The following is a 61,003-nucleotide window of genomic DNA, read 5'->3' as shown; positions in this document are numbered from 1 at the left end:
AAAAAATTAATGTGCGGGATTGTCCATAAATAGAAAACGCAAAAATCTATATGGTAATATTACAATATTAGAATTAAAAGACATAATCAAAATAATCCAAATACATAATCTATTTGATCTAAACATAAACCATCATAATTAACAAAGTAGTTGTAGACTAACAAAGAACATCACGGAATAAACTAAAAAATATAATTAAACTACATTCAAAAAGTAACTAAACATATTAACTTATGAAGCTTAAGAAACTATGGTAGATTAAACTAAAAGCACCGAAACTTGACATAGTTATAAACTTACACTCCATACTTAGATTTTGACAATTTTTATCACATTGTTATTTGCTTGTTGACAAACATAAAATTGAGCACATCTCCGGCAACAAATCCATTATTTTGAGTGAAATTCATCCAACCTTCACCAATTTTTGTGTACTCCTTCTTTCTAGAAGTCCTCAACAGAAAGTTGCAATGAAGTTTATGGACCATAGAGAATCACGCTTTAGAATCTAGAATTCCTTATGCATGTAGCAAAGTCTTTGTTCGTAGTCTGCATTTATTAATGTGAAAATTCCAAAAGTTAAATCTAACTCTAATGCATGTATGGGAAAAACAAAATGACATACTCCCTCCGGTCCTTTTTATAAGGAACACTTAGGGCAAAAAATTTGGTCCTTTTTATAAGAAACTTTGACCAATTTTTAAATGTTTTAAATGTTCAATTTTACTTATGCCCTTATTTATTATGAGAGAGAATTTAAAAATAAGTAAGTTAGTTGAATAAAGAGTCATTAAATAAGGGTATACATGGAATAAATTAAAATTTATAAGAGTATTAAATGAAAATAACTATGTTAAATGTGCTTCATTGGTCTGTGTAATTTTTTCAAAGTGTTCCTTATAATAAGGACCGGAGGGAGTAGTATAATGTGGAGTTTCAAACAATTGTATTCTCTATCAAACACAACAACTTCTTCTTAAAGTTCATGATAAAGTTGAACTGATCCAATTGAATGTATTTTGGATTCATTTCACCATATCCATGCGGCTACATGAGAAAATTGCAAAAAAAGGAATGAATGAATCATATTTTTTATTTTCATTTATCCAGACAAGGAAAAGAAAACTGAAGAAGCATAAATGATAGTATATTACCGAATGTAAGTTTATATTTTTATTTACTAATAACGCGGCAAAAGACACCCGACGCGCCAAATAAGTTTATATTTTAATTTACTATTAACGCGACGAATCACACCTCACTTGACAAATAAATTTACATTAATATTATCTAATAACACGGCAAAACATACCCGACGCGCCAAATAAGTTTACATTTTAATTTACTACTAACGCGACGAAACACACTTGACTTGACAAATAAATTTACATTAATATTATCTAATAACGCGGAGAAACACACCCGGCGCACCAAATAAATTTACATTTTTACTTACTAGTAAAGTGGCGAAACACGCGGCAAATAAATTTACATTACTATGTACTAATAATGTGGCTAAATGAAGCTCTGATACGTGATACGATACCGATACGATACGACACCGATACGGAAAAATTTTCAAAATTCTCGATACGATACGACCGCGATACGTCATTTAAAAATTAAATTTAAAATTAAATATATATAAATGCACAATATACAAACATAACTAAAGTCGATCATGATAAACAAAAAAATATAATATACTAACATAACAATATAATATACTTTTGCTTATAAAAAAATACGTACTACCCAAAGACATAGTTGGTAACATCATGCTTTAACATTCAATACTTAAGAGAAAACACGAATTGTATCAGTCTCCTTTCCTATGTTTTCATCATCAAAGAACATTAATTGTCCGATACTTTTCCGATACGTGTATCGGAGAAGTATCCGACACGTATCGGTTATTTTTTTTTAAAAAAGATAATATTAATTTCCGATACTTTTCCGATACGTGTATCGGACGAGTATCGATATCGAGTACGTATCGGATATGATACTTCGCCATTTTTGAAATATGAGAGCTTCACAGTGCTAAACACACCTCATGCGACAAATAAGTTTACAACACAAAGAATGTAGAAAAAATGAGACTAAAACTCATAATTTTCATAATTAAACATTGTTTCATACAAAAAACGTAGTCCAAACGTGGTATTAACACTAAGAATACATAACTAATACTTAAACTTGAAAAAAAAAAGATTATTTAATCTGGTTCTTAAGCTCGGTTGTTTCTACTAGCTCGGATGTAATATTTCATGCTATTAATTTTTCAAACAATACAACCTACTTATATTGGTCCGGTGGTATTGACTTGAGATCTGGGAGTATGCTCCTCCTTAAGGTCTTAGGTTTGATTCTCTCTGGTACCAATTTAGTTAGGCTAATTTAGCTTTTTCAAAAAAAAATTCTTCCAACAATACATTTCATACAATCTGTTTCATAGAACCTCTAATTTCATGTTCTATTTTTCAAACAACTTACAAGTTATACTTAATCCATACAAAGCTAAAATTACTTGATTTCCATTGCATCATGAAATAAGTTCACTAGTTCGTTAGAATAGAAATCTAAAAGTGATACGATTTTCAAATACAAGTTACACTTAAATGATATTTTCATCTGTCATTTGCCTCAATTTTCAATTACTTATAAACTTACCAAAAGTTCCTAATGCTGACACTGTGGATCAGTACAGACCAATAACTCTAGTTAACTTCAAGTTCAAGATAATTTCAAAAAATTTAGCTGACAGGCTCGGAGCTATCATGCCTAACATTATTTCCAAAGAGCAGGTTTTATCCATGGCAGACAGATGAAGAATTGTATATGTGTTACTTCTGAGGCAATAGATGCATACGAAAGCGTATGGAGGCAACTTGGCTCTAAAAATTAACATCTCCAAAGCTTTTGGCACACTAGATTGGTTTTTTTTTTTTTATTAAAGGTCCTACATGCTTGTAGTTTTGATTCTACTTTTTGTAACTGGATCAATACTATTTTGAACTCAACTAGATTATTTATGTCTGTGAATGGAGCTCATGAAGGATATTTCAATTGCAATAGAGGTGTCAGACAAGGTGATCCCCTTTCATCTCTTATTTTTTGGCTAGTCTAGAATAATAACTATTAATTTAGATGTCTCTCTCAATTAATCGGTTCAATGGCATTACAATTTGACAGTGTCTGTAAACCTAACTCTATGTCTAGCAATTAGAATTCACAAATGATTATATTTCGGTTCCTTTATGTAAAAAGTCTATCTCTAGCACTTTTTAAATCAAAAGATCAATTTTAGAGTTCAAAGCCGAAAAAACATTAAGTGCATGAATAAATCATAAACATAGATTATGTATAATCAGTCGGATCAAATATTTACATCAAAATCTAAAATAATTAAACCTAACCTCTACACAAAGAGAAATTTAGCTACACATACTCATAGTAGCTAATGCAGGGAAGAAGAGATGAAGAAGAGAAATATCCAATGCATGAAATCAAGCCCAAATGCCCTCCTATGGTGAAAATGTGTTTTTCCTCTCTAGTTCGAGCTCTAAGTTGCAAAAGATGGATTGAAAAAGTTATTCTAAAGTCTATTTATAATAAGACAAAAAAGTGTACATCCGCTTAGTGAAAGACATGCAGATGAGAGTGAGAGAGATTAATAGAAATAGTGGAGGGTTTTTGAATGGCTTAGATAGCATCATATGTCCAAGCCCCAACCATGAGAAAACACTCGTCACATGAAGTGATATTTACAGTATAGACAACAAAAAAGCAATGAAACAGAAAATAGCTTAATTTTTCATTTGACAACATGAAGTGATATTTACAGTATAGACAACAAAGTAAGTGATGATACAGTTTCTACTCAACTGAATAGTAGTAGCCTTGTTCAGGATGCTACATCTTCAAAACTAGTCTAATGGACAAAATCATATTCTAATCACACTCTAGAAACTAGCTATTTTACAGCTAGTAATAAACAAGAACAACGATCCGCCGAAAACAAGTAACCTCTCCTTTGAAAACTACTTACAAATTTCTTGTCTTTTCCATGTGACCATCATAAAGATAATAGCCTTAATTAAGGGTTCTTATTTATCAGCCTTGCACTGCCAGTATCTGCAATTGATCTAGAAAAACTTGCAAGCTCAAGTCATCCGTAAAGATGATATCCGAACCATCTGTGTATGTTGAATTTTGAGTAACAGATGGATTCAACTTGGCAAGAAGAAACCTAGCCTGACTACTATGCTGGTCACATCTTATAATCTTTGGCACTGGAACCCGTTCAGCCACCAATTGCTCGGCATCCACTTCTGGGGCTTCCAACAGCTTTCTAAAGTTCTCATGATTTGGGTCCTTCTCATAACCAAGTTTCCTCCACTGAGCAATCTTGGACCCATAATGAATCACCACAAGGAAGAAAGAATCAAAGAGCAAGATAGAATCGGGGCAAATGGAACGAATATCTAGAAGTACTGGAATGGGTGGCCCATCAAACGAGTATTGGAAAAGAGTAGGTTGAATCATTATAAGAGAGCTCACCACGCCCTCACGATTCAGCATAAGCCGGAAATATGCAGTTTCATCAGGAGTAGTGTTAGAGACATCAATAAATTGGGATCTCCTTAAGTGGAACATAAATTGGGGATAAAGGGAAAAGTTGGAAGATAAACGGAAGGAAGAAGGATCTTCTGGAACATAGTCCCCAAACTTAGAGGTAAAACGAATAAGTGTGTCATCAAGCCATCTAACAACATCACGGGCATGGCATGTCTCGGCTCGGAGAATGGCAAGTCTTGCCATAACCGTAGCCGCTGCTTCTTGATCAAACCCAGCAGCAATATCTGTGGAATGGTTTGCAACCCATCTTCTTGCAGCAGTTGTGACTCTTTTTCGGAGTCCCGTGTTCCCTTGCCTGTACCGTGTTATAAACTGAACTAAAAATGCAGAGCTGGGCTGAATTTTTTGTTCATCACTCACTTGGAAGAAAAAAGCAATGCAAGTTCTGTCGGTGAGAGTGTTCAACTTCCACACGTAGGTACCACCTTGTCCAACCTCTGTCTCACTTACCGAAGCATTCTTTTTCCTAAGAGACACGCAAGGTCCAAGAGCTCCAGAGATTCTGACATCTTTAGTGGTCACTATTTCAATGGTTGCATCAAAATTCATCTTCAAAAATCCCTCATCATCGTGTTTAAAGAGGTGCCTTAGACATTTCTTGAACTGATCGGATTCAAACGATTCAGCGAGAATCATAAATCCACCCGAGCACTCAACAGGTTCTCGAAGCTCAGCAGCTCCAACTTGGTCAAGGGAGCAAGCAAACAGATCAAGAACAACAGACGCATCAGACAGCCTCTTGGCAATCTGCCTATAGAAACTGCAAGATTTAGCATGGTGTCTCACATTCCCATTGAAGATGTCATTGTGGGTTCTCATGCTTTGCCGGAAATCAGAGTCCACAACCAGTCCAGGTCCAAGAGTAGCAGGTCCAGAAGTAAAGACCATGATTCTGGAGCCAGTGTTTACAAAACAACACTCTAAAAGACCAAGGGCAGCTGAAATTGCAGCTCCAGTAGACCTTGGGGGACGGCTGCCAGACCTAAAGTTGTATGTAGAATGAATATCTTCAATTGCAGCAGTGATACTGAACTCAGATTCTGAAATGGGAACCAGAAATCCCTGCTTTGGGACAGGCTGTGTCTGTCCAATATGCAGCTGGTGTGGACGGCTAATGTTAAGGAACTGTCGTATCTGAGAAAGAAAAAATAAAATAAAAAAATCAGTAGAAAGCAGTGCAGTGCACTCAAATATAGACCCTATTTAGATTAAAAAACTTAATTAATCCTTTATCATATAAATGCTTATGCATAAGCTATTTCTATAACAAGAGATAAAATGAAATCAAATTGTTTTCATATAAACTATAAGCTATTATTTTTTCATAACCTCTCGCTTATGGAAACTGTTAGAAATAATATAAAACCATTGATGTGGCTCTATCCTAACAGCTTAAGCTTTTGGGATAATCGGTTATTTGACATAAACTTATGGACATGTCATAAGTCATTTTCATAAGCTCTCCCACAACGGTCTCACAAGTGCTTATGTCAATTGAAACAAGCCCAAAATGTAAACCTAGCAGTAGCTTGCATTAATAAGAAATTGCTCAAATAAGTAACTAAACTGCAAGTACACTCAATTGTAATGTAAACCTAGCAAATATCTTCCATTAATTTAGCAACTACCTAACTAACTAAGTGTGAAGCTAATAACCTAACCGTAAGTACTGATTATTATTACTGAATTAGAAAAAGAAAAAAATAAAAAAGCATTATAGTAAATTAATAATGATCATAGAATATACAATATAACAGTGAATGAACGAGAAAGGTAATTCGCAGCTATACCTGATCGGAAGAAAATTGACGATCACCATGCAAGAGAACAATCCTAGAACAGTGAGAAAACTGAAGATCATGAAAATAAACCATTGAATCAAAAGTAACCAGAGCAACAAGAGCATTATCAGGCAAATTATGAAGAACAAGCAAAATCTCATTCTTAAGCAAACAAAGCTCATCTTGGGGCGACGAAACATCGATTACAAAAACAAAACCAGGAGGATGAAAAATCGACGGAGAAGAATATTCAACAGTAGTATAAGTCGGAAAAAGTTCAGCAGGGAGATTAGCATCAGCGATAGAACGAGGAAAAGGATTTCTCTGAGAACAAAAAGGACAGTGCCAAATACGTGATTGATAATCGAGACGAGCGTAAGGGTTTAAAACGGCGCCGCATCGAGTGCAAAGAAGAGGATCGTAAGAGAGAAGAGGTAGGTCAGTGCCTTGTTGTGATAATGGAGTACACATGATTGTTAAAGGGATTATTAGGTCTGATTTTGATGATGGCCATGAATTCCATGACCATCGGAGGCCTTCTACTGCCTCCAATTCGACGAAATCCATTGTTGCACGGTGAGATTGTGATGGTGACGATGATTGATTGATTCAGTTGTTTTAGTGAGTCACTCAGTGAGTTTGGGACAGAGACGATGAGTTAGGGGTTTAGTTTTGAGAGAAAGTGTTTCATAAATTAAACTGCAAGTAAAGCTGCGGCATATTCTTTTCCTCACAAGTGAGTCACTACAGTAAATGCACATGGAAACCCTCGACTGACTCAACTGGCTTCATTTACATTTCCCTCCTCTCGCTTTCGGAGAGTGGAGACTGGTATTTCGAGGCAGGGAGATTCACTTGGGCTAAGTTTTTTATTTTTTTATTTTAATAAAATTCATTTTAATCTCTCACAATTTTTTAACAACAGTAAAAAAAATAAAATTTAAATTAGAACATATATCTTGAATAGATCCCACCAATATCATGTCTAACTTGGCCGGTCCCTTCGGACTATACCGAGGGCAAATATAAAACATAGTTTTCACATCTTTATTGTTATGCATTTTTATTCATGTTGGTTAAATTAATGTGTCCACCTGAACTGACCGACAAACAACAATACTAAATACCGGTCACTATTCTTACATGGCGATATAGGGTAGGGTTCACATTTAAAAATGCAAACTAGTTGAAAGGATGTTTGTACTTTAAGTAGCGAACGATGATCTTTTAAACTAGGATGTTATTTTATCTGGGGGACGTGACGGGTGCAAACTTAAGGTTAGGTTAAAAAAGTGTCATTCACTACTTAAGGCGTGAATTGAATTTGCTACCTAAATTGTGAGAGGGTAAAATTGAAAAATAGGGGCGCCAAAAAGTAATAGGAATACAGTTGATCTAAATTTGAATTCAATAAAACCTATAATTTAACATCATAGACCCTATCAATCTCTATTCAAATTAACCTAAACAAGCGATAAGTTAATTCAAATAATGTCAATCAAATTTGCATAACGAAACTGATGTAGTTAAACATCATAATTAACATGAACTGAATTCGCAACAATAATTATAAAGATAAAACATTGTTAGAGAAATAAATAGAAACGATAAATAATATTGCAATTAAAACTCTCACTATCATTACAAGAAGTGCCCTTAACTAATTGATTGATTTAGGGTTTTAAGCTTCTATATTAAAGTTGCAGTGAACTTGAAATAAAATACGTAAGATGATACATTGAGGTAGCAACCTTATTTATACTCCTAAAATATTAACCTAATTAAGTAATAGAGTTATGAACAATAGTTACCCCAAGATAGTCAATATAAATAATTAAGTGACTCAAAATTCGTAGTCAACTTTGCTGCTTCGGATATTTGCATTTGCTAACTTCCACAATTGTTGCTTCAAAAAAAAAAAAAAAAACTTCCACAATTGCAGCATAACATCCATTTATGAATAATTGCAACAACTTGCTCAAAATTATTGTTCCTCAATTATTCTCTCTTTTGTCATATATATTTACTTTTTTTTTTGTTTGGTTTATTTCTTTTGTCATACTTTGCTCCAGAGTAACATACACTAATATGCACTCTCTGTCTCTACCTATCGCGTCAACTTGAATAACATATCGTTGAACGATTGAGCATCGGTGATTAGATGATCGATGCATGTCCAGAATCAAGTCTACTATAACATATTTTCACATATGTATCACAATTAATCATCATATGCCAAATGTTCCCACTTTCAGCTCGACAATAAAGACAAGAAATCAAGAAATTCAACTCGCATTGTTAATGCTTAACATATAAGTGTCAACTTTACAAAAAAAAGTGACCTAATTTAGTTAGTATTATAAATCAGAAACTATCTTACTAATAAATGACATAATTCTCAAACTAATTTGATCATAAACAGAATGATCAAGTACTTAATAGATATCGTCACAAAAGTTACTTAACTAGTTCAAAATCAAGGCAAAGTCAAATTACTATGCACAAGTTTATTTTCATCATTAAATCAACAAATCTACCATTAGATTAAATGAAATGTGATTACATAATGATAAAATTTATTATCATTCATTTGATAGTAAAAACAAAGCCAAAAAGTATAAATCGTTAGTTGGTTTAGTGGTCTTTGTCCTGAACTTTGAACTTAGTAGAGAGGATCACAGTTCGATCCTCGTAATTCCGATCGGAGGAGACTGAAACCACCTGATATAAAAAATCAGAACTGACATTCGAACTAGATTTAATTGGTGGTGAAAAAAAAATCCAAAATTGGTTTAGTAGACAAAACCCATAATCAAAGTGTTTCGGTATACTCCCTCCGGTCCTTTTTATAAGAACACTTAGGGCAAAAAATTTGGTCTTTTTTATAAGAAACTTTGACCAATTTTCAAATGTTTTAAATGTTCAATTTCACTTATGCCCTTATTTATTATGAGAGAGAATTTAAAAATAAGTAAGTTAGTTGAATAAAGAGTAATTAAATAAGGGTATACATGGAATAAATTAAAATTTATAAGAGTATTAAATGAAAATAACTATGTTAAATGTGCTTCATTTATCTGTGTGATTTTTTCAAAGTGTTCCTTATAATAAGGATCGGAGGGAGTATTAAACATCATTTCCTACAATTTCAACATGCGAAATGGTATTTTATTGGATATTTTCTCTTTAGGTCTCCCATGCATATTTTATATCCTAAATATTCTAATTTTGCACTTAACGACAATCAAATTTAGGGAAAATTCACTTAACAGAAGCAACCCAAGTTTTATTTAATGACAAAAAAATAAAATCATTGAAAAAAAAAAAACGATTGTGGCTTAAAGAGAAAACATTATTTTATTAACCATAAAGTTCCCCACTTTCTTTCTAGCCACTCTCTGTAACACCACCACCACCCACCTCTGCTGCTACTTCGGAGAATGGACTCCGCGTTGAACGCAGCGTTGGAAGAAATAGGCTCTCAGGTTGAAGACGGAATCAATCTTCGATCTCTCTGGTCAAAACTCGATTCCTCTCTCCCATCTCTTCTCACTCCCTCTTTCAAACATTCAATCTTCACCAACCTCCTTCACATTCCCACTCTCCGTTTCGAACCCCCAAACCCTAATTCCGATGATCACGATAATCCCAACGTCAAAATCTTCCCTCAACAATCCCTCGCCGAAAACTTCCTTGGCATTTACGATTCCCAACCACTCCAACAAACTCAACTTCGCATCCTTCATCTTCTTGCCAATGCAAGACACAACGGTATTACTCAAACTCAACTTTCTAAACAATTACGCATTGAACCGAATAGTTTTCATTATTTTCTGAGGAGTTTGGAATGTAGAGGTTTGATTGTTAAACGCTCTGCCCTTGAAAAGAAGAAGCAAATTGGGGCTTCTACTTCAACTAATCATGTACCTATCAATGTTACTACTCATTTAGTTTACTTGCGTCGCTATGCGAAACAGCTTGCTTCTCATCAGAGATTTGAATTGGAAATAACAAAATTCAACAACCCTGACGACGAAGAATCTGAACTGCAAACTGATGTTCTTCTTAAGGATTATGAACCTCAAATTAAAGCTATTTGTGACAAACTGGCAAATGCCAATGGCAAGGTTATTTTTTCTTTTTTGGTTAATTTCTCATTAAATATTTCAACCAAGGTTTTAAATTGCAGGCTCTGTTTGGTAAAATTAAGCTATAAGTTAGCTTATAGCTTATAGCTTATAGCTGATAGTTGATAATTGATAGCTTATAGCTGAAAAGCTGCTAGAATGAAATTAAAGTGTTCGACAAATCTAACTTTTGTAAGTACAAAATGACATAAAAGTACATGGTTAGTGGGTAGTTATTATATATTTTAAAAAATAAAAATGAAAACAATAAGGGTAAAAATGGAATAAAATGTAAAAAGCTATAAGCTCAAACGCTACTTGAAATAGCATATCAAAAAACGCTATAAGCTAATGAGAGAAGCTTGTTACCAAACACGTCTAGTATTAATGGTCGCATTTGCATTGCGATTTTTTATGTTCTTGGGAATTGTGGTCAATTACAGTTTTAGTGGTCGTATTGTGATTGTGGAGACATAAAAAATTAGGGTCGGCCCTGTGCCATGGCAACATGGCCCTTCGCCTAAAGAATAGGAGTTTAAAATTGTGGGTTTGTTGGGTATTTTCCAAATTATTTGTTGGGAATGTTCAAGTACTGGTTAACGGTAAAAAAAATAATGCAATGTAGCCAATGACCTAGTGGTTGTGTCATTTGCGTGAAATAATTGCATGTTTGCGGGTTCAAGTCTCACATTATGCTTTTTTTGTATTTCTTTTTATTAAGGGCCTAATATTTTTTATCTGCAAAGGACTTTATTTATTAATTCGCCTTGGGCCTCTAAATGTGTTGGGCCGGCACTGTAAAAAACCTTGATGTTGCAGCTTAGATTACATTGGCAGCCCTTTATTTATTTAAAATCTTGGCTCCAACCGACCAACTTTGCTCGTCATTTATATGTAATTATGCTAATCATAATCTTTTCCTTACAGGTTCTTCTTGTGAATGATATTAAGAAGGATCTTGGTTACTGCGGATCGCGTCCGAGACAAAGGGCATGGAGACAAGTGTGTTTTCAAACTTTAAACATTCGAAAATTGTAATTGTGTATTCTGTTATATGTAGCTATTGATAAATTACCTTATTACACTCTTCTTCATTGTGTGATCAGATTGCTGGCAGATTGAAAAAGCATCACATTGTGGAGCAGTTTGATGCTAAGGTGAATGGCAAGGTCAGTTGGTTATTTTGGTTCTATTTATAAGAATAAGTTACAACTTATAAGATATATTTATTGCTTAAATGACTTTTTTACCCTCATTTAAAATGTATTTTTTATAATATTAGTGAATATATTTAATGTCTAACAATTTCCCGTAAGGCTATAGTTGGAAAATTATTTAAAAAGTCACTGCAATGAATAAGTTCATTGGTTTTTACGATCTTTGGTTTTTCCTCTTATAATTGGGACCGGAGGTAGTACCATTTACCACTTTATAATAACCGTCTCATCTCCATTGCTTTTTATTCTTCAAATTATGTTTTTTGAATGGTGGGTTTATTATCTGCTGAGTGGCGCTGTCTCTACAATGTATCTCTTCGAAACTGTTGAAAATCTTCTCCTTATGTGAAGCCAATTCACAGTATCCTATGAAACTAAATAAATAAGCAGTCAGTCACATAAAGGGTAAAAGAAGATTGTTTTCGTTTGTTATTGTCCTTTGCATCCCTTAACTTAAGTAACAGTCTTCATTTTCTGTTCCAAGAACAAACTAGATTCATCTTGGAATTCCTAAAACATAAAATGCCGTTGTTACCAAATAACACAACACAGGTGAAAATTTCTCTGCTACTTGCAATTGAACGTCGGTGTAGGCAAGCCTTTTCATTCCTGACCCTTTAGTTCGTCCTTTATGCGAACGTCGGTGTCAATAATGAATCCCTTTGTACTCTGTATCATTAACATTTTTTTTTCCTCTTTTTTTTGACATAAGTTGTTATTACTTGGTTGTTGTGATAATTTAGCTGTAAGTTTGAACTTGTTTGCAGATTGAGGCTTGCTTGAGGCTTCTTGACCCGATAGCTACTACTAGATCTGGAAATGGAGATAAAACCTCAGACTCTGGGAATATATGTCAAGTCAACGATCAGTTTGTGGAGCTTCCTATCGAGCATCAAGTTTTGGATATTATTGAAGCTGCAGGATCAGAAGGCATTACTACAAAGGAGGTACGCACTTAATTCTTATATTGTCTGCTTTGGTAGGACATATGAAAAGATGTCAATGCGGTAAAACAGAATGATTTAATTTTTCGACAAAGGAAAAGAGAAAGAATTTAAAATCATTAAAGTGATTTGTAGTGTATGGGATATATTTATGAATGGCGATTAATGATGAATTTATGTTTTTTGTATGGAATTTGTCATTTTTAATGTAGCATTGACAAGAAAATGGCTGTAGTGGATTTCTATAATATGAGATATACTTTTATTGATGATGGTTAGAGTGAAACGTAAGTTTATTGGCTGCTCCCTCATGCAAATGCTTTTGAGCTTCAAACAAGGAAAGGGCACAAGCTCACCTTGTGATGGAGTTCAATTTAGAGTGTGGTTTAAAATTTAAACCCCCAACTTTCTAGTAAAAAAAAAGCTTCAAAACTGTGTTAAGGTACTAATTAGTAACTACCCCAAATGTGTAAGCTAGAAGGCCATTTTTACTTTTTATTAAGAGCTGAGTAAATTATTACCGGATGGCGAAATTTCATTTCTTTTGGGGCTGAAGTGCACAATTGGTTCCTGTTCTTAAATCTGGCTATGTTATGTAGTTCCTGATATATATATATATATATGACGACTCAGGTGAGAACACTTTGTTATTAAGAGAAATGAGAACAACAAATTTTTACCGTATGATAGGAATCAATTGTCTAGATTAAAAAAATGTATGGTGTCAGTATACTATATTCCTTCTTTGTGAAACTGTTCATCCATCGTCTTACGTTCCGTAACAACCTCATCCTCATCTATTTCTTCCGCCGCCGTCGAAGAAAACCTTTCATTCTTTCTCTTTTTGACAATATAAACACTCCGTTCTTAATTGATTTTATTACGCTAATGGGCATGAGTCTTCTGATCGATTCCTGCCAATTCTCTTATTAAAACCATATAAATACTAACAAGGGCTTTGAAAAATTGCTTCACATCCAATGTTTGATGTATTTAAAGTAGAAATTGCATGTTTTCAGTTTTTAGAGACATGTGTGATTGTTTTAATGGCAATAAAATAAGTTGCATTAAGATTTGAAAATATTGTCATAGTTCACAAGGCCAATTGTAAGTATTAAAGAAAGGGCGAGTCTCAAAGAAGCTAACATCAGCAGAGACAATGTACCGCCGAAGATCTGGAGAATAACATCGATAACCTTTCTGAAGATGAGAATAGTCGAGGAAAAGATACTTGAGGGATTTTGCAGCAAGTTTATCTTTACCAGGAGTAGGGTCGTGAACAAAGCATGTGCACCCGAAGATGCGGAGTGGCAGAGGGTAATTAAGTTTCCCAACTAGACGTCGATATCTACCAGGGTCTTTCAATTGCTCCCCCTGACCTGGTAGTAGCTTAATGCTCTGATACCATATTAGATATGTAACTTCTGTGTGTCTATACAGATCACACACACTTATCATGTAGATACAATAAATACAAGGAAGCCTAGGTAGTTGGGGAGACTAGGACTATTAATAACTACTCTAGGAAGATGTAAAGTACATAGAATATCTACATATTTTCTTGATTCTAACAGTAAGAATGGGAAAATATGTCATAATTGTTTTTGAGGGAGTTAGTACATTTTCTATCTAATAACGGGGACTCTGTGTTTATGTCTTTGTACTGGATTTTATGCTTGGTGCTGCTTGCTATGCGTGATATGCGAGAGACTGGTGTGCACAATTGACTTGGAATGGGTGCACAGTTGAGTTATTTTACTGTTATTCTGACCATGGAGGATATCTTATCCTCTACCTAAATTGTATTTCTCCTCCTTTGCAGTAATCAAAATTATTTTTCTATTTACCAGCCCCCCCACCAGAGGGTTAATACCAAAAAATAAATTATATTTCTATAAATGCGGTGTATTCAGGATCTCTTTCTCTCTCAGTCTCTACCTATTTCCCATTTTGACTGTGCTGTGTTTGTCTCGTATTTGTAGGAACATTTTAACTCATCATCAGAAATGAGCGTCATTCTTTTTCATCTTTACTATTTTCTAATGGACTTTGTTATTTTTAATTCTGTTGGGGGTGGAGGTGGTTCTCAGTGATGCATCATTAAATATGCATAATGTTTCCCTTTCACTTTTAATTTATTTGGATTTTGATATAAACAGATATGTGACAGGCTTCAGATTGATCTGAAAAAGAATCACAGTCGACTTATAAATTTGTGCTACAGATTTGGAATGAAAGTGCAAGAAGAACTATGCCTTAAGTCTAAGACATATCGAGTTTGGACATCTAGAAATTTCAACCCCGAACTCGGAGTTGCACTTATTAACAAGCTTGATGAAAATAAAATTTTGGACCAACAGGTGCTTGACAGATCTTCAAAAATAATATCTGAATTTGAGGCTTCAACTTTCAATGGAGAACTTGTTGAGCCTGACAAATTGGAAGATATAGGTGCTGGTGCAAAACTGTCAGATGCGTCTCCAAACAATGTAGACTCTAACTATGTAGAAACACCAACAAACTTGCAAGAGTCAGTCCTTGACCAAAGGAGTACTATTTCTCACAGCAAACCGTTCAGTTTACCAATGGGGGCAGACACTGCGTTATCAGAATCTTTTCCATCTGATGTATTGACACCATCCTCTGCTGGATCATATGAAAAATATACGAATCTATCGTTCACAGCTGATGGCACTAAAAGAGCAATCAGGATACTAGAAAGACTAAAGGTCCGTGTCATATTTTCCATTAGTATACCTATTTCCGAGGAAACACTTGTTTATTGCCTTAAAATATTTATTATATTTCTAAAACAAATGTCTTTCATTTTTATTTGTGCAGGAAGAAAGGTTCATTTTGAGACCAGAGCTAAATAGGTGGCTTAATAGCTTTGAGAAGGGTAAGTCTAGAAAAGTGGACCGCAAGACTTTAGATCGAATATTGACTAAACTTCAGGAACAAGGGCAATGCAAATGCATAACAGTACATTCCCCTGTTATTTGTGAATATTCAAGGACCAAAGATTGCGTGGTTGTTGTGCATCCATCCATAAGTCTATCTCTTGAGTTATATGATGAAATACGAGACAAAGTGAGATCATTTAATAAATATATACGCAGAAACAGTGCTTCTAAACAGAAAAATGATGAATTGATACCTGTAATGGAGGATATTCAGAAAACTCAAAGCCAAGTTCCTGGCCGACAGCCTGATAATTCAGAAGCCATGCGTGCTAATGGATATATATTAGCAAAAATGATTCGTGCAAAGCTGCTGCACAGTTTTCTTTGGGATTATCTGCATAGGTCAGAAAACCATAGTGATGCTTTATCATATAATGGGCTAACTGATAATCCTCACAGTAGCAGCAAATTATTTTCTCTAGACGCAGCTATTAAAGCAATTCCAGTGGAACTTTTCTTACAAGTAGCTGGGTCGAGTAAAAAATATGAAGAGATGATTGAAAAGTGCAAGATGGGTTTATGTCTCTCTGATCTTCCTCCTAATGAGTATAAGTCTTTAATGGACACTCTTGCAACTGGAAGGATGTCATTAGTTATTGACATTTTAAGGCGGTTAAAGGTATTCCTGTTGACTCTTAAGCTAAATTTGATGTTTTGATTTTTTTTTTTGGAAGGCTTTAAAACTTTTATTGTGCCATTGTTTTCATTTGAAATTGGTTCCATGATTTCATCTTTTTAAGGTCTGAGAATGGGGTCACTATGTGCTTAGTGGTGGAGTCATGTCATCAACCATTTTGCATGCTAGAATCACTTTTAAATAAATACATTCCATTCTCTTTAGATGACACGTGCATCCTTGGTGGAGAATCTACTCTTTGATCTCTTTTATAACTACCCTATAAAGGGAATCAAAGTTGCTTCACTGTTAATCATGGTCTCCCATCTTAAGTTCATAACTGATACTATTCTTTTTTGGAGGAATATTTACTTGTGGTTTGGTTTTAGATGGAAGATTAATTTTGAAAAGAGTACTTTGAATGGTATAAACATGTTCAACTTATATATAGGAACAGTGCTGTCAAAGGCAGATGGCATCTCATGGTGGTTAGTCAAAATTAAAACGTTGGCAACTGCTAGGAGATGCAATAATTAAGGTTAATATACGCAAGATTACTATTACATTACATTGTAAAATTTTAATGATGCCTGCTTGACGTGTACTTCTTTTTGTAGCTCATTCGGGTGATAACTTCACAATCTAGAGATGGAGTTCAAACCCCACATATTTTGACACACATGTTGGAACTTCGGCCTTACATCGAAGAACCTGTTTCAAACAATGCAACAACTTTAAATTCTATGTCTCTTGATCTTCGACCAAGAATCAGACATGATTTCATTCTGTCTAATAGATGTGCAGTTGATGAATATTGGCGAACATTGGAGTACTGTTATGCTGCTGCTAATAAAAAAGCTGCTTTATATGCATTTCCTGGATCTGTGGTCCATGAGGTAATATTATATTGAGTTTTGATGCTTCATATCAGATTCAAGCAGTGTTATATAATTTATATCGAGACCTCAATTCTAGCAAAACTTGATTATTTTTTTCCTTTTAACACTGTTAGGTTTTCCGCTTCCGTTCATGGGCATCTCAGCGTCTAATGACAGCTGAACAACGTGCTGAGCTTTTAAAGCGTGTTACTAGGGATGATCTGAGTGAAAAAATCTCATACAAAGAGTGTGAGAAGATTGCAAAGGATCTGAATCTTACGTTGGAGCAGGTTGGACTGTTTGAAGATGCTGGCTTGATTTCTCTGTTCATCTGTTCATCTGTTTTGAAATATGAATTATTAATATTGTATCCCCACCATCAAGATCAGTATCTTAGTAGATCTGTGAGGAAACATATACACTATTACAGCGTGATTTTTTAGTAAACCCTCTTTGATCAATTATGGTGACGAATTAATGGCTTCAATCTATGATTAGTCATGCATTTGAACAGTATGATCCAATTTGCCTATTGAACCTGTTGCTTCTTACTATAATTTCAGAGACCCGAGATTGGTAATGGTAGATTAAACTGTCAATGGGAAGTGAACACATCATTTTGAATTTTAAATGACAAGAAATGGTTTTATTTTTTATTTTTGTGAATGAAATTTAAGTTAACTCATTTTAGTGTTTTTGCCTCTGTTTACTGTTTCAACTTTCAAGATGACTGACTGTTGTTATTCTTTCAAACCTGTATCTTTTGTTTTAAAAAAATAAATAAATTAATGCCACTTGCAGGTGCTTAGCATGTATTATAGTAAGCGGCGTCATCGCCTTAACCAGTTAAATGATGAAGAGGGTGAAAATAATTCACTTGAGCGCAGGAAGAAAAGTTCTCGCCAGTTGAGGCCTGCAAAGCATGCAAGAATTGATGCAGCAGCTGATGTTATGGACAAACACATAGATGAACATCACAATATGGATATCCATTCAAGAGATCAAGCAACCCACATGCAAGAGTTTGTGGAGGGTAATTGTGAAATTGAAGGTTCTCAAGACTGTTCTCCACGTATTAGCCACTGTATCTTGACTGCAACGAAGTCACCACGCCAAAGTAGATTCATATGGTCAGACAAAGCTGACAGGTAAGTGAAATTTTAGGAGCCTGTTAAATGGTAAGCGAAATAATTGTTTTACTGCAGGAGAAATAGTAGCTCTTTGAAGATGGTTCATTTATGTCCAAGCCAACCTTGGCAAAGTAATACTCCCTCCACCCCTTATTAATTATTATAGGAATCTCTAGCAAAGATCAAGGGTATTAAGAAAAGTTGTTGAGTAGCAAATTTGTCTGAAATAAGTGTTAGTTTTACATATTTACAACTATAATAATTAATATCACGAGAGAGAGAGAGAGAGAGAGAGATAAATTAAATAGGGTCTTTTTGTAAAGAAATTATTAATGCATATGGAATTTTGCAAATGGTTCATTTGATTCGCAAAAGGTAATATGTGACAGAACGACACAAAACAAACTTTTAAGTTACTGGATAACTTTTTGTCATGTATGATGTTTGGCGGACATTAGACGAGAGAGAGAGAGAGAGAGGGAGGGAGGGAGGGAGGGACAAAAAGTTGTCCCATGGTTTAGTGAGTGACGCAGTACGGAAGCGCTAGGTTAGCAAAACGCTAAACCTAATGGATAAAGACAAGCCGCAAACACAAACTTGTCAAAATAGGGTTTCGGAGTCCACCGAAAGAGTAATTTGGAATCCACCAAATTTGAGAAAAATCTCTGAATTTTATTAAATCAAAAGGTTGCCTTCAAGGCTACAATAATTTAGTTTAAATAGGAGTGAAAAATAAAATTAACAAATCTCCTAAAAGATTGTAAAAATAAAAACAACAAACCTAGCTAAATAAAAATTACAAATCTACCTAAAATATAAAAAAATAACTAACCTAGGTGAAATATAAAAATAAGAAATCAACCTAAAATATAATAAAACTAAATCTAACTAAAATAATAATATACAGAAGAAATCCTCCTACATCAGTGAGATAAGAAATTCAGTTTTTGTCTAGTCTTTTGCTCTCTATTTTGTCTAGTCCTAGGAACAATTTTAAAATCAAACATAGTGATAGTACCACCGAGTTGTCCTTTCTAGTCCCTTATTTTTTAGCAAATCAAACGCATCCCTAGAGTCTTATATCATGGGAAAAAGGAAAAATGAAAAAGGGTTTTATAAATAGGAGGGAGTACAACTTTCTGTTGCCCGTATGTTTAGTTTATTATTGGGTGGTAGTCAATACACTCATTGTATAATCTAAAATGGTTATCATTATTAGTTGCACCTTAATGCAAGCTCAAATCCAAAAGACTTTTCTTTTATGGTTTAACGGAAGTTTTGGCTCCCCTTTTGCTAATTTCAAAATTTTGGTCCTCAAATTTTTAAAATTCATGACATTTTGCTTAGCTGTAAAATTGGTTTCCAAATTTGATGATGTGGCACAATTAATAGGCTGACATGGTGTATTTTTGTAATAATTTTTTACAAAATCTATCTTACTGACTCTTCTATTGGCTTTAGAATGAAGAGCACATTTTGTTTTTATTCTCTCCTGTAAGGCTATATACCTTGTTGTAAGTGCCATCGATAGGCCCAACATACAAGTATATAGGAGAAAAGGGAACAACAGTGAAGAAAGAGGAAGTGATTAAGTAAATGGGCCTAGGATACATGGAATCAACTGGAGGAAGGAGAAATAAAAGGGCCCAGTGATAGTTGATTTAGTGGAGAGGAGAGAGAGGGAGCAAGCTTAACGGAATGTCATAGGGGGCAATAGAGAGAGAGAGATTGGTAATCAGATGTGAAGGGAGAGAATGATTATTATATAAAGTGGGTGGTAACCGTGAGGGGTTTGAAGAATTTCCAAGTGGTTTGGGTTGAGAAGAGAGACTGTTTTCTCAGGTTTTCTGGTGTTCATCCATCTATTCATTGTCATTTTGCAAGGAGCTAGACTCCATCCATAGTACCATTTGCTTTTTTGTTTTTGTACCATCCATACTTCCACAGATTGTAAGAAGAGGAATTTTCCTGTTTTAGTATTAAATTCCAATACTCACTCAGTTACTGTCTATTGATGTTGTGCATTTCTGTTCCTATCAGTTGTCTGAGTGTCTATAATTGTACTTGTACCTTATTTCAGGCAATTGGTGGTCCAATATGTTAGACACCGTGCTGTTCTTGGTGCCAACTATCATCGCATTGATTGGACCTCACTTTCTGATCTTCCGGCTCCTCCACGTGCTTGTATGAGAAGAATGAATTTTCTGAATGGTAACTTAAGATTCAGGAAAGCTGTGAATAGACTCTGTAGCATGCTCAGTGAACGATATGCAAAACAGCTGGAGAAGTCCCAGAAGTTGTCATCAGATAAAGATGATTGCAGATTGTTTGTGCAATCCCAGTCTAGTAAAGGTGTTCACAATAGTTTTAGTCCAGATGTTGAAATTCAAGTGAGTAGTTTAAATGGAGAAGCCTGGGACGACTTCGAGAACAAAAGTATTAAGACAGCCCTTGCTGAGATTCTTCGCTGCAAGATGATGGCCAAGCTGGATGTCTCCTCCCAAAATGTTCAATCACAATATGAAGATTGGAATAGATATGTAATTCTCCAAGACTTCAAAAAGAATAATAAATAACAATAATAATAATAATGTCCGGTTATTGCTTTCCAAGTTTCTAAGTGAGACTTCACTTATTTTGTCTTATTCTAATATTTTACTATTAATTTCACATTGCTCTTGGAGGAATCTTTGTTTAAATATTTGATACAATACAGTCTTCATTTATTTATTAAGCTGTCTGTTGTCTGACTTAACGAATCATTTTTGTGCCAGGAATCTCAAGAAAAAGAAAAAGCTATATCAGCTATTCCTAGTGAGACTATTCAGAGCCATCACGGGAAGCCCCATACATTTTCTTCCAAAAGATCACGTCGTGGTCGGCTTGATATAAAATTTTCTAGGTTTCTAAACAATAAGCCTAATATTTATGGACAAGTATGTGAATCATTGGCTGTTTCAAATGCTGTGGAACTCTTTAAGCTTGTTTTTTTAAGCACCGCTACCAGTCCACAAGCACCAAATTTATTGGCAGACATTCTTCGGCATTATTCAGAGCATGATCTACTTGCTGCTTTTAACTACCTTAGACAGAAAAAAATAATGGTAAATAGTTCAGTCATCTGTAGTTTGTATTTATGGCATGATAGGAGATGTTGATGGATTGTGTGCTGAAGTTGACCTTTTACTGTTGCTCTTTATTGCGCATCATTTGAGTTCACAGTACACATCATATATTTATAGAATGCATAAACTGAGGAATATGTTTGTATGTCATGTTTACTAATAATAATTTTGTCAGGTACTTTGCAGTCTTGTTCTTTACTTATTTGGTTTACTAAAACTAGTATTTATTCAACTAATGAGTTGTTAGTAATTATAGCTGTCACTTTTCTTTGATCTCGGATGGCATTATTTTAGGCTCCTGAAGAGGGTTTACACCATGATATGCAGCATAAAAATATGTTAGGATGCGTTTGTTTCATGGTTTCAAAATTCATTCCAGGGATTAGCTTTCCTTCCTAGGAATATTACTCCACAAATGTGTTTGGTAAATTTTTTATATTCCTAGGAACCTCTTTTAAAAATTTATTTAATTTAAAAATATAAAATAGAAATAGGAAGAAAAATAGAGCAAAATGGATAGTTATTGGTTGTTTTATTATATTCCTGGGAATAAAAAAATTCCCATCCTCTAAACATGGGAATAAGAAGTTAAGAAGTTGTGTATATATTTTATTCCTGGGAATGAGTAATACTTGAGAAAAAATTTTATAAACTTGTACCTAACCTAGGAATGTTATATTACTAACCTCACTTTCCCAGGAATGTTTATGATAACCTTGAAACAAACACACCCTTATGTTTGTCTGGTATTGTTGCTACTTATTTGAATTTTACTCTGCATTTATGGCTACCTGTTTTCTTTTTCTTTCCTCTATTACTGTTTTATATAGACAGACTGAATATGTGTCTGTTTGAACAAGCTCTAATTTATTGACATTTGACAGATTGGGGGTACCGGAAGTGATGAACGATTTAAACTATCAATGTGGTTCTTGCATACTGTTTCTAAGTCACCGTTCCCATTTGATACCGGAAAGCAAGCTGTTAAATTTTCTGCGTGGCTGAAGGAAAAGGACAAAGACCTCATGGAAATGGGGACATATCTTACTGAAGATCTTCAATGCGGGGATACTTTTCATTTGTTTGCTTTGATCTCATCAGGAGAACTTTCAATTTCACCAAGCTTACCAGATAATGGCATTGGAGAAGCTGATGACTTGAGAAGCGACAAGCGTAAATCTGATGCTAGTGAGTCTTTCCTGAGTGACACAGCCAAGAAACTGAAGTCCTCGTTTGGATTTGAGGGTGAAATTATTTCTCGCCGGGAAAAAGGTTTTCCTGGTATAAACATTTCTGTACACCGCACAGCAGTTTCAAGAGTTGATTTATTAGATTTGTTCAAGGATAATGATAACAATAACAATGACCAAAGTTTTGAGGGGAATTTTCAATTAAACATGGGCCAAAGTAGTAATTGTTCACTTAGTGATCATATGCCGGAAACCTTTAACGCATGTGACCCATTAGCTGAGGAAAAAAATCATATTGAATCACCCTGGGAAGCTATGGCAGGATATGCACGGCGTTTGATGACGGTACCTTACAATCAGCAACAAGAATGTGCTGTGTGTGCTGAGGTCTTCATGCTTGTTTATGCTGCTATCCAGAAGGCTGGTGACCAAGGATTGAGCATGGAAGAAATTTCCCAAGTTATAAACTTGCCTGGTATAAATGCTTTGAAATTTAACCGAGTATGTGATTGGCTTAAAACCGATAATTTTTTTTTCAATTGTTTAACTTCTATTAGTTTGTTTATTGTTTTATGGTTTCAGGAGCTGACGTAGATGGGCTGATTGTTGATGCTCTTCAAGCATTTGGAAAAGCCTTAAAGGTCCTTCCTCTTTGTTCCAATTGTTTATAGCACGTTTGGATTTTAGTTTGCAAATCATCATCAAACAAAATGGAAAAACAACGTTTTGCCACTTGACTCCTATCCCACCATGGTTGGAGACTAAAATCATGTTCAAATATTATGAAAACTGGATTGACTGGGCTGTTGTCTGGTCCAAATAACCCATAGTACCATTACTTGAAGAAATGGGACAAAAACCAGTGTAAACTGGTGGTTTGCCTTTTTCCCTTCTACGGTGAAAAAATCGCAACAAAAGAAAAAGATTAATGTTTTTTTTATTCTTTTTAAAAGTTAATTTGAAGTAATTGCCATGTATTCAGGATTATACCATGGCATTTGTTTATGATTACAAAGAGTTTTTAAAAATGACATAAAGCTGCATTACTTAATATATCATGAAAAATAGAATATAGTACAAACAGTCACTGTAGTCTAGAACATTTCTGAGTTTTATATACTACTGCTGTTTCACAGAATTGTGCTACTATTTTCATTGATAGGTTAGTTTGTTTGTATCTACACTTCCCTCAGGGGAAGCTCTAATATTGTAATCCTTGTTCTTTAGCATTTTTGATTGTTTTCCCCCGTCTTTCCTCTGCTTTCTTGAATTTCTGGTATGAGAGCAGTAATAATTTGAGCTATTTACCTCTGAACAGGTGGAAAAATTTTGCTGAAAATTGTAATAGTTTATTCTCAAGTTGGTTCAGCTTTAAAATCAGTTTTCTTTCTTTCTTTTTTTAGGTCAATGCTTATGATTCTGTTCGTATTGTTGATGCTCTATACCGTCACAAGTACTTTTTGACAGCTGTGTCTGGTTTTCATCATGTTGTTCAACCTTCCTCAAACAAGACCATTAAGAAAAGTGATAATACATGTAAGCTTTACAAACCCAAAGAAAGTGACTCTGCTTCTGCTGATGCTATAAGGGAAAGAAACACTGACCTTGATAATGTGCACAAAGTGACAATTCTTAATCTTCCACATGAGGATGTGGATCATGAAAATCAAGCTTGTGACAGGAACTGCATGCAAAACAGATTTGACTCGTCGAGAGGTGATCATGAGAAAGAAATGCTCAATTTTAATTCTGGTGAATTATGTAAGCCTATATTGCCATGGATCAATGGAGATGGGACCATCAATGACATTGTTTTCAAGGGACTCAGACGTCGTGTTCTTGGAAAAGTGATGCAGAACCCAGGGATATTGGAGGTATACAAATATATTGTTCCTTGATCAGATTTATTTAAATTTTATAGAACTTTCAATTTCGAAACAGAGTTGCTCTAGAGAGTGTCGTTTCATACTGGAGTAGTTATTTTCTTCCCTTTTTCAATATTTCAAAAAGAAAGGGAAAAACACCACTGACAGTTTCATTTTGTCTGTGCTAGGATGATATTCTACGTCATATGCATGTGTTGAATCCACAGGTATCCTTTCTATGATTTCTACTCTGAAATGAAATTTCTGGTCATTGGTTTCACATTATATTTTTTGAGAAATAATTGTTACATACTTCAATCTGTACTCAAGTCATGATATTCGACATAGTTTATAGGGTACTGTGTTCTTTGTTTCTACTTGTATTCCTGCTCTCTTTGAGTGCATATTCTCTTTTTCTTTCAAAAAGCTTTTCAAGATAAGATTGAGTAGATAACTCTTTTCTCCTAAGGTATTATTCAAACTTGCCACCACATCGCTCTAGTTTTAAACTTAGCACGTGCTTGTGTAGTACGCTGTACTGTATTAATTGTTTCATCACACTGATTGTAAACATCGACTTTAATATGATATCATTTTTGGTATTGTTGCCTATCTGTTTCCCTTGTTTTTGTGCACTCCTCTTGCATGTAAATTCTGATTCAAGTTTCTGACAGAGCTGTAGAACTTTCCTGGAATTGATGGTTCTGGATAAACACCTAATTGTGAGGAAAATGTACCAAAGTAAATTTGCTGGAGGCCCCTCCATGCTAGGGAATCTTATTGGAAGTAAATCGTGTCAACGGAAGTGGATTTGCGCAGAGCATTTCTTTGCCAATCCTATGAGTACTAACTTATTGTAGGGGGTATTGGATATGTAAAACAGATATATACTGCGCGCGCGCGCGTGTGTGTGTGTACGAGAACACATGTATTGGCAATTTTGGATACTGGTCTCGATGTTTATATTTGGGAGAATCACAACTTGTAAGTTGTAATTTATTTTAAGCTCATGAGCTTTCTGAGCTCCATGTTCTGACTTAAGAATATGTTCAATGTTGAAATTTAAGAATTGACTCAACTATTCTATTATGTTATGTCACACATGTGTAGAGTTACAGATGCTATACATAAAACATCTATAAAATTGAAAAAATTCTCCACCTGGGATTGACCCCTGTTTATGAAGGTATAAATATAACTTAACCACTGCACTATCTATCTGTTTGGTAATTTTTTATAAACAATAAAATTTGAGAGACTAATATTTATGGCTATGTTTATACGTGAATATAAAATTAATATTTTCATGTATCACAACGATGCGAGCAATTTTGGTTTTAAATATTTTTCTTCATCTTAAAAAAATAAAAAATTCTTCATTTTGCAATAATGGGACTCCCTTGATTGTCCCTCATTTTCTCTAGCTTTTAGTGTTGTAAATATGGTGATTGTGCAATTTGGGTCCTTCATTTCATTTTTAGATTGTGGTCAGATGGAAATTTCCTCCTCATGAGGGAATTATGGAATAAATAGGACAATTTGATCTCTTAAAATATTAAATAATAAATTAGTTTTGTAGTTCGGTTGATAGCGCTATCAGATATATTATTTAGAGGACCAAAATTTGAACCTGGATTCTCCATTTTATCACTCTTAAATTGCATACCTGTAAATTAATTTGGTCTTTGTCATAAATATAAATATCGAACTAATACGTTATTTAGGACATACTTAGTTATCCTACAAAAAGATAGACCTGTTTTATATTAGCATCTTGAATATACCATGTTAAAAGTACATTTTATATATGGAATAACTAATAAGTCTGCTTTTAAATAGGCTTAACACACAATCTCAAATCTAAAAAATTCAATTAGTAACTTACCCTTAATGTTTTTGTTTGATAGATACATAAGTCTAGACAACTTTTTAGAATATTAAAAAATGGTAAAGTAGTTTGAAAGAAACCACATATAACAACAATCTTATCTTAAATAAACTTCAACGTAAAGATATAGTTGAAAAGGTTGACGGTTGTTACAAGCAATCAAACAAAGCCAGATTTGTGAGTCTTCAGCTCCATTCAGAGTTCAGACAATGAAACAGCCAAACAATTGCCTTACCTTCCTTCTTTCACCATGTGAACACTGAACACCTTACAAGTTACATACTATAGATCCCACTTTTGTCCTTTCTTTTACATTAAATTGTTAAACTATCCGATGAAAACATCAAACTCAAGTGGTTAATGAACCCTCATAGAACGAATCATTCGGAAGAATCTGAGTTCGATTCTTGATGAAAAAAATTCTTGACTAAACTTTATTAACACATAGCCAAACTCTGAATTAACGGATCATCGTCCACTGAGAACCAGAGAATTAATAAGAAAATTTGTTAAAGTATCCATTTCTTTAATGTCCATTCCTATAAAACCAAATGTCCTTTCCACCCTCCAATAAATAAAAAATAAAATAGCACTCGTTTTGCACAATTATATACTATCATATCATATGCACCATTTTATTTTCTAACTAGAGCATAAATTCTTTGACCCTTCACATTCCTTCTTATGACTATTTATTTATTTATTTATTTATTTATTTATTTATTTATACACATCCAAATTAAGCTCATTGGTTAGTTATCAACTAATCATCTATTTCACTTTTGAAAAATGGGTTTGGTTTTGTTGTTTCCTTCTATTGTTACACTTACATTGTTTCTGTTGTTATCAATACTAAGTTCAGTCATTGTTGATGGTGGTGTTCCAATTCCAACCACTCTTGATGGACCCTTTAAGCCTGTGACAGTTCCTCTTGACAAAAGCTTCCGTGGAAATGCTGTTGACTTACCAGATACAGATCCTCTTGTTCAAAGATATGTTGAAGGTTTTCAACCTGAACAAATCTCTCTTTCCCTCTCTACATCTCATAGCTCTGTTTGGATTTCTTGGATTACAGGTACTACTTTGCTTTCTTTCACTTATTTTCTTCATTACTACTTTCTAATCTTATTTCCCAACTTCAAATACACTTTAGATTGAAGATGTGTCTGGTGTCCAAATGTGTTTGTGTCTGTCCGACATGACACCGGACAAACACGGACACATGTGATTAGTTTAATCACTTTAACTTTTTAAATTACTAAAATGTCTACGTGTTCTATCGGTGTCATGTTTGGTGTTTGTGTACACTTTAAATTGAAGATGTGTCTGGTGTCTGAATGTGTTTGTGTTTGTCCCACATGACATTGGACAAACACAAACACATGTGATTATGTTTAATCACTCAACTTTTTTAAATTACTACAATGTATATGTTTTTGCAGCCGTGTCGTGTCTGATATTCATGTATGCAAATCGTGCTTCATAACGAATGAAGCTGCTTTTTTGTTTTTTGTTCAATTTGTTCACGTGAAGTAGTTGTTAACATGGTTGTTGACATTATGGCATATATGAAGACAAATACAATAGCTTTCTTTATTTATTTAATGTCGCTTTCACATGCATTGAATGGAAGAATTTATAGAGCAAGTGCACTCATTCACTCACTCTAGGTGTTTATAGCTTTTCTTCATTCCAAAATTAGCTAAATTTGTTATTTTGAGGTAATGTTTTAAGTTAGTAATAAATTAATAATTGTACATTTTGAGGTTTTTAACAAACTCCACCAATTTCATTTTCCAAGTTTTTTCAACTGACATGAAATTAACGCATTCCCACAATATGACCTTAGTAGTTGATTTTGTTGTTAAGGCATTGTGGTAACTTTATGTCAATTCAAGTGACGGTGAAGTTTATTTAACATATTTGGCATAAAACAAGTATAGTGATATTGTTGGATTATATTTGCAGGAGAGTTCCAAATTGGGGACAATATAGAACCATTAGATCCTGAAACAGTTGGTAGCATAGTTCAATATGGAAGGTTCGGAAGGTCAATCAATCGGCAAGCTGTAGGTTATTCCCTTGTGTATAGTCAGCTATATCCTTTTGAAGGACTTCAGAACTACACTTCTGGAATTATACATCATGTTCGTCTCACAGGTATAACACTTTGACTTGGTACAAGCATCCTTTTGTCTCACATGCACCAGATTTTTTCGACTCATATCTTGAAAGGCAAAGTGTTTAGTGATATGGCCAAATTAGTAGTTATAGGCTATGTAGCACCGATACTTTAGGTTGAAAGCGTGTCTAAGTGGCTGACATGTGTTGATGTACGACACTGGCATACATGGTTTCATGCAATCACTTCCATTTTCTCATCTTGTTACCGTTGTTCGTGTGTCAGTGTGCCCCGTGGTTGTTTCACAGGTTACAGATGGTGAACTGTCTTCACTTTACAAATCGGTTTTGTTGCGTTAAGTTAGAAATAGGTTCAATTCTAAGATAGTATTAGTCTATCAGAGTCTATCCTAGATCTGTTGGACCACCCGTTATCAGGCCATGTAGGCCACGCACCAGATATTTAGTTCTAGGAGTGAAGGGCATTGAGAGTTTCACATTACATGATTAAATGGTCTGAACATTGGTTATATAATAATAGCATGGAAACAAGATTGAAAAGGAAAAGTCATATTTTAGACTCATTAATCCACTGCCAAGTCATTCTAAGTCAAATCATGTGATGCTTGTTTTTCCTGACACATGCTTGGTTGCTGTAAAAAACAAATTTAGAATTCTATTCTCTATGCTGCAGGATTAAGAGCCAATACACTATATCAATATCAATGTGGAGATCCATCTTTATCAGCAATGAGTGATGTTCATTATTTCAGGACAATGCCAGTTTCAGGCCCAAAGAACTACCCTAGCAGAATTGCAGTGGTCGGAGACTTAGGTCTTACATACAATACTACGTCCACTGTCAATCATATGACAAGCAATCATCCTGATCTTATTCTATTGGTTGGTGATGCTAGTTATGCTAACATGTATCTTACTAATGGTACTGGTTCAGATTGCTACTCTTGCTCATTTTCTAATACTCCCATCCACGAAACATATCAACCGCGCTGGGATTATTGGGGAAGGTAAATGATACCAGTCTTGCCATTGTTTTGATTTTGACTTGAGATTTCTTGGTTCAAGAGCTCACCTTATGCAGTCAATGTTGATTATTGATTCAGGTACCTGCAACCTCTGATTTCTAGTGTCCCTATAATGGTAATAGAAGGGAATCATGAGATAGAATCCCAAGCCGAGAACAAAACATTTGTTGCTTATAGTTCTCGGTTTGCATTTCCGTCTGACGAGAGTGGATCATCATCCACTCTCTATTATTCTTTCAATGCTGGAGGAATACATTTTATAATGCTCGGTTCCTATGTATCGTACGATAAGTCAGGTTAACTTTGGTTCATCATTTCCTTCTTATTTCTTCTACGCGATCGATAGTCCTTTTTTATTCACTTTTAGTGTCATCGATTTTTTATTGCAGGGGACCAGTACAAATGGTTGGAGAAGGATTTGGCTTCTCTTGACAGGGAAGTAACTCCATGGTTGGTAGCTACATGGCATGCACCTTGGTACAGCACTTACAAGGCACATTATAGAGAAGCAGAATGTATGAGGGTGGAGATGGAAGACTTGCTATATAAATATGGTGTTGACATTGTCTTCAATGGACATGTAAGCATAAAGCATGCATTTGTTTTAATTACTAATAATAATTGTTATTATTCTCAACATGCAAAATTCTCATGATATCATTGAACAGATTCATGCCTATGAGAGATCAAACCGAGTGTATAACTACACGTTGGATCCCTGCGGTCCTGTTCATATCACGGTTGGTGACGGTGGTAACCGAGAAAAGATGGCAATTACTCATGCTGATGAACCAGGAAACTGTCCAGAACCATCAACTACACCAGATAACTTTATGGGCGGCTTCTGCGCCTTTAATTTTACATCCGGTCCAGCAGCAGGCAAGTTCTGTTGGGACCAACAGCCTGACTATAGTGCTTTCCGCGAAAGTAGCTTCGGTCATGGAATTCTAGAGGTAATCTTTCCTTCTCTAGTTTCTAACATGAAGTCTTCTGATTTTTGTCAAATGTAAAAATTTCCTAAACATTGATTCATGCAGGTGAAGAATGAAACTCATGCTTTATGGATTTGGCATCGCAATCAAGACTATTATGGTAACACTGGTGATGAGATTTACATTGTTAGGCAGCCTGATAAGTGTCCATCAGTGAAGCCAGAGAGGGTACATAAAACATGAATATGGATTTTGTGTAAAAGGTTATATTGACCATCATTTCTTCATTTTCAGAGATAAATAATCCTTAGAGAAGTCTTCCCTGAAATTTCAGGTGCCTTTTGTGCAAATTAAGACAAAAGTTGTACTATTAATTTTATTAACTTGTAATTTTTGTTTAATAAGGATATAATACACAAAACGTAATATAAGATCATATTTCACTCTACTAGAAATTAAACTCATTCTAGACACAAAAAAAAAAGAAAAAGAAATTAAGCTCATTTAACTAATCATCAGAGTTATTTTATCATTAAATGTGTCTTTAGTTAGTGATTTAATTTAGTACTTAAATGTATTTTTTGCCTATCAATTTTGATACATTGTAGTGACCAAAATGACTATTGAAAAATTATATGGTACATTTGATAAATGTACCGGTACTCATTAAATTAATATGTAAATGAATTTATTTTTTTTTTAAAAGAAATCATTTTTCCTGTCATTAGAAAACTTATAATAAAATTGTACCAAAAAAAAAAAAAAAAAAAAGAAAACTTATAATAATCAAATATTCATAAAAACTGTCAAAAATATAAATTTGATATTTTTTAAATTTTTATTCCTATAATAGTCAATATTGAATTGTTTTTCTAATGAAAAAATGTTAAAAAATTAGTGTAATGCTTATGAACAATGTAATTTTTTTTTCTTGTGATATAATCATCTCTAAAATACAATAATTGACTAATATTTTTTAATTCATAAAAATAATTGACTAATAGTTTTGAATTCTTTTGTAACTTTATAATCTCCCTTGACACGCCTTGTGATGAGGAGATATATTTTTCTATAATGCATATCTCATTTTGACTTGTTCAAAAAAAGTTTATCAATTTAATAACTTAATGTATTGTACGAATTAGTTAATTTTTAATATATGATATTTAGGGAAAAGAAGGTGAAAGGGTGAGGTAATTTGAATTGGAAATGATAAAATCTAGATTTAATGCATTGAATTTAATTTATATATACTGTAAAGTTTTTTTTTTTTTAAACAGGATATCCTCTGCGCGCAACTGCCTAGACTAATCCCTCGAGCTTTGTGAGATTCAAATAGGTGGCAAACTCTCCCTAAACTGCTTCATGCCCAAGTCAGGGATCGAACTCAGGACATTGGTTAAGTTAGAAGAGACCCGCGTCATCTCATCTAAGTGCTATTGGGTTAGCATAAAGTTATTTTACACATGTGTTCAATAATATATCAACAAATCATTGGATGCTTGTATAAAAAAAAATTATTTAATGACAATGGCATAGCAAAAAAATATAAGAATAAGATTTACGGAAAGAAGAAAACAAAAGAAAAAAAGCGCCTTTGATATGTATCCGTTTTAGAAAACCTAGCGCACGGAAATGGGGAGAGTGTTGTACTATTTTGGAGAGTGTGGCTTTGCCTCTTGTACGAGGGAGGGAGCAGAGATTGTACAATGGCGGGGAGAGTGTGTGTGTGCAGAGTTGTACTAATTTTATGCTTTATATAATGTTTTTAGAAAATTACTTCATTTGATTGGAAGAAAAAGGGTATATTACCAGAAGTTGAAAATCAAGGAGACGCTGGTGAGTTTATTTTAGTATTTATTTGTTTATTATATTTATCACAAAATTTTAATGGTTTAAAATCTCAATTTATTGGATGTAGAGTCTTGCTATGCCTCTGCTATTTTAGGTACCGGATTAAAACAAAGCACCTCCACATAAGACATTCCCGACAAGATTTTTTTAACCAAATGATTAGGATAACCGACCAAACAGAACCGGGGTGTACACTACTAGAGACATTGAAATGGATCGTCCACAATGGTTGCATTTTAGAGAATGCATGTCCTTACACCGGAATTTTCAACCCAAATCACTATTTGCGGGAGGTATAGATTCTATTATACTTTTTTTTGAACAAGAAGATTCTATTATACTTTTCTCATATTATCTTTATTCTCTCCCAAACAACACAACTGATTTAATTTTTCTTAAATTAAGAAAATTCTTGACTAGTTTGGTTCGGTTGTCTTGAGAAAGGGTATTTGAGGATGTTTTCTTGAGAACTGAAATTTGAGATACTAATTTCTTTTGTAGGCAAAAAGCTACTAGAACAATGGAGACTTCATTGTTTAAAAACTAAAAAATAAACAATGGAGTTTTGTTTTCAGATCTCAAATCTGTTGGAACAGAATCACACAATGATCACAATTGCACACACAAACACAATTTTAGGCTCAATGCGCGCCTATAGCTGTTTACACACACTTTCTGTTTTTTATGGAGGAATGGAAAATTAGAGAAGATGAAGGAGAAGAGTGTATTTTATTGATACTACTACTACTCCTATATGCTATGTTACTTGAGAAACAACTAACTGCATCACTGACTAACTCCTAACTGTCATAACTAACAATTAGTGGGTAGTCATACTTTTAACAACTAGATAAGCTTCTATATCTTAGTGCACAAGTAACACAATAGATAAGATTGTAGTACTATATTATATAGTAGTTTTAAGATTTTTCTATGTTTGTGTTTAAGCGGCAAAATATATGCCTCTTGTACGAGGGAGGGAGCAGAGATTGTACAATGGTGGGGAGAGTGATTGTGCAGAGTTGTACTAATTTTATGCTTTATATAATGTTTTTAGAAAATTACTTCATTTGATTGGAAGAAAAAGGGTATATTACCAGAAGTTGAAAATCAAGGAGACGCTGGTGTGTTTATTTTAGTATTTATTTGTTTATTATATTTATCACAAAATTGTAATTGTTTAAAATCTCAATTTATTGGATGTAGAGTCTTGCTATGCCTCTGCTATTTTAGGTACCGGATTAAAACAAAGCTCCTCCACATAAGACTTTATCGACAAGATATTTTTAACCAAATGATTAGGATAACCGACCAAACAGAACCGGGGTGTACACTACTAGAGACATTGAAATGGATCGTCCACAATGGTTGCATTTTAGAGAATGCATGTCCTTACACCGGAATTTTCAACCCAAATTACTATTTGCGGGAGGTATACATTCTATTATACTTTTTTTTGAACAAGAAGATTCTATTATACTTTTCTCATATTATCTTTATTTTCTCCCAAACAACACAACTGATTTAATTTTTCTAAAATTAAGAAAATTCTTGACTAATTTGGTTCGGTTGTCTTGAGAAAGGGTATTTTAGGATGTTTTCTTGAGAACTGAAATTTGAGATACTAATTTCTTTTGTAGGCAAAAAGCTACTAGAACAATGGAGACTTCATTGTTTAAAGAATAAAAAATAAACAATAAACAATGGAGTTTTGTTTTCAGATCTCAAATATGTTGGAACAGAATCACACAATGATCACAATTGCACACACAAACACAGTTTTAGGCTCAATGCGCGCCTATGGTTGTTTACACACACACACTTTCTGTTTTCTATGGAGGAATGGAAAATTAGAGAAGATGAAGGAGAAGAGTGTATTTTATTGATACTACTACTACTCCTATATGCTATGTTACTTGAGAAACAACTAACTGCATCATTGACTAACTCCTAACTTTCATAACTAACAATTAGTGGGTAGTCAAACTTTTAACAACCAGATAAGCTACTATCTTAGTGCACAAGTAACACAATAGATAAGATTGTAGTTTTAAGATTTTTCTATGTTTGTGTTTATGCGGCAAAATATATGCCTCTTGTACGAGGGAGGGAGCAGAGATTGTACAATGGTGGGGAGAGTGTGTGTGCAGAGTTGTACTAATTTTATGCTTTATATAATGTTTTTAGAAAATTACTTCATTTGATTGGAAGAAAAAGAGTATATTACCAGAAGTTGAAAATCAAGGAGACGCTAGTGAGTTTATTTTAGTATTATTTGTTTATTATATTTATCACAAAATTTTAATTGTTTAAAATCTCAATTTATTGGATGTAGAGTCTTGCTATGCCTCTGCTATTTTAGGTACCGGATTAAAACAAAGCTCCTCCACATAAGAATTTCCCGACAAGATATTTTTAACCAAATGATTAGGATAACCGACCAAACAGAACCGGGGTGTACACTACTAGAGACATTGAAATGGATCGTCCACAATGGTTGCATTTTAGAGAATGCAAGTCCTTACACCGGAATTTTCAACCCAAATCACTATTTGCGGGAGGTATAGATTCTATTATACTTTTTTTTGAACCAGAAGATTCTATTATACTTTTCTCATATTATCTTTATTCTCTCCCAAACAACGCAACTGATTTAATTTTTCTTAAATTAAGAAAATTCATGACTAATTTGGTTCGGTTGTCTTGAGAGAGGGTATTTGAACAGAATCACACAATGATCACACACAAACACAGTTTTAGGCTCAATGCGCGCCGATGGCTGTTTACACACACACTTTCTGTTTTTTATGGAGGAATGGAAAATTAAAGAAGATGAAGGAGAAGAGTGTATTTTATTGATACTACTACTACTCCTCCTATATGCTATGTTACTTGAGAAACAACTAACTGCATCATTGACTAACTCCTAACTGTCATAACTAACAATTAGTGGGTAGTCACACTTTTAACAACTAGATAAGCTACTATCTTAGTGCACAAGTAACACAATAGATAAGATTGTAGTACTATATTTTATAGTAGTTTTAATATTTTTCTATGTTTGTGTTTATGCGGCAAAATATATGCCTTTTGTACGAGGGAGGGAGCAGAGATTGTACAATGGTGGGGAGAGTGTGTGTGCAGAGTTGTACTAATTTTATGCTTTATATAATGTTTTTAGAAAATTACTTCATTTGATTGGAAGAAAAAGAGTATATTACCAGAAGTTGAAAATCAAGGAGACGCTGGTGAGTTTATTTTAGTATTTATTTGTTTATTATATTTATCACAAAATTTTAATTGTTTAAAATCTCAATTTATTGGATGTAGAGTCTTGCTATGCCTCTGCTATTTTAGGTACCGGATTAAAACAAAGCTCCTCCACATAAGAATTTCCCGACAAGATTTTTTTAACCAAATGAATAGGATAACCGACCAAACAGAACCGGGGTGTACACTACTAGAGACATTGAAATGGATCGTCCACAATGGTTGCATTTTAGAGAATGCAAGTCCTTACACCGGAATTTTCAACCCAAATCACTATTTGCGGGAGGTATAGATTCTATTATACTTTTTTTTGAACCAGAAGATTCTATTATACTTTTCTCATATTATCTTTATTCTCTCCCAAACAACACAACTGATTTAATTTTTCTTAAATTAAGAAAATTCATGACTAATTTGGTTCGGTTGTCTTGAGAAAGGGTATTTGAACAGAATCACACAATGATCACACACAAACACAGTTTTAGGCTCAATGCGCGCCGATGGCTGTTTACACACACACTTTCTGTTTTTTATGGAGGAATGGAAAATTAAAGAAGATGAAGGAGAAGAGTGTATTTGATTGATACTACTACTACTCCTATGTGTTATGTTACTTGAGAAACAAGTAACCGCATCACTGACTAACTCCTAACTGTCATAACTAACAATTAGTGGGTAGTCACACTTTTAACAACTAGATAAGCTTCTATCTTAATGCACAAGTAACACAATAGATAAGATTGTAGTACTGCATTATATAGTAGTTTTATTATATAGTAGTTTTAAGATTTTTCTATGTTTGTGTTTATGCGGCAAAATATATGCCTCTTGTACGAGGGAGGGAGCAGAGATTGTACAATGGTGGGGAGAGTGTGTGTGCAGAGTTGTACTAATTTTATGCTTTATATAATGATTTTAGAAAATTACTTCATTTGGTTGGAATAAAAAAGGTAAATTGTAAACTTGTTCTGCTATTTTTATTTTTTTATTTTTTTATTCTTAATAGTTCAAATGTCCCTTTTAATTTACTTTTTGAAGCACCTCTTCTAATGTTATATTATTTAATAACCTATTAAATGTTTTAAAATGTGTTATTTATTTTGTCAAAAGTATTCATTTTTTTTTTTTGAAAAAGTACTTAATTTTTTTATTTAAAATTGAGTTTTAGTGTATAAAAATTCATGTTTAATCTATCTTTGGTTAAAAAATTATAAATTTTTGTGAGAAAGATTCATATAATATTACAATTATAAATACTAGAACTAATTAAAAAAAATGTGAAGTTTACACATGAATTGACTTAAAAATAGGACAAATGTCGTGTGAAAAACATTCGGAAAGACCAAAACTTGCTTGAAATTTTTTAAAGAGATTAAAATTAAAATATAGTATATTGATAAAGTCTAAAAACTTATTTAATCCTTATGAGTATAATCATAGTAATACATAAGATATATTAACATACATGAATTTCAAATATTTATGGCTCAAACCCCGTTTATATTTATAGCGGCCCACCCCAATTTTTTCGTCTTGCTCCGCCACTGATGCTATGCAAGTTGGTTGTAAGACTTGGTTAGGGTATGCCTGACTCTCCTGTAATTTCAACTCAAAATCAAGATGGGAAGAGAGAACCAGTCAAAGAAAAACAATGTGAGATGTTCCAAGTTTGTACATGGGATAGTGGAGTATACATACGCCTAAATTATTAAGGTTTGGTGTGAAGTTGCTCTACTAAAGTTTGATCACATGATTGCTTAATCAAATTATCTGGGTTGGAAATCTTAAGGGAAAAAAATAGCTTATTTGCAATTTTTAAGTTGAATATTTCTTGTGACAATTGATGAAGTGGAAAATTAATTTTGTGTTTGCCTTCAACTAAAATAATAGACATGAGTGCCATTATATGTCGTTAAAATCCACATTCAACTACACTCAGAAGAACAGAAGTCTGTCCACCACAAGTTCACCCTAATGTTTCTAACACCAACCAAAACCAGTTTCACAGCAATTGGATGCAATGGAGACAATTTCCTGCAAAAGTAATAAAGAAATGGGCTAAGAGTGAACACATAGAAAGATATTGGTGTGATTCATTGAACGAATATTGAATAAATTACGGTTTAGAAACTTAAGAGGGAAACAACTCAGTTTTCCATAAAAAGCGCCTGGAGGTTAACCAGAAGACATAAACAACTAAAAACCTTATTCCATTAACTGGGGCCAAAAAGTAAGAAACCAGTACAAATAAAATGACTCAAATTAGCTTACTCAAGAGAAAATTCAGATCATAAGATCATAGGCAGATCTTGCTAATGACAAATTTAAAATAAGGATATCTGATGAACATATTGTGAAGTTCATCAATCTTTGACAAATTTTCGTAATTCAGCAGTAGTGAATATGATAGGATGCTGTTTGAATGACTCTGACTTAATTCCCATTACACAAACATAATACACAGTTATTCTCATACATTCTCATATCTATAGCACTTTTAGTTATTGATATAATTATTTTTCACTGTGAGATAAGTCTTTCCAATCTTAGCTGTGGACAGGATTAGAGCTCGCTCCATAGTCCTCCTCCAAGCATGACTCACCCCGTATTGCACGATTCAGAGTTTGAATAATGACTAACTTGGCAACTTAGGCCCTTGGTTGGCACATAAGCCGACATAATTGGAACATAGACCCGACATAATTGGCACTTAGGCCCCTGGTTAGCACATAAACTGACATAATTGGCACATAGGCCGACGTAATTGGAACTTAGGCTCTCCTTTGGTTGGCACATAGGACTGCATAATTGGCGCTCAGACCCCTTGATTAGCACATAGACCAACATAATTGACACTCACACCTACTTTATAGCCTTTTATTTAGAGTACTCAATGAATGACTTAAAACCTTCTACTTCTAAAACATTAAACACCAACATGAATTTATATGATGTGTTCTTGCCTTTAAAATCATAACTAAGATACTACATCTCATGGTTCACAATAGTATTAAAAAAATTCATGTAGAAGGTAAGAATAAATTCCAACAACATACATCAATACTATAAAAAAAAATAGAAAAACACACAACATTAAAGGGGGTAAGGACAATCATACTTGTACTTAATAACTATAATCAACTGTGTCATTTCCTATCAAAATAACATTCCACCAAGTTCTAAATGTACTCAAAAAGAAAGTAGAAGGAACATGAAACACAAACAAAAAGGAAGGAGAAAACAAACCTCTGCTCATAAATAGAGCAGCAATGACAGAAGCAAAACATGGAATGGAGAAGAAAAATGGTGAACTCGAAGAGGAGAAGAAGGAACACTGTGACACAAAGGAACAAAGCTCTGATGGTGAACTCGGAGAGAAAAGAAAGTGAAAACCTCCACAATTGCCTCTTGAACATGTGGATTAATATATATTATGTGAGCAAAATACCCTAACAAATTAAAATAATTTCAAAAACTTAGGGTTTTCTAAAACGTTTCCCCAGAAAAAACGATAGCAGGCACGGAAATGCTATAGCGCCGCTTTTCGCGGCCACTATGACCACTTCTCTCGGTAGCGCTTTGTGGCCCTATGGAGTAGTAGTGAAGGACCTCGCCGCCACGCCGTGCCGATGTAGCGTGCTATTAACAACATAGAATGAAACCTAAAGTACCAATGCATTAGTTGGATACTTGGGTTCTCGTCTTATTAAAAATTAGGCATCTATCACCCATTCCAAAGGTCACCCATTCAATAACCAAATAGTCTGATTAAAGATTCCCATTACCAACAAAAATGGTTGCTTATCTTCTGTCTAAATGCTACAGGTCACAAAGGAATATTATAATCCAAATTAAAACACACATGCACATAGAAACACTAAAATTCACCATTAAAGGATACTTAAAATTCACCATTAAAGGATACTTGGTTTTTAATATAAAAACAAAATGCTCGGGGACAAGGGTAAGCCAAGCATTTAACATTAGAAAAGTGAGGTTACAATTTTGCCAAAAGTAAAATGACTAGGAAGCACATATTTGTTATTTATAGTCGGCAGAATATGCCAAGACTAATGTATGCTAAAATTGCTTATGGCTGATTTCTGGTATTTGTTAGTATCTATCAACTTCAATATTTCATCATTGTGACTTTCTTGTAAAGAAGTTTGGCTGAAGTTTATTTAAAATATCATAATGTTTATTCTCTATGAACTAGTTCTATTTTCAGGTCTCAGTGAATATCGATTCTCTTAGAACATGTTAAATATGTAAGCATGCATGATGTTGATGTAACATTCTTACCATGAAGCATGTTTTAGTTGATAGGCTTGATAGAACAGTTCACTACTTCAGGCGACCGTCCATCTGCAGTCTTCTTATTCCAGATGTGGGCTTGGAAAGTTGTTACAGGGCAGTTGGAAGGATCAACATCCTCTTTTGCTTTTGCTTGAAAGGTAATGAAATATGTACCAGACGGAAAAAGTTTAATAGTTGCCTTGATAAGGTTAACAAACTCATACTCCTTAGCATCCTAAATAAATAAAAGAAACAAATATAATTCATCTTTTATAAATAAATACATACATACATACACTTAGGATAATTACACTTAAATGGAAGGTAAACCGGCAACAAGCTGCCAGTTTAGAATTAGAACCAATTAACCAACCTGACTGTGAGAATTGTAATGGGCCACAGCAAATTTGGAGAGCTCAGTGAGGCGATCCTCATTTTCTGATATGTCAACGGGCATGGGCCAGTTGTGGGGACATCTAGTTATTAAGGGTGGAATATCAATAGCATCGAATGGCTGTAATGTCACAAACAGATTATACCTACAATCGTAAACAAATACAAAATTAATTAATTAAAAAAAAGAGAGGAGAAATTAGGTTACACTTAGGTTACTGGCGATCTTCCGATACTCGGCCACGGCATGTTTTATATCCAGTTCTTGTTGTTTCCAGGCTGGATTCATATACACAAAGCGCGCACACCCGAAAACACGGGGAACAGGGTCATGATCATACTTGTTCTGAAGAAATTCAATTGGTTTGGATTCCCATTCCCTATCAAATAAGCTTGAATAAGAATCAGATTCTGGTTTCACCTGCTTCTCTCTTTCTTCTTCTTCTTCTTCTTCTTCGCAGCTTCTCTCTACGACGTCGTGCAAGTTGGTATCCAGTTCTGATTTCAGCCGCTTCGCACTTTCTTCTTCGCAGCTTTCCGGTGGAGGTCGGATGACGCCTTGCAATACGGTATCCAATTCCATCGACATTTTGCAAGACCAAATGAAACACACGCAATTAAAAAATACCTAAATCCCTTTTTACTTTTCTTTTTTGGTACAAGAGGAACTCAATCCTCGTGTTTTCTTTTTTTTTTTTTTTTTTAAGTTTGGGGGGCTAGTCTTTGTTTTTGTTACCACCCGACTAATAAGAACCGTGTTTTTGGAATTTTTTTTATATTTATTTTTCTCACCCTATTAATTATTCAAGAAAAACGACGATATATTCGATAAAAATGAATATTGTAAATTAAAAACACAAATTTGACACAAACTAAACTAAGGATCATATAAATTAACTGCCTCAACTTCGTCCTCTCTGAGTTGAACCATGCAAGCCGCAATTTCGTCGAAGGTACTCAGACAGATCCATATTTAATGCGAGTGTGTTAAGGATGTGACCGTTAGGCCACCCTCTAAATTCAGCCACCCCCAATGGGAATTTTGAAAGGAAAAAAATGTTCACATCATACAAGGCGAACATTCTTTTATTTGTTCCTTATGTAGAATGCGAATGCTTCTCATATACTCCGTATAAGCTCATATATATATAAGGCATGTCTCACATTCTTCCCTCCATTTTTTAGTTACAAGAAACGGGAAAAATTGGAGCAAAACCCTCCAAAACGATCAATACTCGAAAATTTCATCGAAATCGACGGTTTTTTTGCTCATTTAGAGTCACAATCAAGGTGGTGAAAGCGAAATGGTGTTTTGCTCTAATACTTTTTTGCGATTTTTTATGTTGTGGAATGTGGATAATTGTGGTCAATTGCAGTCTTATAATAGATAGTGGTAGTATTGTGATTTGGGGAGACATAAAAAATTTAGATTCATCTTGGAATTCCTAAAACATAAAATGCCGTTTTACCAAATAACACTACACAGGTGAAAATTTCTCTGCTACTTGCAATTGAACATCGGTGTAAGCAAGCCTTTTCATTCCTACCCTTTAGTACTTCCTTGAAGTGAACATTGTGTTGACTGAGTCAAGTGATAGTGTCAATAATGAATCCCTTTGTACTATGTATCATTAACCTTTTTCCCTTTTTTTGTTGACATAAGTTGTTATAACTTGGTGTAAGTTTGAACTTGTTTGCAGATTGAGCTTCTTGACCGGATAACTACTACTAGATCTGGAAATGAAGATAAAACCTCAGACTCTGGGAATATATGTCAAGCCAACGATCAGTTTGTGGAGCTTCCTATCGAGCATCAAGTTTTTGATATTATTGAGGCTGCAGGATCAGAAAGCATTACTACAAAGGAGGTACGCACTTGATTCTTATATTGTTTTCTTTGGTAGGACATATGAAAAAATGTCTATGCGGTAAAAGGGAATTATTTAATTTTTCGACAAAGGAAAAGAGAAAGAATTTAAAAGCATTAGAGTTAATGATTTGTAGCGTATGGAATATATTTATGAATGGCGGGACATATCAAAGGTGGGTTTTTTTCTTTCTAAATGCGATTAATGATGAATTTATGTTGTTTTGTATGGAATTTGTCGTTTTTGATGTAGCATTGACAAGAAAATGGCTGTAGTGGATTTCTATAATATGAGATATACTTTTATTGATGATGGTTAGAGTGAAACGTAAGTTTATTGGCTGCTCCCTCATGCAAATGCTTTTGAGCTTCAAACAAGGAAACGGCACAAGCTCACCTTGTGATGATGGAATTCAATTTAGAGTGTGGTTTAAACTTTAAACCCCCAACTTTCTAGTAAAAAAAAAGCTTCAAAACTCTGTTAAGGTACTAACTAGTAACTACCCCAAATGTGTAAGATAGAAGGCCAGCACTAGTTTTTACTTTTTATTAAGAGCTGAGTAAATGATTACCGGATGGCAAAAGCTCTTTTCTTTTGGGGCTGATGTGCACAATTGGTTCTTGTTTTTTTCTCTTCAAGGCAGTAAGTTCTTAATTCTGGCTATATTATGTAGTTCCTGATGTCATATATATATATATATGTACACTTTGTTATTATGAGAAATGAGAACAATAATTTTTTACCGTATGATAGGAATCAATTGCCTAGAAAAAATACGTGTGGTGTCGGTATACTGTATTCCTTCTTTGTGAAATTGTTCATCCCGTCTATTTCTTCCTCTGCAATGTTTGATGAAAAATTGCCGACAATCTGTTGAAAGCTAAAGTCAAAGAGATAAGTCTGGGAGACACAACCGCAAGTGAAGAATTGGATCCGGATCCTCGTCTGTCATTCCTCTCCAGTTTTATGTCTTGTGCAGATCTGAACCGTCCATCAATAATACTATAGTGTTGACTGCTAATATTTAATAAAAATCAATGGCTGAGATCAAACAGGACCATTCAGTGGCCGGAGAGAATCTAATTCCGTGAAGAATAGGGTCACTCATTACCCTTTGGTGTGTCTTTTTAATCTTCGCCATTGATTTCTAATTAACGGTTATCATTGATTGTTCTCATTTCTTGTAATAGTAAAGTGTTGTCACGCGAGTCGTCCCTTATATATATAAGGGACGACTCCCGTGACAACACTTTACTATTACGAGAAATGAGAACAATCAATGATAGCCGTTGATTACAAATTAACGACCAAGATTAAAAATGCACACCGAAAGGGTAATGCACCTAATAATACTCTTCGCCCAAATGACCCAAAACATGAACTTGCGATTGTGCTCTCGGACTCGTCTCTTTGATTTTATCTTGGCTTAAATGCAGTTTTGCCCCCTCTGTTTTGATTAAATCGGAATTTTACCCCCCCTGTTTTAAAACGCGGACTTTTACCTCCCCCTGTTTTATAATTTTTTGGATTCCCCCCCCCCCCCCCCTAAAATTCTGCTTTCAAGTCACAATTTCAAAACTTCGCACACAACCCAATTTGGATCAATAATTCACCAAACGGATATCGAAATGACCGTAATCGAGTTATCTTTCCACAGAATCAAACCCCACTAAATTTGGAGTTACAATGAGAGATTAATTACCGTTTTAGTGAAGGTATGTCTCCCAAAATTCTGCACAAAATCTGCTTTCGAGTCACAACTTCAAAGCTTCGCACACAACTCAATTTGGATCAATAATTCACCAAATGGATACCAAAATGACCATAATCGAGTTAGCTTTCCACAGGATTAAACCCCACTAAATTTGGAGTTAGAAAGAGAGATTAATTATAGTTTTAGTGAAGGTTTGTCCAATTACTAATTTTGCAGAAATCTATTTATGACCTTTAAATTCAACATCGTCTACCAAACACATCGTAACTCCAAATTTGACGAAATTTAAATGACAACAAGGGTAATTTCGTTAGCTTACCGGAAATGTAAATACTATTGAAAAATGAGCTACAGGGTGAGAGACATGACAAAAATACCAGTAGTAGTTCCATACATTAATTGATTTAGACAGACCTTCACTAAAATGATAATTAATCTCTCTCTGTAACTCCAAATTTTGTGGAGTTTGATTATGTGGAAAACTAACTCGATTTCGGTCATTTCGGTACCATTTTGGTGAATTATGGATCCAAATGGAATTTTGTGCGAAGTTTTGAAGTTGTGACTCGAAAACAGATTTTGTGCAGAATATTTGGGGGACATACCTTCACTAAAACGATAATTAATCTCTCTTTGTAACTCCAAATTTAGTGGGGTTTGATTCTGTGGAAAGATAACTCGATTACGATCATTTCGGTATCCATTTGGTGAATTATTGATCCAAATTGAGTTGTGTGTGAAGCTTTGAAGTTGTGACTCGAAAGCAGATTTTGTGCAGAATTTTGGGGGACATACCTTCACTAAAACGGTAATTAATCTCTCTTTGTAACTCCAAATTTAGTGGGGTTTGATTTTGTCGAAAGATAACTCGATTACGGTCATTTCTATATGTGTTTGGTGAATTATTGATTCAAATTGAGTTGTGTGCGAAGCTTTGAAGTTGTGCCTTGAAAGCAGAATTTTAGAGGGGGGCAAAATCCAAAAAATTATAAAATAAGGGGGTAAAAGTCCACGTTTTAAAACAGGGGGTAAAATTCCGATTTAATCAAAATAGGGGGGCAAAACTGCATTTAAGCCTTTTATCTTTCATCGTCGGTGCAAATCACCAATCAGTTACCTCCTTCAACTGTGTTACTGGATAGTTTTGTTCTTCTCCTGAATTAGGTGCAGTAAAAGTGTAAAACCATAGTGCCAATGAAGAACAACAAATTGGCCTACTGAATTGTGAAAATATTTCAAATATAAATCAAACTTATTTTGTTGCTATTAAAACAGTCACTCATGTCTCTCTTCTCTGAGAAAATGAAACCAGACGATTTCTACTTTAAACACATCAATTAATTAATATCATCAAACATTGGATTTAAAGCAAATTTTCAAAAAACCTTGTTAGTATTTATATATGGTTTTAATTTTTAATAAGGGAAATGGCAGGATCAAATAGAAGATTCATGCCCATTAACGTAATAAAATCAATTAAGAAACAGAGTATTTATACTGTAAAAGAGACGAAATGTGAAGGTTGTCGACGGTGGCGGATGAAATAGGCTTAGACGATGGATGAACAGTTTAACAAAAAGTGATATAGTATATTGCACCACACGTGATTTTGTTTTAATCTAGACCATTCATTCCAATCCAATGACAAAGATTTATTGTTCTCATTTCTCATAACTAGAACTTTGACCATGCGGTGCATGAGTCTAATTAGGTGTAATATGTAATAATAAAAAATAAAATACAAAAGTTCTAAGGGCATTTTCAATAAGAGTATTATAGGGAATTTTATGGACTAATTATTCTATATTTGTTTATGTGCTTATTTTATATTTTATATATTTTTTAAATAATTTTGGAACCCCATCGTTTTGTTTACTTATTAAAAAAAAATTGTTGATAACTAAAGGTTAAAAAATTGATGATAATTAAAGGTTAAAAAAAATTAAAGACATAATCAAGAACATAAACTTAAGTAGACATCTATAAATAAATAAAAATTGTGATTAATTATGCCGTTCAAATTTATTGAAAACAGGGTTAACATATTAGGATTCCTAAATTCTTTCATAATTGAAGCACATGTTTTAGCGGTTGAAAGGTTTTAATGTAAGTAAGGGATTCAGGTTCGATGACAAATCTGTATTTTTTTAATATAAAACTGCAATAAAAAGAAAGAGAAAATGAGAGGGGAAAAATTTTGGTTTAGGGTTAGCTTATGTTAGCAAGCTTATAATATAAGAGATTATCGGTTTTTAATTGTTTAAATTGTGCAATGAAAATTGATGGTGCTTAATTGTCGTATGAAATCTTTCCTATGAAAGTTGATGGAGCTTAACTCTTGTGGACATAATTTAAATCACAATTGGTCTTCTAGTGCATATTGTATCAATTGACCATCAGTTAATATTAAATCTGCAATGTTAAAATCAAAATAATGTATGTGATTAGTGACATGACTATGGTTGTGTTTGGTTGTATTGCAAAAAAAAATTGATTTAGCAGAATTGAGTTTGATAATAACTTTTCAAATTACACGTGATAATAACTTTCCAAATCTCACATGATAATTATTCTCTAAATTTATGATCCGGTAGAAAAAAAATCATTGATCACGAAAGACATAAAAATATTTCGTGATGAAATAATATAGTCAACAATAATTTTGATATGATATACTTTTAAAATTGATGGTGCTTATCAATTATTGCACATGATTTTAATCACGATTGGTATACTTGTCATAGTGGTTGGAAATATTGCCTTGCACTAAAGGGTTGTGGGTTCGAATCCTAGTCAAGACAAAATTGTATTATTTTTTAATAAAAATTGCAAGATAAAATGGAGGGAAAACTGGGAAACAAATTAGGGTTTAGAGTTTGCTTGTGTATACAAGCTTATAATATAAAAGATAACAAAGTGTTCTCACCTGAGTCATCCCCTATATATCTTATCCTCAACCTAAATAAATTGTATTTCTCCTCCTTTGCAATAATCAAAATTGTTTTTTCATTTACAGGGCCCCCTTTCCCTGGGAACCGATCGGTTAATACAAAAAAACATAATTTTTTTCTTTATAAATGCGGTGTATTTAGGATCTCTTTCTCTCTCTCTGTCTCTACCTATTTCCCATTTTGACTGTGTTGGTGTTTGTCTTGTATTTGTAGGAACATTTTAACTCATCATTCTTTTTCTTCTTATTTTCTAATGGAATTTGTTATTTTTAATTCTTTTAGGGGTGGAGGGAGGTGGTTCTCAGGGTCGCTTCATTAAATATGCATAATGTTTCCCTTTCACTTTTAATTTATTTGGATTTTCATATAAACAGGTATGTGAAAGGCTTTAGATTGATCTGAAAAAGAATCACATTCGACATGTAAACTTGTGCTACAGATTTGGAATGAAAATGCAAGAAGAACAATGCCTTAAGTCTAAGATAATTCAAGTTTGGACATCTAGAAATTTCAACCCCGAACTCGGAGTTGCACTTATTAACAAGCTTTCTGAAAATAAAATTTTGGACCAACATGTGCTTGACAGTTCTTCAAAAATAAGATCTGAATTTGAGGCTTCAACTTTCAATGGAGAACTTGTTGACCCTGACAAATTGGAAGATATAGGTGCTGGTACAAAACTGTCATGTGTGTCTCCAAACGTCAATTGTGATGTTTTATCATCTAATGGGGTAACTGATAATCCTCACAGTAGCAGCAAATTATTTTCTCTAGACGCAGCTATTAAAGCAATTCCAGTGGAACTATTTTTACAGTAGCCGGGTCGACTAAAAAATTATGAAGAAATGATTGAAAAGTGCAAGATGGGTTTATGTCTCTCTGATCTTCCTCTTAATGAGAAGAAGTATTTAATGGATACTCTTGCAACTGGAAGGATGTCATTAGTTATTGACATTTTAAGGCGGTAAAAGGTATTCTTGTCAACTCTTAAGCTAAATTTGATGTTTTGATTTTTTTTTTTGGAAGGCTTTAAGACTTTTATTGTGCCATTGTTTTGCATTTGAAATTGGTTCCATGATTTCATCTTTTTAAATGGTAAGCCAAATAATTGTTTTACTGCAGGAGAAATAGCAGCTCTTTGAAGATAGTTCATTTATGTTCAAGCCAACCTTGACAAAGTAATACTTCCTCCATTCCTTATTAATTATTATAGGAATCACTAGCAAAAATCAAGGATATTAAGAAAAGTTGGTGGAGTAGCAAATTTGTTTGAAATAACTCTCATATAGTTTGTAACCAAAAAAAAACTCTCATATAGTCAGCTAACAAAAAAGACATAATAGGGTGAATTAGGTAATTCAACTGGTTTGTGGCAAGAGTTAAAGAAGTTTTAAGTCGAGAGTTCAAATTTGTAGAGTTTTGTTTAATAAAAGGCAAACCATATATTCACATCCCACATTTTACTAAAGCATCATCAACATCATCAACACAAGTTGAAATGAGTGGTAGGAATAAAAAGTGTAAAAAAAAAAAAGTAAAAAAAGGGTAAAACTGTAAAAAAAAATTGAAAAATCTCTTAGTTCAATTTTTAATGGGAAGGAAAAGTGTTCTGAAAAATAAATTACAGTTTTTACGCTAAGGGTAAACATGGAAATTCGGAGGAAGAGAATTGTTTTTTCTCACGTATAGTAGGGTTCTTATTGGGCGGGTCGTAACAAACATAGAAAAACCCACCTTTTTTGCTTATATATTGATTGTAAAAGAAAAAAAGTAAAAGGGGATTTAGGTATCTTGTGAATTCAATTCAATTGCGTGTGTTTGCAAAATGGCGATGGCATTGGATACCGTGTTGCTCGGCGTCCCCCGACCTCACCCGGAAATAGAGGAAGAAATTGCGAAGCGGCTGAAATCAGAACAGCACACCATCTTCCACGACGACGTCACCCAACGTCCACCGGAAAGCTGCGAAGAAGAAGAAGAAGAAAGAGAGAAGCAGCTGAAACCAGAATCGGATTCTTATTCAGATTCGGATTCTGATTCGGAACCCCCCGGATCTTCTTGGGATTGGGTAACGAAACCAATTGGATATCTGGAGGAGAAGTATGATAATGACCCTATTCCCCGTGTTTTCCGGTGTTCGAGCTTTGTGTATAAGAATAAAGCACGGAAAATACATGAACAGGCTGTAGAGGATTCCGTGAGAGAGTATTTGAAGAACGCTCGTAACATAAGTGTACGTTTCTCTCTGTTTTATTTTTTTGCTATTAATTCATTCATTCATTCATTCTGTGTTTGTTTAATCTCTGCTGTTTCTGGACGTTAATTACAGCCCTACGATGCTATCGATATTCCAACTTTAGCCCTGGAAAATCAATTTGGCCGTAACTGGCCCAGGCCCCTTCGCATTAGGGACGATGAACATCGCAATCTTCTCATTCACCTTTCCAAATTTGCTTTGGCTCATTACAATCATCACAATCAGGTTGGTTGGTTCGTTCGTTCAAAGCTACTTTAATAATATGTATATTATTGTGGTTTTAAAATGCGGTCCGGGCAGACTTGATATAGTTTGTGAAAATTAAAAATGATTTCACGCCGCAATGACCACACACACAACAACTGCTACCGCAATTTAAAACCATGATGCATATTCATCAAGTCATTCTGATATTTGTTTGTTTTTATTTAGGGTGCCAAGAAGTATGTGTTTGTTGGCTTTGTCAAGGCAACTTGGAGGCTTACTCCTCTTGGGTCTAATTACATTACCTTCCTAGCAAAAGAGGATACAGATTTTGATCCTTTCAACTGCCCTGCAAAAACTTTCCAGGCTCACGTCACTTACATGTCGAATGCAACGGAAGAGTACACTAAAGTCATAGACTGTTCTATCAAGCCTGACAACTAACACATGGTAACAATGTTGCTTCAATATTATGCATGCTTACATATTTATTATGTTCTACAAGAATCAAATTCCATTGAGATTTAAAAATAGAACAAGTTTATGGCTCTTTTAAACTTGCATTTGATTATGGTATTTTAAATAAACTTCAGCCAATCTTGTCACAATGATGAAAAATTGAATTTGATAGATAACAAATATCAGAAACCAGCAATGAACAGTTCTAGTATACAACAATCTTGTCATTTTCTGCCGACTATAAAGAGCAAAGATGTGCTTCCTAGTCATTTTGCTTCGGGATTTATAGGGGATCTCCTTTTCCATTAATACTACATTTACCTTGGTTGGATCGCGGCGCCTGAAAAGTTCTTTGAGGATAATGAAATTCCCCCATGTGATAAGTTGAGTTGTCTGTCCGCAGCTTGGAAAGACTTATATCACAAGGAAAAATAATTATATCAGTATATAATTAAAAGTGCTATAGATATGAGAATTGTATGACAATAATTGTATATTATGTTTGTGGTAATTAAGGCTTTGTTTGGGAAGACACATAAGTTAGCTTATAAGCTCATTTGGTTAAAAAAGACTTGTTTAGTAACAATTTTTCAAAAAAAGCTTATAGCTTATCTTTCAAACGCTATTTCAAGTAGCTCAAGAGCTTATAACTTATCATTTTTTCTTCCAATTTTACCCTGCCATCTTACTTGAAAAAAAATAAATTAAATATATCTTTTTTATGTCATTTTCATACTTATAAGCTAGTTCAACCGCTAATTTTACCAAACACGACAAATTCAATCATCTAGCTTATTCGCTATCAGCTAAAAGCTAACTTATAAGTTATGAGCTCATCTGTTGTAAGCTAGCTTATCAGATATACCCTATTTCTTACCAAACAAAGCATAAGTCTCGCTGAGATTTTATTTTAGATAAGCAGTTTTGAAGACTACTTTGAAGAGCCGTGTAATGATTCATAGCCTCTTCTTGATATTTGATTTTGAATATTGTAAATTTTGTCCATTACATGAATGACAAAAAAAGATAAAAAATTAAGAGAACTGTAGGCCTTGTAGCACTTTACCCTCTCTGTTTTTTTTTTTTTTTTCTTTCTAAAAGTTGTTAAGAATTATGACTTAATTATAAAATCATACAACATGGTGGATTTTTCTAGATTGATCTCATCTCTGAAGAGCGAAGCTCTGGGATTACAAGGGATTCCTTCAGTAATATTTCATGATTTTTCCGTCAATAATTCATTTTCTGATTCTATAAATTCGGGTTCCTATCATCATATCCACTACCGCCGAATTGAGACAATGTAAAAGATTGATGAACTACACAATATCCTGTTCATCTGATATCCTTATTTTAAATTTGTCACTTGCAAGATCTGCCTATGATCTGAATTTTATCTTGGGTAAGATGATTTGAGTCATTTTACTTGTACTAGTTTTTTTCCTTTTTGACCCACTAATGGTAATGGTATAAGGCTTTTAGTTGCTTGTTTCCATCTAAGTTTCTGAATCATAATTTATGCAATGCAACTCATGCTATTAGTCACCATGCAAGTTATAAATATACGTTCAATGAATCACAACAATATTTTTCCTTGTGTTCACTCTTAGCCCGTTTCTTTATTCCTTTTGCAGGAAATTGTCTCCATTGCATGCACCTGCTGTGAAACTGGTTTTGGCTGTGTTAGAAATATGGGGGTTAACGTGTGGACAGAATTCTGTTCTGAGTGTCGTGAAATGTGGATTATAAATTTGTTTCCTTTGTAATTTCATGCCTTATAGTGGCACTTATGTCTGTTACTTATCTGTATAATAGGCTGAGCATTCCGAATATATGACTTGAATCCTTTAGTTTTAGTTTTGTCTTAATATCCGCTGCTGTGGATTACTTCAAGCCGAATGTTTGAGTTTTGATGACTGCTTGTATATATTGGCTGATAATTTTATTGTTGCTTAAATTTTGTTAATTATATTATATAAGACATTGATGTGTCAAGATAACTAAAAATTCAGCCACATGGTATTTTATTAGTTGAAAATGTTATTTGGACAACATTTTTGTTGTCTAATAGCGAGTTTTGATCCTTTTGTTTGAAATTTCTTCGTTTGTACCGAACTGCTTGCAGAATCACATCCTATTCCACAAGATTCTATAATAGCTATACATCCTCCTTGCATTTGTGCCGGAGACGACTTTTCTTAGCCGTTGGCTCACCACTCCTATTTATTTAATCCTCTATTCTTGTTAATTTCTTAGGCAACAACAGTATCTTAAATGCCAAAATTGACATCGACCATTATGAAGATGGAGGAAGGCATCAATTATTTTTTATTTTTTTTTGGTACATAGGAAGGCATCAATTTAAGAAGGGGATTTTGAATGTTCATCTGTTTTTTTATTTCTTTCTTTTAAAGTAGTGATGCTTTCAATGAATTAGAAAGGGTGGGAACATTTTGATAATAGAAATGGTGGAAACATGGGCGTTAGTGGTGGTGTGGTGCTCGTTGCAAAAGGAAGTTAAGAAGAGAGAGAGAGAGAGAGAGAGAGATAAAATAAATAAAAAACAAAACAAAGAAAGATGATTGTACTTGAGTTGTCGATTTTGTTGTCAACATAATATACTCATCCATAAACCTCAGTCTTACCACTATGTGTCCTGATGCAAGTCATCAGTACTTAGAAGAACACAAGTGACAAACTCAAAATGGTTGTGTTGTTCAAAAGGGTTGTATCAATGTTTTGTATGGCTTTTTTGAAGGTTCAAAATGGGAATATGAGTTTATGATGAAACACAAGGGGGAGTTCGGGAGGTTGGAATTGTGTTTCATAGAATTTTTTTTTTTAATTAACACAATTATAAAAACATTTTTTTTAATAAAATATTTAATTTTTGTAAGAGATGAAGTTAAACCATAAAGAATATTAGACCAAAACAATACCATAAAGAATATAAGTACAAAAAACAACAGTGCAGCTGGAGATAATTTTTATATTGGTTCGTTACTTATCGTGTTGACCAGAAGAGTGCGACTTCGCCGGCGTTTGCGGTGGTTGAGAGCGTTTGAGACCCCTGTTGAAGCGGAGGGGGGTTATGTACCTGCAGGCACTCCGACGCTCAAGTCAGTTTGTGTTTGTGAAGGTTTTCTTAGCTAAAATAATGCGTACCTTGCAAATGAAGTGGAGTCACATATATATAGCCCCCAGCGCTGGGCCAAGATCCTTGATGGCATTAATGGCCATCAAGTGGCTGCCGGAAAACGGCTTGGAGGCCTTGATGTGCAGTAAATGCTCATCATTCCGGTTTACGGCCGTTACGATACGTAAGAGTATCAGACCGTTGGAGTCTTGCTCGGATCGTGTATGTTCGACACCTTCTGATGCTCGAGCTCGATGCTCGGCCCAGAACAGGAGCCCCCCAAGTTGTTATGCTCGTAGGCGAGGATAATAACTTGAAGTCTTTTCGATTCATTTCGATTTGTCGAACATAACTGCTTTCGAGTTGGATGGACGAATTTTCGCAGTTCCCTTTGGTCAAAGTCAAGCTTTGGAAAAAGGGGAAGCGTTTTTTCCAAGTGGTCAATCCTAGGTATCAGTAGCCGCCTCTTGCATTTATGGGGTGTCAGGGATGATGACAGGCTTTTTTGGGCGGCAGGTTTCTTTATAAATACCTGTTGCTTTTTCTTTTGCCTCCCATATTTTGTGCTTTGAGTGTCAGCGATGGATAAGAAGGATTCCAAGAAGGTTGTTGCTGAGAGCTTCAAGTCTCAAAGGGGAAAGAAGAGAGCGGAAGTTCCCAAGGCTGCGGTGGCTCGTTCTCAGAAGGGAAAGGAGGCTAAGGTGATCATCCTCTCCTCAGAAACTTCTGACACTTCAAGCTCCGATGAATCGGAGGATTTCATTGAGGAGTTCCTGAGGGCTCACAAATTTCCCCACCTCTACCCTCCTTGCCCTTCTCTTGGTGAAGGAAGGTCTCGGGATGGGGTGGAGTCCAAGATATGGCCATCGGAGGTGCTGGAGACCGATTCGGATTCCGCGATTGATTCGGATTCCGAGCACGAGGATTAGATGCTCGGGTCCTTTGTAACTTTTCTTTTCCCTGTATTGGCTTCCTATTAATAAAGAACGTTTTTACTTTAAATGTTTCGAGCTCAGTTTATTTGCATTCATGCTTTATGTACGCTCTCAATTTAATAATGTCGTGGATTTTCCGAATGATTCCGAGCGGACTTTTCGATCGAAAGCCATACCCCTTTTTCGAGCATGTTTTCGACTTTGCGAACTTGTCGAGGAGCGCGGTGTTCTTATTCGGTTGCTGCGGCCTTCCCCGTATTTTTAGCGAAAGAATAAGGGGATTGAATCCCGAGGATCTTGCATTTCCTTTTTGGTTGCGATTTTCTCGGGATGTGGCGTCTTGGGTTTCGCGAGATTTGCGCGAGCAGAGGGATGTGACTTGAAAGGACGAGTCGCTTCGTTTCCTTTCGCCACGTGTAAAGACTATTTAAATAGCACTCGAGTGGCTATTAATCTGAGATTTGAATCTCGAGGTCGTCGTGAATCGTTGGATATTCGCGCCTCTTCGTTTTTCCTGGGATTAAATTCGGGCCGCTCGTCCGTGATTGATCTGGTTCGTTGGATCAAATTTGACGGTCCAGATGGGAGTGGCGTGAATTTCCTTATACGGGACTGTTCGCCTATATATAGGAGGGAGGTTTTCTCGTTTGAAACTTTACAGTTTCTTACTCACTTTCTCCATTATTTTGCCTTTCCGGTTCAAGCTCCTTTTTGGTGGTTTTGTTCTTCTCTTGCTCTCGTACTACAAACTCCTTACTCCCATCTTCTTTTAACCAACAAGTAAGTGTTTTATCCCTTTTAATCTTTGAAGATTTTGCTTTGGATTTTACTTTGATTGTGTAGTTAGTTTACGCGGTAGGGGTTTGTAGTTTGCTTCCCATGTAGCTTGGGTGGTCTTGATTTGGGTTGTAAGTGGTGATTAGCACCCTTTTCCCCTCAAAATAAGGATTTTTCGCGGTTTTCAGGCGAGAAATCGCTGTTTTTACCCACTGACGGTTGGGTTTTAGCTATAGAACAGTGTCGAGCACCACATGTGTTTCGTGCTCGGTTATTTTATGAACTTAGCGCCCGGAGAGATTATTTTGTCCCTTTCAGTTTTCGCGTAGCCCTTTAAGTGTTGTTGAGATCCTCGCCCTTTCACTTGATTTGGCGGTGGAATGGTGGATTTGAATGTCGAATTCATTTTTCCTTCCTCTGCTTTTTCAGGTTTTCCTTTAGATGGCTGAGGGATCTCAAAGTCAAGTCTCGTTTATAGATCAACAGCCGTCCTCGTCAATTCGTGTCCGAGCCGACCTTTCATGGGTGGCGGATGAACCTCGAGAGACAGAGTCGATTTATCAGAACTGCGAGAGTGACATCCCAGAGACGATGTGCACGGCTATACAGACTCCTCCTACCGAAGATTTTGAGGTGCGGATTCCTACTGCTCGTCACAGGATCTGCAGCAATTGGGCTTAGGGGACGATTCCCATGTACGAGATTGCTTTTAAGCATCTGGGAATTCGGTTGCCCTTTACAGATCTGGAGGTGTCCATCTTTCGTCATCTTCGCTTGGCCCCTTCTCAACTTCATCCGAACTCGTTGGCCTTTATCAAGGCTTTCGAAAATACTGTCGAGTATTTGGGTCTGGGTCCCACCTTGCCTTTATTCTTTTATCATTTTGGCCTTCAACGGACCTGTCCTCGGGGGGAACAGGCGAAAGGGAAGCTCGCGAAAGGAGCCCCGCTACCGGACACCAAACATGGATGGGTTTCTTTGAGGCAACGGAAACGCCTCTTTGATATGTTCGACGAGTCGGTGCGGGGGTTCAAGTCCATTTTCTATGGAGTCAGGCCCATAACGACGAAAGGCTGGAATAACTTCGTTCGTAGGGGGCACCGTATAGACGAGCTGGGACAGGAAATGCTCGATGAACAGGGGCTCCCTATAGAGGAGGATTTTGCCAGATTTCCTTTCTATTGGCGCAGGGATCATTATTCCATGTCGACCAAGGAGTTTGTTTTTACGCTGGGAGCGTTATCTGCTGAAGAGAGAGGTGACTATAAAAAATTGCTATAGTTCGTGGAGGGCTTGCCTCCTTACCTTCTGAGTGACCCTGGGGGCGAGCCTTTGTTTGGGGTAGATGGTCGAAGGTTAACCTGCCCGAAGGTGATCGCTACGAAGGAGTTGATCGCATGCGACACTCCGGAAAAATTGACTGCTTTTTGGAGTATGCTCGTAGCTTTCTTTTATTTACTTTTTTCCAACTGTTTTGCTTCTTTTATTTGCTCGTCTTTGTTTTGCTAACTGTTAATCCGACTTGTGTAGGTACGATGACCAGTGGTGCCGCTGCTCTTCGCAAAGCTCACGCTGCCAAGAATAAAAGGGAAGCGAGCAGTGCTGCTACAACTTCTTCTGCTCTTCAGTCCCCGACGGCTTCTGCCGCGGATCGCTCGAAAAGGATGCGGCTGGAGGAGGAATCCTCTTCTCGACAAGAGCGTGAGGTGGTGGACCTCTCTAGCCAGGATGATCCTCCGAACTCGGGTCCCCATAGGATGTCCGCTGGCATTCCAAGGTCGAGGAATTTCTTTTCCGTAAATATCTTCTAAATAATAAGCACCGTTTTCGGTTTTGGCTCGGACTCGAGAAGGTCCTTCCCAATTTGCCGCGAGTTTACCCTCGCGGGAGTCTTTTTGGTTGCGTCGTAGTACTAATGTCCCAACGTCGAATTCTCGCTTGATGACCTTCTTATCATGCCGTTTTGCTATTTTTTGTTTCAAAGTGGCTTCTCGGAGGGCTGCACCGTCTCGGAGTTCTTCCAAGAGGTCGAGCTCCTCTCTGAGCATTTCGTGGTTATCTTCCCCTTCGAGGGGTACTTCCGTTCGGAAGGAGGATGCTCCGGTTTCTACTGGAATTACGGCCTCTGTTCCGTACGTCAGTCGGAAAGGCGTTTCTCCTGTTGTAGAATGTGGAGTGGTTCGGTAGGACCAGAGTACGCTGTGTAGTTCTTCTGTCCACTTTCCCTTTGCTTCATCCAATCTTCTCTTGAGTCCTCGTAATATAACCCTGTTCGCAGCTTCGGCTTGGCCGTTCGTTTGAGGGTGTTCGACAGAGGTGAAGTGTTGGGTTGTACCTATCTTTGCCATAAACTCTCGCACTTTCTTGTCCGTGAATTGAGTCCCATTATCTGTAACGACAACTTGAGGGATCCCAAATCTTGCAAGTATATTGCGTTTGAAGAATCGCAACACATTAAATGTTGTGATGTTGGCGAGAGGTTCGGCTTCGATCCATTTTGTGAAGTAGTCGACAGCTACTATTAAGTATTTATTTTGTCCTGCTGCCGTTGGAAATGGTCCTAGGAGGTCTATCCCCCACCAAGAAAACGGCCACGGGGACGATAGCTTTTTTAGCTCGTTTGGTGGGGCCAAGTGCATATCCCCGTGACATTGGCATTTGTCGCATTTTTTGACATGCTCTTTTGCGTCTGCTTGCATGGTAGGCCAATAGAATCCTGCTCGCAAGGCCTTTCTGGCCAAGGAGCGTCCGCCGATGTGTTGACCGTTCATTCCTTCGTGGATCTCGCTGAGGATCGAGGCTACCTCGCTTTCCTCGACGCACCTCAGTAGAGGGATGGAAAATCCTCGGCGATACATTTTTCCATTTAGGATTACGTATGCGCAGGCTCTTCTTTTAACCTTAGCTGCCTCCTTTTTGTCAAGTGGGAGGTTTCCTGTGTTCAAAAATTCGAACACGGGTGTCATCCAGCTGTCGGCGTTGATTTCGTATATAAGGAATACCTCGGTGGGTTTCACTATGCTTGGTTTGGATAGCGTTTCCTGAATAAGCGATTGATTTCCGCCCTTCTTTTTCTTAGTGCTTGCGAGCTTTGATAAGATATCTGCTCTTGCATTATGTTCGCGAGGGACATGTTTGACCTCGGTTTGTTTGAATTTAGTTAATTTTTCTTTGATTAAGTTTAAGTATTCCGTGAGTCGCTCGTCTTTTGTTTGGTATTCTCCGGTTATTTGTGATGCGACGAGTTGTGAGTCCGTGAATATCTTAATTTCCTCGGCTTCCATATCCTGGGCCAACCTTAATCCTGCCAAGAAGGCTTCGTACTCGGCTTGGTTGTTTGTGGTTGGAAAGGCGAGTTCGAGTGAAACTTCTATGAGCGCTCCTTCACCGCTTTCGAGTATTATACCTGCACCACTCCCTTGCGGATTCGAGGATCCATCTACGAAGATGGTCCATTTGTTTTTATCCGGGGTAGATGGCGTGGTCATTTCGGCTATGAAGTCTGCTAGCACTTGGGCTTTTAAAGCCTTTCTGCTTTCGAAAAAGATTTCGAATTCGGACAACTCGAGCGACCATTTTAGCATTCGTCCTGTCATATTCGGCCTCGCAAGGAGTTGCTTAATCGGTTGGTCGGTTCGAACAACGATGGAGTGAGCTAAGAAATAGTGTCTTAGCATCCTTGCGGCCATGACCACTGCTAAGGCCGTTTTTTCAATCTGTAAATATCGGAGTTCTGGTCCTTGCAGAGCCTTACTCACAAAATAGACGGGTTTTTGCCCTTGCTCGGTTTCTCTTATGAGAACGGCGCTGATGGCCTCCGGTATAGGGTTTCCCCTTCGTTGGGTCGCGTTAGGACTGAGGGTTCAGACAATGCTCGTTTCAAATGTTGTAGCGCATCCTCGCATTCCTTTGTCCATTCGAATGCGGATTCTATTCGAAGTAATTTGAATAAAGGTAGCGCGTGTTGAGCGGATTTTGCGACAAAACGAGATAAGGCCGTGAGCATCCCATTTAATGATTGGATTGATTTCTTTGAGTCCGGCGTAGGAAATTCAAAGAACGCTCTGCATTTGTCGGGGTTAGCTTCGATTCCTCTTTCGGTTAAGTAGAATCCGAGGAATTTCCCAGCTTTTACGCCGAACGTGCATTTTTCAGGATTGAATCTCATATTATACTTTCTCGCTTGATCGAACACTCTTTTCAGATGGGCTGTATGATCGACTTCCTCTTCGGATTTGACGATCATATCATTCGTGTAGACTTCGAGCATGTCACCGATTTCATTATTGAAGACTTTGTTCATCATCCTTTGGTATGTGGCGCCTGCGTTTTTAAGCCCGAAAGGCATTACGTTGTAATAATAATTACCTGATTCGGTCATAAATGCTGTTTTCTTTTTATCGATTTCAGCCATTTTTATTTGATTATAACCCGAGTACACGTCCATAAACGATAGTAATTTAAATCCTGATGAATTATCTACTAATTTGTCTATGTTAGGTAAATGGTAAGCGTCTTTAGGGCAGGCCCTATTAAGATCGGTATAGTCAACACACATGCGCCACTTTCCATTTGATTTTTTAACAAGTACAACATTGGATAGCCAGATGGTATACCTAGCTTCCGAAATGAAATTTGCCTCGAGGAGGTCTTTTACAGCTTTTTCAGCAGCCTCCGCTTTCTCGGGAGACTGCTTCCTACGCCGCTGAACAATCGGCACTAGCCCTAGGATCTAAAGTCAATTGATGACAAGCGACCTCATGGTCGATACCGGGCATCTCTGCAGCGCTCCAGGAGAACAGTTCAGCATTGTCCTTAAGGCAGGCGATTAACTGCTTTTTGACCAAGTCGGGGAGCCCAGTTCCAATCTTGATTCCTTTGAGGGGGTCTTTGCCCAAGGGCACCAGCTCGAAATCTCCATCCGGGATGGGGCGGTAGATTTTCTTTTCAGCATCGGTGAGGTCCTTCTGCTTCTCTTCCTGATGCTCCTTTTTTGTGAGTCGAGCATCGATGTCGACGGAACCTCCAATAGTGTTTACCCCCGGATTTTTCTTTTCAGTTTTCTTAGGGGTCACCACGGTGCTCAGATTTTTTGTCGCGGCCTCAAAGCATCTCCTTGCAGCAGCTATGTCGCCGTTGATGGTGGCGACCTGGCCGTCCGGCGTGTAGTATTTCATCTTCAAGTGAACGGTGGACGACACAGAAAATAGCTCCGCTAAAGTAGTTCTGCCGATGATGCAGTTGTACAGCGAGGGACAGTCGACGACCATGAATTGTGTCCTCACAAATTTATTGCCTTCTCCTCGCCAAAGGTGACGATGAGGTCCACGTATCCCCAAGGCTTGGTAGTCGACCCGTTGAACCCCTGAAGGTCGGGTCCTACATAAGGAACCAAGTTCTTCTCCGACAGCTGTAAAGTTTTGAAAAGCCCCGAGTACATTACGTCACACGAGCTCCCCTGATCTACGAGGATGCGGTGGACGTCGAAGTTCGCCATGCGAGCTCTCACCAACAGTGGTATCTGATAGTTTGGCGAGCCCCCAGGAACTTCTGATTTGTAGAAGGCCAGTGGGTCGGAGCCTCCCTCAGGTTTGGAGACGGTGACGGGAGTCACTGAACAAATGTTTTCCAGCTCCTCGAATTTTCTTTTCACTGAGCCGAGGGTGATCTTGTTGAGCCCTCCCCCTGTTATCACCAGTGCTTTGGGGAAGTTTTCCCATGAGCCATTCAGGTGGGCGTTGAAATGCCTCATGAGCGCTCCCTCGTCTGAACCCGGGGATGGGAGTGGGATTTCTGGCACCGAGATGGCAAGTGCCTGAGGGATGATGCCTCTGTTGTTTTCTTGCTCGGGAACATAAATGGCCATTGCGACCTCTTGAGGCTCCCGCCGCTGTTGTTGTTGTTGTTGTTGTTGTACTTGTTCGTCGTTCTGAACGTATCTTCGGGCATAGCCCTTTTGTATCAGAATCTCGATGGCGTCTTTTAGGTGGACACAGTCTTCAGTGACGTGTCCATGGCTTTTATGATAGCGACAAAATTTCGTCCTATCAGTATTTGCCTTCATGGGCTGCTGTCTTGGGAAGTGGATCCCAGCTTTCTTGAAGTCCGCAGCGGAGACTTCAGCAAAAATGCGATCTCTTGACGCATTTAGTGGAGTGTAGGTCGTGAACTTTCCACGTGGAGGTTTGGAATCCTTGATCCTTTCCTCCCTTCCCTTTTCGTTACCTCTTCGCGAGGTTCCAGCTTCATCTTTGTCGTGGTTCCTGGTTTTTTCTTGACTTTTAGGCCTCCTCAAGTCTATGGCCTTCTGTTTCTCCTCGTAGGCGATGTACTTCTTCGCCTTTTCAAAGAAAGCGTCTAGTGTCTTCGGTTCTTCTATGCCAACAGCTTTGGTGAAGTCACTATCTCGATGGAGTCCCCTGTCG

The 61,003-nt window shown here is 35.8% G+C and overlaps 5 protein-coding genes across 9 annotated transcripts; 3 read left to right on the top strand and 2 right to left on the bottom strand.

Moving 5' to 3' along the window:
- Positions 1 to 3,813: 3,813 nt before the first annotated feature.
- LOC123908810 (protein transport protein SEC23) lies at positions 3,814 to 7,284 on the bottom strand. Its single transcript, XM_045959533.1, has 2 exons — positions 6,432 to 7,284; positions 3,814 to 5,775 (listed from the first exon to the last, which is right to left on the bottom strand). The coding sequence occupies exons 1-2, from the start codon at positions 6,987 to 6,989 to the stop codon at positions 4,117 to 4,119; spliced, it is 2,217 nt and encodes a 738-aa protein (XP_045815489.1). The 5' UTR covers positions 6,990 to 7,284; the 3' UTR covers positions 3,814 to 4,116.
- A 2,464-nt stretch (positions 7,285 to 9,748) lies between these two features.
- On the top strand, positions 9,749 to 25,576 carry LOC123911005. Its single transcript, XM_045962316.1, has 16 exons — positions 9,749 to 10,549; positions 11,477 to 11,551; positions 11,656 to 11,718; positions 12,534 to 12,713; positions 14,870 to 15,439; positions 15,552 to 16,292; positions 16,907 to 17,185; positions 17,302 to 17,457; positions 17,969 to 18,315; positions 20,378 to 20,837; positions 21,072 to 21,401; positions 22,307 to 23,087; positions 23,195 to 23,253; positions 24,016 to 24,486; positions 24,666 to 24,704; positions 25,152 to 25,576. Exons 1-16 carry the CDS (start codon positions 9,863 to 9,865, stop codon positions 25,335 to 25,337), a joined length of 5,424 nt encoding a protein of 1,807 aa, XP_045818272.1. The 5' UTR covers positions 9,749 to 9,862; the 3' UTR covers positions 25,338 to 25,576.
- Positions 25,577 to 26,898: 1,322 nt separating this feature from the next.
- On the top strand, positions 26,899 to 30,890 carry LOC123911066 (purple acid phosphatase 15-like). The gene is made up of 7 exons (XM_045962403.1): positions 26,899 to 27,440; positions 28,334 to 28,525; positions 29,181 to 29,514; positions 29,611 to 29,828; positions 29,922 to 30,112; positions 30,201 to 30,485; positions 30,570 to 30,890. Exons 1-7 carry the CDS (start codon positions 27,155 to 27,157, stop codon positions 30,705 to 30,707), a joined length of 1,644 nt encoding a protein of 547 aa, XP_045818359.1. The 5' UTR covers positions 26,899 to 27,154; the 3' UTR covers positions 30,708 to 30,890.
- Positions 30,891 to 36,985: 6,095 nt separating this feature from the next.
- LOC123907839 lies at positions 36,986 to 40,990 on the bottom strand. 4 transcript variants are annotated; one of them, XM_045958232.1, is made up of 4 exons: positions 40,486 to 40,990; positions 40,258 to 40,398; positions 39,891 to 40,119; positions 36,986 to 37,184 (listed from the first exon to the last, which is right to left on the bottom strand). In XM_045958232.1, exons 1-3 carry the CDS (start codon positions 40,864 to 40,866, stop codon positions 39,904 to 39,906), a joined length of 738 nt encoding a protein of 245 aa, XP_045814188.1. In that variant the 5' UTR covers positions 40,867 to 40,990; the 3' UTR covers positions 36,986 to 37,184; positions 39,891 to 39,903. The 4 variants fall into 4 exon arrangements, 3 of the variants coding, with proteins under 3 accessions (XP_045814188.1, XP_045814187.1, XP_045814189.1); XR_006809513.1 differs by lacking the exon at positions 36,986 to 37,184 and adding an exon at positions 37,373 to 37,622 and having other exon boundaries at positions 40,258 to 40,423; positions 40,699 to 40,987; XM_045958231.1 differs by lacking the exon at positions 36,986 to 37,184 and adding an exon at positions 37,373 to 37,622 and having other exon boundaries at positions 40,486 to 40,989.
- Positions 40,991 to 48,472: 7,482 nt separating this feature from the next.
- On the top strand, positions 48,473 to 51,696 carry LOC123907838. 2 transcript variants are annotated; one of them, XM_045958229.1, is made up of 5 exons: positions 48,536 to 49,043; positions 49,140 to 49,292; positions 49,500 to 49,721; positions 51,365 to 51,380; positions 51,448 to 51,696. In XM_045958229.1, exons 1-3 carry the CDS (start codon positions 48,636 to 48,638, stop codon positions 49,713 to 49,715), a joined length of 777 nt encoding a protein of 258 aa, XP_045814185.1. In that variant the 5' UTR covers positions 48,536 to 48,635; the 3' UTR covers positions 49,716 to 49,721; positions 51,365 to 51,380; positions 51,448 to 51,696. The 2 variants fall into 2 exon arrangements, with proteins under 2 accessions (XP_045814184.1, XP_045814185.1); XM_045958228.1 differs by having other exon boundaries at positions 48,473 to 49,043; positions 51,365 to 51,696.
- Positions 51,697 to 61,003: the final 9,307 nt, after the last annotated feature.

This window comes from Trifolium pratense, linkage group LG2, assembly GCF_020283565.1.
Source record: "Trifolium pratense cultivar HEN17-A07 linkage group LG2, ARS_RC_1.1, whole genome shotgun sequence".
NCBI classification, from domain to species: domain Eukaryota; kingdom Viridiplantae; phylum Streptophyta; class Magnoliopsida; order Fabales; family Fabaceae; genus Trifolium; species Trifolium pratense.
Note: the sequence above shows the minus strand (reverse complement) of the source record. Positions and strands in the feature narration are given on the sequence as shown.

What these genes read in the sequence shown, in the direction of transcription:
- LOC123911005 (XM_045962316.1), top strand. Translation starts at nt 9,863, where the DNA reads ATGGACTCCGCGTTGAACGCAGCGTTGGAAGAAATAGGCTCTCAGGTT. An exon ending in AAGGCATTACTACAAAGGAG is followed by an intron (nt 12,714 to 14,869) that starts GTACGCACTTAA and finishes TGATATAAACAG; the next exon opens with ATATGTGACAGGCTTCAGAT. An exon ending in CATTTGGAAAAGCCTTAAAG is followed by an intron (nt 23,254 to 24,015) that starts GTCCTTCCTCTT and finishes TTCTTTTTTTAG; the next exon opens with GTCAATGCTTATGATTCTGT.
- LOC123911066 (XM_045962403.1), top strand. Translation starts at nt 27,155, where the DNA reads ATGGGTTTGGTTTTGTTGTTTCCTTCTATTGTTACACTTACATTGTTT. An exon ending in TTGGATTTCTTGGATTACAG is followed by an intron (nt 27,441 to 28,333) that starts GTACTACTTTGC and finishes TTATATTTGCAG; the next exon opens with GAGAGTTCCAAATTGGGGAC. An exon ending in ACATTGTCTTCAATGGACAT is followed by an intron (nt 30,113 to 30,200) that starts GTAAGCATAAAG and finishes ATCATTGAACAG; the next exon opens with ATTCATGCCTATGAGAGATC.
- LOC123908810 (XM_045959533.1), bottom strand. Translation starts at nt 6,989, where the DNA reads ATGGATTTCGTCGAATTGGAGGCAGTAGAAGGCCTCCGATGGTCATGG. An exon ending in GTCAATTTTCTTCCGATCAG is followed by an intron (nt 5,776 to 6,431) that starts GTATAGCTGCGA and finishes TTTCTTTCTCAG; the next exon opens with ATACGACAGTTCCTTAACAT.
- LOC123907839 (XM_045958232.1), bottom strand. Translation starts at nt 40,866, where the DNA reads ATGTCGATGGAATTGGATACCGTATTGCAAGGCGTCATCCGACCTCCA. An exon ending in AGATCGCCAGTAACCTAAGT is followed by an intron (nt 40,399 to 40,485) that starts GTAACCTAATTT and finishes GTGACATTACAG; the next exon opens with CCATTCGATGCTATTGATAT. An exon ending in ATTACAATTCTCACAGTCAG is followed by an intron (nt 40,120 to 40,257) that starts GTTGGTTAATTG and finishes TTATTTATTTAG; the next exon opens with GATGCTAAGGAGTATGAGTT.
- LOC123907838 (XM_045958228.1), top strand. Translation starts at nt 48,636, where the DNA reads ATGGCGATGGCATTGGATACCGTGTTGCTCGGCGTCCCCCGACCTCAC. An exon ending in AGAACGCTCGTAACATAAGT is followed by an intron (nt 49,044 to 49,139) that starts GTACGTTTCTCT and finishes CGTTAATTACAG; the next exon opens with CCCTACGATGCTATCGATAT. An exon ending in ATTACAATCATCACAATCAG is followed by an intron (nt 49,293 to 49,499) that starts GTTGGTTGGTTC and finishes GTTTTTATTTAG; the next exon opens with GGTGCCAAGAAGTATGTGTT.